The 72,089-nt window shown below is 37.0% G+C and overlaps 3 protein-coding genes and 1 non-coding gene across 6 annotated transcripts; 2 read left to right on the top strand and 2 right to left on the bottom strand.

Annotated features, from left to right (window-relative positions):
• Positions 1-32,784: 32,784 nt before the first annotated feature.
• Positions 32,785-32,891, bottom strand: LOC133828227 (small nucleolar RNA R71). The gene has a single exon (XR_009890859.1). It is a non-coding gene; the product is annotated as a small nucleolar RNA R71 (small nucleolar RNA).
• A 3,258-nt stretch (positions 32,892-36,149) lies between these two features.
• Positions 36,150-37,274, top strand: LOC133824644 (uncharacterized). The gene is made up of 2 exons (XM_062257595.1): positions 36,150-36,540; positions 36,697-37,274. The coding sequence occupies exons 1-2, from the start codon at positions 36,150-36,152 to the stop codon at positions 37,272-37,274; spliced, it is 969 nt and encodes a 322-aa protein (XP_062113579.1).
• Positions 37,275-53,034: 15,760 nt separating this feature from the next.
• Positions 53,035-59,504, top strand: LOC133822953 (pre-mRNA-splicing factor ATP-dependent RNA helicase DEAH10). 3 transcript variants are annotated; one of them, XM_062255431.1, is made up of 13 exons: positions 53,035-53,316; positions 53,432-53,478; positions 53,578-53,658; positions 53,784-54,000; positions 54,319-54,733; positions 55,065-55,268; positions 55,636-55,796; positions 56,032-56,217; positions 57,691-57,922; positions 58,187-58,386; positions 58,500-58,634; positions 58,828-59,036; positions 59,168-59,504. In XM_062255431.1, exons 1-12 carry the CDS (start codon positions 53,237-53,239, stop codon positions 59,009-59,011), a joined length of 2,142 nt encoding a protein of 713 aa, XP_062111415.1. In that variant the 5' UTR covers positions 53,035-53,236; the 3' UTR covers positions 59,012-59,036; positions 59,168-59,504. The 3 variants fall into 3 exon arrangements, with proteins under 3 accessions (XP_062111415.1, XP_062111416.1, XP_062111413.1); XM_062255432.1 differs by having other exon boundaries at positions 59,148-59,504; XM_062255429.1 differs by having other exon boundaries at positions 58,828-59,504.
• Positions 59,505-62,237: 2,733 nt separating this feature from the next.
• LOC133824642 (secreted RxLR effector protein 161-like) lies at positions 62,238-62,747 on the bottom strand. Its single transcript, XM_062257593.1, has 2 exons — positions 62,614-62,747; positions 62,238-62,502 (listed from the first exon to the last, which is right to left on the bottom strand). The coding sequence occupies exons 1-2, from the start codon at positions 62,745-62,747 to the stop codon at positions 62,238-62,240; spliced, it is 399 nt and encodes a 132-aa protein (XP_062113577.1).
• Between the last annotated feature and the right edge of the window lie 9,342 nt (positions 62,748-72,089).

Genomic DNA, 72,089 nt, shown 5'->3' with positions numbered 1-72,089 from the left:
TTTGACATACAACCACTCTCCATATCGTAGAAAAAGAAACACTCAGACGATCAAAGCTCTTCGGCTAGTTTAGACAATTCTTCAGATGACTAGTCTAGAGAAATGAGCTCAACTGCTGATGATATTATACCTAGTGATCCCGAGAGCTTATCCAGTAAAAACTTATCCAGCGATGACGATGGACCACTTCCACATCTGATGGTTCAACCTGCTGAATCAAACTCATAGAACAAAACAATTATCACAAGTGAAGAAGAAAGTGGAAATTAATAAACAACACCACATGTTCCCCAAAAATGAAAGAGTAAAGGTTCAAATTTTCAAACTTTTACTTTAGATGATCTCCCTCCATCAAAATGGCACGAAAGGTTCCAAGAGTTTTAGGCTTGGCTCAACCTAGAATCACAAAGACCAGAAGCATAAACAAGAACGATTCTCCTCAGCTTTGTCCCCTATTTTACAGGCACCATACAAGACTAGTGGACAAGTCTGGGCGATTACAAGAAAATGACGTTTTCATGACTTCCATCTGTCACTGGTGCCCTGACCTATCTGTATATTGAATTATGCGGACAGGACGCTTAAGTCACTAAAAGACTACGTGCAGAATTCTATAAACTAAAATGTTGTTCAATGGATAAGAGAGATTTGGAGAAGCATTACAAAAAGATGACTCAGCGGTTCTACCAAATAGGTGGAATTGATGATCCAAATCTAAAACAGGCTTTCCTCTCTTCCATACGAGAACCACTAGGATAAGAAATCTTTAGACTTCTCTCGGGAACAGGAAGAACCCTAGCTGATGCTATTATTGGAGAAATCTATCAGCTAGTTCTAAAGGCATTGGAAAAGGTGTGCTCTCAGCACAAATTTATCCAACAATTCATGAAACAACCCAAGAAGCTCGAAAAGGTTTGCAGCCAAAAGGACCCACGAATCAAATGTCCATCAGAATCAACATGTTCTTGTCTTCAAGAAAAAAGGAAACACGACAAAAGGTTTAAAACCTTTAAGACCTTTAAATCCTCAAAGGAAAAATGACGTCGCTCATTTAAGGTTCTAAGGAGGAAGCACTCTTTCAAGAAGAAGTCCGACAGATGTTTCATCTGTGGCAACAATGGACATTATGCCAAGTAATGCCCCAAAGGGAAAACTGCCAAACTGATCTCCCACATTCAACAAACAATGGGCATATCTCTTGAAGAGAATGACCTAGAATCCATCTTCTCTACTGATGATGAGATAAATCCATAATCCCTCTGTGCATTTGAAAAACTGAAGGCTTCAAATGCATTCTACCACATGGCAGCTATCAATACAATACAACAATCGCCAATCATCTCCATGCAGATCCTCTCTACAAAATATGCTCGGCCAGTCAAAGTAACAGCCTTCTTCAATACGGGAGCATCATACACCATGATGAACCCTGATGTTCTCCCTCTAGAATATTGGAGGAAAGAAAAACAATTCTTCCACGCTGCAAATGGAAGCATTTTCTGTACAGAGCTCATCAGTAAACCAATTAAATTACAGTTCGTCCCACGATGCTCTATCATTCATAGAGTAATTGGCTCAAAATTACTAAGGAAGGATCTAATTATTGGTTTTGATGTCTACACCAAGACAAAGGGTTTACGAATCATTCTCGGTGGCCTTGGCTATAAACAACATTTTTCTCCATGGGAATCCATACCAAACTATTTTCTCATGCCTCCTTATCCATTCTCCAAGGTCAGACAATGGCTCATAGAAAATTCTTGTGCCACAAGTCATGCCGAATTCCTCCAAAAATGTGAACGCCCTCTATGGAAAAATCATCAGTTCTTCATTAGTTTACCATTCAAGCTCATTGAAGACGTTAACCCTACCAAGGCAAGCCACCCAGGCATGAACCTAGAACATCAGAAAATGGAAACTGAGGAATGCAAAGAACTACAACAACAAGGATTAATCGAACCAACCACCTCTTCATGGGCATGCCATGCTTTCTACGTCAATAAGAGATCAGAGCAGGCTCGGGGAAAACAAAGGCTGGTCATCAATTACAAGCCCTTGAACGAATTTTCGGCAGATGATAAATTCCCCCTACCAAACAAGAATTCCCTATTTGCAAGCTTTTCAAAGGCTCAAATATTTTTGAAATTCGATCTAAAGGCGGGATTTTGGCAGTTGGGTTTCAAAGAGGAAGATAGGCCCAAAACGACATTCTACATTCCAAATCACCATTATTAGTGGACTATCCTTCCCTTTGGTCTCAAAACATCCCCATCAATGTTCCAAAAGGCCATGACTAAAATCTATAGCCCCATTCTTGATAAGGCCCTAATCTACATTGATAATATATTGCTCTTCTCACAAGATGAACAAGCCCATCACAATCTTCTAGCCCAGTTCATCTCTCTCACAGAAGCCCATGAGGTCATGTTATCCAAAAAGAAGATGATCATTGGACAAGCCCAAATTGACTTTCTGGGGATGAAGCTTATTAAAGGCCAATATGAGGCCCAACCGCACATAGCCCAAGAGTTGTTAAAGTTTCCCAAAAATGACTTCACAAAAGTCCAAATGGACATTCTGTCCTAGTTCGCTCCATTGGAAAAATGGAAAAAGGTCCTATCGGCTGAATGGAAAAAGGTACAAAATAACAGGCCCACTTTTATCTACCCACCAGGCCCAAATGTTGCAAGCCTAATGAACTGTTATATTGTTCTCTTTCTTAGTCTTAATGCCAAGCTTGATGAAGAACATAATATAGTTATCAATCCGACATTCGAAGTCTACGGGTCAAAAGAAGAGCCATTATGTGGTCTTGGGGGCCAAGAATACATGGACATACAAAAAAGTATGTTTGAGAAAAATCAGACTATACCTCCAGAATTATGGCCCAAGCCAGAAGAAGACGCTCCTTGGGAGACGTTCCCTTCTGACTATACTCGTAAAATAACGAGGGCCCTTGAAGCCTTCCATATTTCAAAAAATGAAACAAATCAGGCCACCAAACTCGAAGAAACATTAAAGCAAAAATATCTGTCACTATACAAATTGACTGACACTGAAGGGGTAATTTTGCACAAAAATAATTACTTTGAAGATTCTCAAGACCCATATGCTAACACTGCAGATATGCAAGATCCTTATCTCTTCCAGTACACAGGAAAAGAACGGAACATGGGTTATACAGACTACGACGTCTGCCCTCCAACTGGCAGTGATCAGGATGAAGAAGAATCGACAGGATGGAACCCACTTAATGAAGACCCAACATATGACTCCGACTATGAGGCTAGCTGTGAAACAATCTTTAAATAAATATTGTGTCTTTTATCCTTTGGTCATGGAATCTTATCCCTTAACTTTATGCTTTTGTCGTTTAGCCTTTATGCTTTTGTCGGAGAATCTTATCCCTTATCTTGTATAGGGGAATCTTATCCCTTATCCTGTCCCAACCATGGTTGGTTTTGACTAGGGTGGGTTAAGTCTGTATGTTTGAGTACATGGCTATATAAGTCCATCATCTCTCTTTGTGTAAGGCAGAGAATTACGAAGTAATATAATATCAGAGTGTTTATTATAAAAAATGTTCTTCTAAATCCTTCCTTCAGAGATTTCTGAAGTAGAGATAGTATGTAATATGGATCATATCTTAAGGCAACTACTGTTATAAGTTTTTAGATTAACCTTCGAGTTAATTGATCTAGCAATCTATCCTTTATGATCGTAAGTCACACAATTTGGAGTGTAAGTCGTGCAGATCCGTGTGAGAAATTGCTGGGTTCAATAGCATAAAGTAAAGCATAACGATAAGGGATAAGATTCCCTGACCAAAGGCTAAAAGACACAATATTTATTTAAAGATTGTTTCATGGCCGGCCTCATAGTTAGAGTCATATGTTGGGTCTTCATGAAGTGGGTTCCATCCTGTCGGTTCTTCTTCATCCTGATCACTGCCAGCTGGAGGGCAGGCGTTGTAGTCTGTATACCCCATGTTCCATTCTTTTAGCAGCAGCAGCAGTAGTAGTAGTATGTTTATTACTGTGGATTTTATAGATTTTTATAAGTTTAACCTATAGTTTAAGAATATTAATTATAACATAAGATTTGATTAATATAGCTGATTATAAAGATGTTATTTATTATACTACAAGGTTTAGTATCAAATAGCTGATTATAAAGATGTTATTTATTATACTACAAGGTTTAGATAGAACTAATAAGATCACGACACTTGTCGTGTGCATGTTTATTGAGAAATTAAGCAATTTTTTATGAATAGTTTTATAAAAGAAATATTTAAAAACCCTAGAACCTTCCAGCAGCTTTAAAAATGTTATATGACTCAGTCAAAGCTGTTTACCCAATTCAAATTAAGCTAAAAAAGTGCAATTACGTGTATAATAATTCAGCGTATGCCAATATATCGCAGCTATAGGGGCGATATATCGCCATATGGGGAATACGAAAACACGTGAACTTCGCACAAATGCATCGACGAACACTCGAGGCATAAGCATAGGCAATATATTTCCTACAATGGGTGATATATCGGCCCTAGGGCAAAATTTTCAAACGTTTTTGAAACCGAGCTCATTTTATTCCTTAACCTCTTAGCAAGCCCTTGAGCATTTTGACCGAGTCTTAAGCCTCTGCTGAATGAATATTCAAATGTTTTTCAAGTAATATTCATTATTTTTATTCAAGCTAAAAGAATATCTTTTCACTCCTTGAACTCTATAAATAGGACCTAGTACCCAACCATTTCTCTCATTCTTCAAGCTGTGTTCAGAGCCTTCAAGCTGCTAGGTTTACTATTGAGTGATAAACACTTGGGTTGGGTTATAAGCTTTATCAATTTAAGCTTTATAAACACTTGGGAAGTAAGGTTAATAGTGTGTTTTTTCGATATCGAGGTGTAGTTCGGTTATAGTGCATTCAAAGGTATTCCTATTCCTAGTTCATTTCTGTATGACTCTTTAGTTTCCATTAGTTTTCTTTACTCAAATCCTAACTCGATGTTTTCCACTCTTGGTTAGGTATTTAATTTCTTTGAACTTATGGTTTCTTTTTGGTAAGTTTAATCTTGGTGGTTTAGTTCATTTCTTGATCATCTCTCTCATTAGAAATACTCACATTTTTATTGTTGGTTTTAGGAGTGTTCCAAATCCCTTCCTTGTTCTCACATCCCGGTTTTGGTAAGGAAAATGGGATAGAACTTGATATGTTTATATGATATGTTTATATGTTATCTTATGTTATGTTATGTTATGTGATGTTATATTATGTATGTTGATAGACCTTGGGCATATGACTTGTATAGCTAACAAGCCCCAATAATTTATGGGCATATGACTTGCTTAGCTAGCAAGCCCCACAAATCTATTGGGCATATGACTTGTTTAGTTAACAAGCCCCAAGTAGTATAATGGCCATTGTAGTAGTATATGTTTATGTTTATGTTTTTATGTTATTAGTAGATTTTCCTTGCTGGGCATTAGGCTCATTCCTTTATTTTTTATGTATGCAGGAAAATAGTTATGGTGGCGGAAGGATTCTTTGCAATTTGGGGTTGTGTATTGAGGAAGAATGGATTCGATGGACTGCGTGAACGATTCGAGGACGACGTTGTTTTCAGTCTTTTTAATTATGTTTCTATGTATTATCTGCACTTGGTTTTGTAAACAATTTTAATTAAGTTAAAGTTATATTTTATATTTCAAACAATGGGATCCCATACACTGAATTTATGTATTTCAACATTTACTTAGAGTTTTTAATAAAGTTTGTGAATGTTTCTTATGTATGTTTTCATGAAAGTAATGTCTATGTATAGTAGTACTAATGGTCCAAAGTCTTAGAATTAGTTGGGTCATTACACTTGCATATCTGCAGTGTTAGCATATGGGTCTTGAGAATCTTCAAAGTAATTATTTTTTCGCAAAATTACCCCTTCAGTGTTGATCAATTTGTATAGTGACAGATATTTTTGCTCTAATGTTTCTTCGAGTTTGGTGGCTTGATTTGTTTCATTTTTTGAAATATGGAAGGCTTCAAGGGCCCTCATTATTTTGCGAGTATATCTGAAAGGGGTTGTCTCCCAAGGAGCATCTTCTTCTGGCTTGGGCCATAATTCAGGAGGTATACTCTGCTTTTTCTCAAACAGACTTTTTTGGATGTCCATGTATTCTTGGCCCCTAAGACCACATAATGGATCTTCTTTTGACCTGTAGACTTCGAATGCTGGATTGATAACTATATTTTGTTCTTCATCAAGCTTGGCATTAAGACTAAGAAAGAGAACAGTATAATCGTTCATTAGGCTAGCAACATTTGGGCCTGATGGGTAGGTAAAAGTGGGCATGTTATTTTGGACCTTTTTCCATTCAGCCGATAGGACCTTTTTCCATTTTTCCAATGGAGCGAACCAGGATAGAATGTCCATTTGGACTTGATAAGCTGGTTTGAACCTTTCTTGGTCCAAGAATTATTTTATGGATGTGTGAAAGGCCATAGTTTGTACCTCGACAACTGTGGTAAAAACACTGGCCAAATATCAGAATAGGTGAGCTATTGGTTTTGGTGTGAAGATAGCATCTCGAAGAGGTAGGATTTGGGAAAATGGATACTTTGGATTGATTCCAAAGTCATTTTGTATAGAAGGTCCAAGTTTGGAAATCATAAAATTCTGAAGAAAGATTGCTCTGTGAGTTGCTCTATCTCTGGCTAATTTGTTGGATGTTTTCGAAAGGATATTTTTTGCATCCCGGGGAATAGATTGGTTGTGTGAGACAGAAGAGGAAGAAGCCATCATGAATATAAATGGGATGGTATATGATGATTTTTGGACGACAATGGGAATGGTTCTTGGTAAGTATCCTGAGGCTAGAATTATAGCAGGGGGTGATCTGGAAAAGAAATCAGCCACAGTATTGTCTTTGCCTTGAATGTGTTTAATGTCAAAAGAGTAGTTGTCAAACCAGACTACCAATCTCAAAAGTTGGGCATTTGTCGTTTTGCTCTTTTTTTGACCAATCATTCCTTTTGACGCGGCAAAGTCCGTTTCTACCAAGAAATGATGACCTATCAGATGGAATTCAAATTTTGTAATACCCATCTTTATCGCCAATAATTCTTTTAGGGTAGAATGATAGTGGAGCTGAGAGTCTTTGAAGTGGCCACTCTTGTATCCACATATTTTTCTTTTCCCTATCTTGTCTTGTTCAAGTAGGACACCTCCCCAATACCGATCACTAGCGTCTGTTTGCAAGATTCTTTTTCCATCAGAAGGAATCTGCAAAGGTGGTAGTGTCTGCATTATCTCCTTTAGTTTTTTTATTGCTATAGTTTGCTCTTGTGACCATGGTGGAGTTTGCGTTTAAGCATGTCACTGAGTGGTCTTGTCATTTGCGAAAGTCGCGGGACAAAATCTCATAAATAGTTTACAATTCCTAGGAACTGTTGGATTTGGACCTTTGTGAAGTCCTTTTCGGAAAACTTTAACAACTCTTGGGCTATGTGCAGTTGGGTCTTATATTGGCCTTTAATAAGCTTCATCCCTAGAAAGTCAATTTGGGCTTGTCCAATGATCAACTTCTTTTCGGATAACATGACCCCATGGGCTTCTTTGAGAGAGATGAACTGAGCTAGAAGATTGTGATGGGCTTGTTCATCTATAATGACCCAACTATTTCTAAGACCTTGGACCATTAAAACTACTAGACATAGCCACTATTTTTGAGAAAACATACATAAGGAATAATCATAACTTTATTAAAAACTCCAAAGTAAATATTGAAATACATAAATGAGCGGTATGGGATCCCATTGTTTTAAAATAAAACATAACTTTAAATTAAATGAAGTTGTTTACAAAACTAAATGCGGAAAATACATAAAAACATAATTTAAAGAGACTAAATAAAAATAACGTCGTCCTTGAATCGTCACGCAGTCCATCGAATCCCTTCATCTTTAATACACAAGCCAAGCTACCAAGAATCCTTCTGCCACCATATCTATTTTCCTGCATCACATAAAAAAATAAAGGAGTGAGCCTAATGCCCAGCAAGGAAAATCTACTAACACATATAAGCATAAAACTATACTATAAACATATGACTATAAATAAAAACAAGCATTACAATGGCCATCATACTTCTTGGGGCTTGCTAGCTAGGCAATCATATGCCCATAAATTTACGGGGCTAGTTATCTAAACAAGTCATATAAATTTATGGGGCTCGTTATCTAAACAAATCATATGCCAAAGGAATATATTATTGGGACTTGTTATCTAAACAAGTTATATGTTTATTATCTAAACAAATTATATGCTTGTTGTCTAAACAATTTTATGCTTGTTATCTAAACAAAACATATACTCAAGAACTAAAATCATATAAACATATCAAACATAGACATATCAAAACATAAAAGCACATAAAATCTATCCTATTTTCCTTACCAACACCGGGATATTTGAGAATGAGGATGGGATTTGGAACACTCATAAAACTAACAATAAAAATGGTGAGTATTTCTAAAGATAAGAGATGATAAAGAAGAGAACTAAACCACCAAGAAGAAGCTTACCAAAAAGAAACCTTAAGTTCAAAGAACTTAAATACTTAACCAAGAATAAAAAACATTGAGTTAGGATTTGAGTAAAGAAACCTAAGGAAAACTAAAGAACCCTTCAGTAATGAACTTGAGAATAAGAATACCTTTGGATGTACTAGAACCGATCTACACCTTGACATTGAAAACACACTATATCTCACTTCCCAAGTGATTATAAAGCTTAAGATGATAAAGATTTTATCCCAAACCCAAGTGTTTATCACTCTATAGTAACCCTAGCATCTTGAAGGCTCTGAACACAGCTTGAAGAATGAGAAAAGCAGCTGGGTACTAGGTCCTAGGTCCTATTTATAGAGTGTGTGAAAATATCTCCTTTTAGCTTGAATAAAATAATGAATATTAATTGAAAAATATTTGAATATTCGTTCAACAGGTGCTTAAGACTCGGTCAAAAACGTTCAGAGGCAAGTCAAGAGGTTAAGGCTTTTTTAAAATTGAAAAATCGAACTTTCAAAAATACATAGGTGGGGCCGATATATCGCCCCCTATAGGCGATATATCGCCTCACCCATTATTTCTGAGGCTAGTTCGATCGTTCGTGCAAAGTTGACGTATTTTTTGTATCTTCCGTAGGCGATATATCAGCGCCTACAGCTGCGATATATCGACATACGTTGATATATTATACACATATTTGCATTATTTCAGCTTATTTTGAATTGGATAAACAACTTTGATTGAGTAAAAATACGATCCTAACAGCTGCTGGAAGGTTCTAGAGCTTCTAGATCTTTCTTTTTAATTAAACCATTCATCAAAATACTTAAATCCTTAATAAACATGCACCTGACAAGTGTCACGATCTTATACGTTTTATCTAAACCTTATGGTATAATAAATGACATCTTTATATTCAGATATATTAATCAAATCTTATGTTATAATTAATATTCTTAAACTATAGGTTAAACTTATAAAATCTATAAGTGTTGCTACGAGTGTTCAACTAAGTTCCGGCTTGAACCAAAAACCACAGTAACAAACATACTATAACTACTACTAATTACTACTACTACTACTATCTAACTAGCTAAGTAAAGTTCAAGGACTCTACAATTCTCCCCTACTAAAAATAATTTCATCCTCGAAATTTACTTACCAAACAATTCTGGATACCGTGCTAACATGTCTTCCTCCAACTCCCATGTTGCCTCCCGTTCAGAACTATTACTCCATAGGACTTTGACTATCGGAATACTTTTAGACCGTAAATCCGTCATCCCTCTATCTAGGATGCTAACCGGTCGTTCCTCGTAACTCAAGTCTTTCTGGAGTGTTATTGTAACGCCCCAAACTCCAGGGACCGTTACGGTGTGCCTTGTAAACAGTGCTAAACTCGCTAATCGAGTCAATTGGCCAAAACGTGTAACTAAGTATGATTAGCGGTTAGGGTTTAAACATTTTGGTTAAGATGTAACGTTTCACTAGAACGTTTAATATACACATTGGGATCCCGAAAATATAATTTCAGAGTTTATTACAGAAAATATTTACAACAGGCCATTCTAAGCGGCAAAACAGGGTTCAACCCTAGTTCCACTTTAAACCTCGGCCGTGGCGGACGAGCAGCTGCATATGTACACTTCATCACCTAAGCTCTTCAACTCAAGGATGGTCCAGCTTCCTCTAGCCTTTACCTGCACCACGTAGCACCCGTGAGCCGAAGCCCAGCAAGAAAACACAATATAACATGATATAATATCAACAATAACCACAGTTTCCATTCGGAACCAACGGTCCGTACAGATAGGTGACAATAGCCAAAAGTCACAATATTGAACATCGCTCCCTCTAGCCATGTGACGCTAGGGTCACCAGAGCTTAACCGATAAGTGATTCTTTCTTAAGTTTGATTAGGACATGTGCAAGGTGATTAGTCATCAACATAACCTTCCTCACGACTCTAGAGTCGAAACTATGGACAACGTCCCTTAGCCGTGTGACAAACAGTCACCGGGGTCATATACCTTGGCTATAGTCATCTGGTCGTAGACCAGGCAAGCGCTTATAAGTTCTTCGACCCTAGGGTCAGTCTAGCATTAATGCCATAGAGCCATTCAATGTGTAATTCTCGACTTTAGAGTCGGTCCCTGACTAGTCAGTGCCATACACAAGCAAGTCATGCCACCAATCGTATACCACATGTTCAATATCCATAAACAAGGTATTTAGCATGCTTACTAAACAGATACCAGTACAATTAGGACCATGCACAACCACAGAGGCTCAAGCTCTGAACAATATCGTACCCAGTATACAAAGCATGTCCTAATCACATGTTTCTCATGCATCATATGCAATATATCCGGCAATCCAACATGCTCCAATAACAGCCATGCATGTCACGTTTAATAATCAACTAACATGCATCAAGAATAGCCATGCATGTCATACATAATAATCAACTGACATGCATCAATAATAACCATGCATGTCATACTCAACAATCAACCAACATGCTTCGATAACAACCACGCATGTCTCATATACACAGGGTGCAGTTTTCTTACCTCAGATTCGAGCTAGTACCAATATAAGAACGATCCTTGAGAACGATCAACCTTTAAGCCCTTAGCGGTCACCTAATCATAGAAATATAGGGAATACCATTAATAACATGATAATCAAAGGTTCCACACCAATATCTAGCCCCCAAGAGATCAATCCAAACTAATCCAAGTAGTAGGGACACTCCCGAGGCCCATAGCTAAGTTCCCGGGGTCAAAACGAGCATACGGGGCGAAAACAGGGCAAGGGCAGCGGCCCTAGCACCTTGGGCCGCGGCCCCCAAGGTTCTCTGAGGCAAGGGCCGCGGCGCCCTCCATCAAGGGCCGCGGCGCCCAGCAGGGCTAACTCCCTGACACCTGCTTCTTCGAACTAGGGCCGCGGCCCCCAACCCTGGGCCATTCCCAAACGCGTTTTAAACACTCCAAATCTTCCAAAATCATACCCAAACATTCCCCAATCATCAAATCAAAGCTCCCAAGCTTCCCAATACTTCAAAACCCAAAGCTCAAACCAACCAAAAACTCAACAATTAACAAAGTCCAATTCTAAGCTTAAAAAACTTTAAAAACTTAAAACTTCAAACTTAGATTACCTTCGATTGGGTTGTTTCTCGTCAAATCCTTCAGTTAAGAAGCTTCTAATCTTTCCTAGGATCGCTATGCCTCGACCCTCGCTTGATTCCGACTCCTAGAACTCAAGATTTCCTCAAAAAGCCTCAAACGGTAAAACGGACTGTTTTGAGAGAGAACGAGAAGTTTCTAACGTACGTTCTTATCTGTCAAGCTACTTCAAGCTTAAGTAACCTCAAATAAAACCTAGTGCTCAGGGTCCCGAAAACACCCCCGGGGACACTATAGTCAAAACTTCCAGAATTTCACCCTGATCTCAAATATTCCCAATCTATCACCAAATAAATATTTCTATTACCCCAAAATTGACCCCGTTATGACAAAACCGCTAACTCATAATCTAAGATCGTCTCATGCCGCATAGCTCAAATATATCTGCATAATAATGAAATCTCATTCACAAATTACAATACGCACCCAATTTACAAATATGCCCTCAACAGGCCAAATTACCAAAATGCCCTTATCATTATAAATACACCCATATGCATGCATTTATCATCATATAATAATATAATTCACATTAACATGCATATATTCATTTTATAACATATTAAATCAATTATGGCCCTCCCAGCCTCCTAATCAAGGTCCTAAACCTTATTAGGAAATTTGGGGCATTACAGTTATCGTATCATACTTAAGGACGTGAGATGGGTCTGACACATATCTATGCAACATTGAGATGTGGAACACATTGTGGCTATCTGCTAGAGCTGGCGGTAGGGCTAATCTATATGCAACTACTCCCACTTTGTCCAATATCTCAAAAGGACCTATAAATCGGGGACTAAGTTTGCCTTTCTTCCCAAACCGCTTCACACCTTTCATATGAGATATCTTTAAGAAGACTTGATCTCAGACTTTGAATTCCACATCACGCCGCTTGGCATCCGCATAACTTTTCTGACAACTTTGAGCAACGAGCATACGTTTTCTAATCAGCGCTACTGCATCCTGAGCCTCTATAACAGCTTTGGGTCCAAGCAGTTGCCTTTCTCCTACCTCGTCTCAATGTAACAGCGATCGACACCTCCTTCCATAAAGCCTCTCATAAGGCACCATCCCGATCGTTGACTGGTAGCTATTGTTGTAGGAGAATTCTATCAGCGGTAAGTACTTACTTCATGATCCTTCGAAATCAAGTACACAAGCGCGCAACATATCTTCTAAAATCTGTGTGGTACGCTCGGACTGTCTATCGGTCTGAGGATGAAATGTCATACTAAGACTTAACTTGGTACCCATGGCTTGCTGCAAACTTCCCCAAAATCTTGATGTAAACACCGTTCCTCTATCGGATACTATTGTCTTAGGAATACCATGCAGTCTTACTATTTTTTGAACATAAATGTCTATGTATTGATCTACTGTATATGAAGTCTTGACAGGCAGGAAATGATCAGTTGTTCGAATGCACAGGGGGATTCTTGATTTATCTCATCATCAATAGAGAAAATGGATTCTAGGTCATTCTCTTCAAGAGATATGCCCGTTGTTTGTTGAATGTGGGAGATCAGTTTGGCAGTTTTCCCTTTGGGGCATTGCTTGTGCAATGCCTTGGTTACCCCAGAACAGTTACGGTGAACGGTGAATCGGAAATTTGACCCGCTACCCGAGTCCTTTGGTTAAAAACGTGATCTAAGTGTTATTATCAGGTTAAGGTGAAAAATTAACAAAAAGGAAAGGATATGTTTTATTTAATGCATAAAACTGTTCATGGGCCCATAAAATATTTACAAGTTATTTACAACTCAAAATGATCATTACAGTTTCAAAATTACAAACCCACCGACCTAAGCAGCAAAAATAGGGTAAACCCCCTAGTCCCTCTGAGAACTCCTTGGCTGTGGTGGTCAAGCGGCCGCACATGTACACATCACCACCTAAGCTCTCTACTTAAGGCTGGGTGAGCTTTTCTTTCCCTTTACCTGCACCACATAGCACCCATGAGCCAAGGCCCAGCAAGAAAACACAATAAAGCATGATATAATATCAACAATGATCATAATAATCATCCAGGACTATCAGTCCAAAACAGATAGGTGATAGTCGCAAAGGTCACAAAAGTGGGTACAACTCCCTCTAGCCATGTGACGATAGGGTCACCAGGGCTTAACTGATAAGTGACCCTTTCATAAGTTTGACCAGGATAGGTGAATGGTGAATAGTCACCAACATAACCTTCCTCATGACCATAGAGTCATAACCCTGGAACATCATTCCCTAGCCATGTGACAACAGTCACCGGGGCCTTATGCCCTGGCTCTGAGTAGCTAGTCTTAGACTAGTCAAGCACTTATAAGTTCATCGACCTTAGGGTCGGTCCAGTGTTAATGCCTTAGATCATTCAACACTGATATCGATTAGATCTAATCTTCATTTGGCTTGACGTTCATGACGCTATGCCATTTCTGACTCTTAGGTCAGTGTCCCTGACTAGTCAGTGCCATATACAGATAAACAATATTTGCTAGCATTCAATATGCAATCCATGTCCACATTTATCAGTCAACATGCCTCAATAACAATCACACATGTCACATATACACAGGGTGCAGTTTTGTTACCTCTGGTTCGAGTGAAAATTAATATAAGAACGACCCTTGAGAACGATCAATCTTTTAATTCCTTGACGGTCACCTGGTCATAACCAAAATATAGGATTCATCAATGAAAATGAATAACGAAGGGTCCCAAACCAAAACCTAGCCTCCGAGACATCGAATCCTACTAAACCGGGTAGTAGGATCGATCCCGAGGCCTAAGGCTTGAATCCCCAAGCTAAAAACTCATTTCTGGCCAAAAATGTCGTATGGGCCACGGCCCTCCCTAGCCGCACCGCGGCTCGCCCCTCAGACAGAGGCAGCCCTTCCCTGCCAACCAACGTGGGCCGCGGCTCACCAAAGCCATGTCGCGGCTCATTATGCAAAACAGCAAGGAACCAGACTTTTCTCCCCTGCATTCTCCTTGAACCAACCCTTCAAACCAGTCCCAAACATCACCCTAACACCTAATTCAACCTTTAACTTCATCTACAACTCACCCTCATCAAAACCCAAGTTAAACACCACCCAAACTTCCATTAATTCCAACTATCCACCAAGAAATCACAAACTAAAAACTTAAACCAAAACAGAGTAAAACCATAAACTAATGGCTGAAACTCACCTCAAACTTGAGATTAAACCCCCTTCAATGGATGAACCAACTCTATAAACTCAACTCCTTGATTTCCTAGCTTGATTCCTCAATTTGGGCTCAAAAACTCCAAAGGAGAAATGAGAGAAAGTGATGTACAGGAAGGAGAAGTGAGGGCTCTGTTTTTGTTCTATTTTTCTACAGCCAACTAAAGTCTCATATAAACCCAAGCCAAATGACCTAAATGCCCCTAGGTCACTTAAGGTTTCTAAAGTCATCCCAAGGGTAAAATTGGTATTTTCCACCTATCTCGTTAAGCATAATTAACGCTTTCCAATTCCCGCTAATCTCAATATTCTTAAATACCAAATATTCTTATCCCGTTACCCTCAAATTCACGGTAACGCTCTATTCACCAAAACACCCCGAGCCCCGAGCTTAAGCCTGTTATGACAAACCAATAATTTATATTTAAAGATCGTCTCATGCCGAATAACTCAAACCAATCCACATTATAATGTGGCCTCACAATATATCATTGACATGCAAACAAATATACAATTATGCCCTCAACGCGCCAAATTACCAAAATACCCCTGTAAACAAATGTGGACCCACATGCATGCATTTAACATCATATTATAATATAATTCTCATAAACATTCATATATTCATTTAATGGCATAATTAAACAAGTATGGCCCTCCCGACCTACTATTCCCGCCATCAAACACATCGGAGAATTCAAGGCATTACAGCTTGGCATAATGTCCTTTATCGCCACAGATGAAAGATCTGTCAGACCTCTTCCTGAAAGAGCGCTTCCTCCTTAGAAACTTGAATGAGCGACGTCCTTTTTCCTTTGAGGATTTAAAGGACTTAAAGGTTTTAAACCTTTTGTTGTGTTTCCTTTTTTCTGGAAGACAAGAACATGTTGATTCTGATGGACATTTGATTCGTAGGTCCTTTTGCTGCATACCTTTCCGAGCTTCTTGGATTTTTTCATGAATTGTTGGATAAATTTGTGCTTAGAGCACATCTTTTCCAATGCCTTTAGAACTAGCTGATAGATTTCTCCAATCGTAGCATCAACTAGGGTTCTTCCTGTTCCCGAGAGAAGTTTGAAGGTTTCTTCTCCAAGTGGTTCTGATATGGAAGAGAGGAAAGCCTGTTTTAGATTTGGATCATCAATTCCACCTATTTGGTAGAACTGTTGAGTCATATTTTTGTAATGCTTCTCCAAATCTCTCTTATCCATTGAACATCATTTTAGTTTAAAGAATTTTGCTCGTAGTCTTTCAGTGACTTGAGCGTCCTGTCCGCATAATTCAATATACAGATAGGTCAGGGCATTGGTGACAGATGGAAATTGTAAAAACGTCATTTGCCTGTAATTGCCCAGACTTGTCCACCAGTCTTGTAGGGTGCCTGTAAAACAGGAGACAAAGCTGAGGAGAACCGCTCATGCCTGTGCTTCTGGTCTTTGTGATTCTAGGCTAAGCCAAGCCTGAAACTCTTGGAACCTTTCGTGCCATTTTGACGGAGGCTCTAAAGTAAAACTTTGAAAATTTGAACCTTTACTCTTTCATTTTTGGGGAACATGTGGTTTTGTTGATTCATTTCCACTTTCATCTTCACTTATGATAATTGGTTTGGTCTTTGAGTTTGATTCATCAGGTTGAACCATCAGATGTGGAATGCTCCATCGTCATCGCTGGATAATTTTTTACTGGATAAGCTCTCGGGATCACTAGGTATAGTATCATCAGAAGTTGAGCTCATTTCTTCAGACCAGTCATCTGAAGAATTGTTTGAACTAGCCAAAGAGCTTTTAACGTCTGAGTCCATTTCTTTTTATGGGATGTGGAGAGTGCTTGTATGTCGAATTATTTGTTACAGAGGATTTGTGGCTGGATGAACCATAAGTTGCTTGAGTTCGTCTGTCGGTTGGCTTGGTGATTCTTTCTTCTTCCCTTTTTTTGTCTTATGTTGTTGGTTTTCATCAAGCATGCGTCTTAATCTTACAACAGAGTCCTCTTGCACAGATCCAATAATAGGAAAAGGCTAGGAGGTTTTTGGCATTGTAGCAAACTTCCAAGGGACCGGCGTCGTAGTTATCCCAAACGAGGATGAGGTTCCCAAATAGCTAGTTGAAGGACCCTTTGTCGGTTCTTGTTGGCAGAACCAGTTCTTGAGGGATTCATATTGAGTTTTAAGGCTCTTCATCTCGGCTTCTTTTTCCAGGAATACTAGCATCGGGACTGAGTTTGCTTTGATGATGGCTAGAAGCTCTTCATGAGTCTATTGGATCTTTGCAGTGAGTTTATCGATGACAGTAGTCTGAGATTGTTTTACTGCCATCTCTATTCTGGTATTTTGTAACTCAACTTGCTTAAGACCTTGTTTTGGGCAATCATATTTTCTGATTGCCAGTTGAGAACTTCTTCGACCGGAGATACTTTTTTGAGAGACCCATCCGCGTTCCTGGTTGTGGGGTTTTGAACCTTTGGTTGGTGAGAGACCGTACCTTGGTCGTCTTGTTTATCAAATCTCTTGAGAGGAGGAAAATCTAACTCATAATCAGTAGTAGTCATCATACATACTTGTGGAATTTGTTGGAACTGATTTTGAGTAGGAAAAGCTTCTCCATGATGTTGCATCCATTTTGCTTCTTTTTTGTAGCATGGAAAAATGTTCTATTAAGGAGACAAAAGTGGAGGCTCTTGGGAGCTTGTTGGAGGAAGCTCAATGTCTCATCCAGTTGGTTCTGGAGGAGAGTCAGGCAAGTCTTTGGGAGCAAAATATTTTACTATATAGTCAAGCTTTCCAGAGGGTTGGCCTAACAATCCTATTCCTTTTTCTCCTTGATCTAGTTGTTGCTTAAGTCGCTTTCCTGAGCTAAGACGTCGCTTTCCTGAGCTAAGACGTCGCTTTGGCTTTGGGAGGTCTTCTTCTATTTTTAGGCAGCTTTTGCAGTCGCAAACATCCCAATACTTATGTCCATCCGAAGATTCGAAAGCATAAATAGGGCTGCCTTGAGAATCAAAGGACTGGATTCCCGCATCAGCTGGTGTGACAGAAGTCATCATATACTGGGTAGTAAAGCAACTGGGAGTCTTTGTTTGAGTTATGTCAAAGATTATTTCAACATAGCCATCTTCTTTCTTGTGATAAGATGGTTTAGTAAGAGTCTGGACAGCTTTTTGAGGTTGATGGAGCATCTCATAGTTTGTTATCCATGAACTGGGCAAAATCTTCATAACATCATCTATAGAGATTTGCCTTGGAATATGAGTGCATGTTGGAACTTGGGTAAAGTCTACCGAGACTAGAAATGCTTCTTCAGCTGTTGGCAAAGAAAGATCCAGAGCGTGATCTTGGAGTCTGTATGCCATCTGGTAGTGAAGAGTAGCTCCAATGGAAGTAAGATCTTGGTCAATTCCAGAAACTTGGACCTCTACTTTGAAAGCATCAGTCAAGCAGTTGTCTTTGAGAGACATATTAAAGTTAGGAAATAGTGTAGTTATTACTGCTCCTGCGTTTAATGTAGTTTCTATGGTTACAATGCTTGCATGTTGGTATTTCCTCATTCGGGTGTCGAGCAGACCCATTCGGCAGCCGATTGGAAGGCCATTTCGGCCATGAAGGGAAATAGCTAAGCGAATGGCACCAAAATGAATATGGGTGAATCATTGCGCAATCCACTCGGGAATAAATTCAGGAGGGATTTGTAAAGTAACGAATTGGACCTCAGGAGTAGGTCTCAATTGACACTCGCTGAATTTAGAAGCTTTGATATATTCTTTTGGGGCTTTGTAGGATGGTTTGATGAGCGCTTTAATGGACTGGGTAAAAGGAGTGATGGATTTTGGGAATATTTGGTATGGGTTAATCAAAGGAAGATTGTTATTGGTAATCTTGTTTTCTTCAAGAACATATGATAGTTCATAAAGAAAGTCAAGTTTGTTGGCTGTGGACTTACGGAAATATGGAGAAGGAGTAAATGATAAGGGTGATATTATAGGAGCACTAGAGTTTGTAGAACTTGTAGGTGAGGTTTCGTTTGCCATGATCTGAAATAGAGATTCGTCGGTAGGATTAGCTGATGATGGCCTTATATAGCCATGTACTCAAGCATACAAACTTAACCCACCCTAGTCAAAACCAACCATGGTTGGGACAAGATAATGGATAAGATTCCCCTAGACAAGATAAGGGATAAGATTCCTCGACAAAAGCATAAAGTAAAGCATAAAGATTAGGGATAAGATTCCCTTACCAAAGGCTAAAAGACACAATATTTATTTAAAGATTGTTTCATGGTTGGCCTCATAGTCAAAGTCATATGTTGGGTCTTCATGAAGTGGGTTCCATCCTGTCGGTTCTTCTTCATCCTGATCACTGCCAGCTGGAGGGCAGGCGTCGTAGTCTGTATACCCCATGTTCCATTCTTTTCCTGTGTACTGGAAGATATAAGGATCGTGCATATCTGCAGTGTCAGCATATGGGTCTTGAGAATCTTCAAAGTAATTATTTTTTCGCAAAATTACCCCTTCAGTGTCAGCCAATTTGTATAGTGACGAATATTTTTGCTCTAATGTTTCTTCGAGTTTGGTAGTTTTTTAATTATTTTTTATTTAAAAACAATTTAATAATTTTTATTAAAAATATATTTTTTATTATTTATTAAATTCATTAATTAATAAAATATGAGGACATTTTCGTCATATTTAAATAAAGTTTGACCAAAATTTGGTCCAAGGTACTCTTTTGTTCCATTTTGCAAAAACATAGGGCCCAAATTGTCATTTAACAAAACACAGGGTCCGATCGATAACTTTTGTAAAACACAAGGTCCAAAATGGTATTTACCCAAAGAAAAAAAATGAATAACAAATTAAATAATATAGTCCCCAGCAATGACGCCAAAAATTTTATGGGTGTCGTATGTCGTATCAAATTTAAATATATTTTATCAATCACTTATACCAACTACTTAAGTATAGTAGTAAATAAGGGTCAAACCCACAAGGACTATGATCAAACTATTATTCAAAATAACAACTAAACATAAATTATATAGGATTTTTAATTTTATAAACTAAAAACATAAAATAAAATAATGATCAAAGATTATATAACTAAGGATAAAACGATATTAAAGAAATAGTCAAGAATTACTCTCCACCTTTGACAATCAATCTATCAATAATGACAAATAATATTCTCTATTCCCAATTAAACTATTAACTTCGCAGATAACACTTAAGCAGTCAAGCATCTCAGTTTCCCTATTATAATTAATTAAAGCTAAGCGCTCTTAATTAATCGCTCTCAGTTTCCCTATTATAATTAATCCTTTTTACCCAGCAATAAACACATTAAGCATGCGATCTATTTAACATAGTAAAAGCATTACACTTTATGGAAACAAGTTAATCTAGGCAACAAATTCATTTAGCATGCAATTCATTTAACCTAGGTTCTATTTTTCATCACAATCAAGATACTCGTCACAATACCCTAATTGTAATTTATCACTCTACTTAGAATCCTAAACTATTAGGTGAATAACAATCCTAATATGATAGTAGAACAATGCAAAACCCTAATTAGCAGCCATTTAAACAAGATTTTACAAAATCCATGACATTCAAGTAGAAAAATAGAAGCAATTTAATATAAGGGAATAAAAGGAATAAAATTCATCAATGCATTCAAGATCTCATGTCTAGGGTTTTGAAATAACCCTCAACTATAAAGAAAACTACTCCATAATCACATTCATATTCACAAACATAAATATTCAATGAAAATAAAAGAGTTTTGAGAAGAAAGAAAAAAAGAAAAACTAGATTGAAGAATGTTTATGATAATGTCTTTTCTCCTCCTCTGCTGCTCACACCTCTAAAATTCGCCATCACAATTTGTATTCAAAGTTAACCCTAATCCATTTTATAGCCCATTAAAACTTATATTTAAAAATTAAAATTTTAAGAGAAATATTATCGCAGGCCGCGACCACTGATTCCTGGTGGCAGCGACCGCGGGACATTTCTAGGCCAACTACGCACAGTGGCCGCAGCCAAGAGAATATGGTGGCTGCGGCCACTACTCTCTGACTCTCAGGCTGCGACAACAACCCAAAATCAGTCTGCATGCTTTTTCTTCGTAATCTTCAACTTTAAGCTTGAACCTTGGGTTTTAGGACTTCTAAAACCCTTCAAGCTCATCCCAAACTTCATTTTCTGGAGTCCTATCATTAGACATTCATTCCTAACCACACAAATACATCAATAATACCTTATAAAATATTTTATTTCTTAAAAATCAAAGACTCATAAAACAAAGCTAAGAACACCTAAAAACACTTGAAATTAACATTATCTAAATGCGAAATGATAGCAAATATAATATCCAAAATGCACTTATCAGCTCCCGTTATCTATCAAGACTCGGTGAACTCTCTTCTTGGTGAGTTGAAGGGTAATGACCAATAGGTCATTGTGGGGAAATCAGACATGAGAAGAGTCTTCTTCTGTGAAGTTAATAGGTTGGGTTTCAACCATTTGTTGTTTTGGAGCTCGAGGTTCTGAGACATACGGAGGTCCGTCCCCAATTTTCAACTCCCGAACATATCTTTTCAGAGCATTTCTTCTCATTCCAGCTATATGCGATCCTTTGGTGATGGTTATCACATTTTCCCCATCAATTGGGGGAGGTCGATTATCCTCCCTTGCAGGGGGTGCGACGACTTGAGGTTGTTGCGCAGGCTGAGATGGAGATGCCCTCTGGTTAGGTGGAGCTTGCGCCTGATTGTTATTTCTATTTCGGACATATTGTCCAAGGTAGCCTCTCGAGATCAACCCTTCGATTTTGTCTTTTAGCTGTCTGCATTCCTCAGTCGTGTGACTGATGTCCCTATGGAATCAATAATATTTATTTCGATCTCGTTTGGCGCGTTGGTTGCACATTGCATCAAGGTGCTTGAATGGAACTTGGTTCTCGTTTGCTACGTATATATTTTCTCGAGTTTATGTGAGCTCGGTGTATACAATATAAATGGAGATATACTTCTCTCCCTTTTTCTTTTTGTTCCCGTCTGCCTCGGGGTTATTTCCTTCATTTTTCTTCTGCTTGGAAGAATTTTCACCAGAAGGTCGGGTCGTGGATGGTGCTACAGAGCTTGGGGTTGAGTTAATGTTCGTTGTTGTAGTTATTGGGGTTGAAGGCGCTAACTGTAGTGTCGACTTAGCCTCTTCTACATTGATGAACCTCTCAGCCAAAAGGGTGAACTCTATGACTGTTCACACTGGCTTTCACTGTATGTCATCCTAGAGGGGACTTCCTGGAAAGATTCCAACTCGAACCCCCATTAGGTGACTACCATCATCAACATTGTGAGCCCGGGCTGCCTCGATGTTGAATTTGGCCAGATACTTCTTTAGTGACTCTCCTAGCTATGGCCAGATATTTTCCAAAGACGAAGTTTTAGGCTTGACGCTCCTCACAGCCCGAAACTACTTTTTGAACTCCTTTGACAATTATTCCCATGACGAGATTGAATGTCTTCGGAACTTGTCAAACCAACTTTTTGCAGCTCCCGTTAGCGTCGTTGGGAAGAGCATGCATCTAAGCACGAGGCCAACATTACTGGCTCTCATCACCGTGTTGAATGTACTCAAGTGACTACTAGGATCGGTGTTCCCATCGTATGGTGCCACGTGTGTTATCTTAAACCCATTTGGGAAAGGCATGCTCGAGATATGAGGATCAAAAGGCTCAAGCTCTTCATCTGAATTGTAGGCCTTTTTCTTGTCATTTCTCTCTCAAAGGAGCCTAAACTACTCCTTAAGCTGATTTATCCTTTCTTGAACCAGATCTACCAGGGACAGAGCTTGTACTACTGTGGGCTGGTTATTGTTCCAAAGAACTCCAACTCCTTGCTGTAGTATTGTGTTTTAAGTATTCTCGTATACAGGTTGTAAGGGCTCCCTTTGGGTATTTACACGTGCCCTTAAGTCAAAATTCTACTGGTTGTACTGCCCACGACTATGGTTCAGAGGATCTTGAAGAGCAAGACCATTGTTAGGATAATTCTCATAGTACCTTGGTTCGGTGTTATAGACACCCACTGACCTGCTATAGTCTTGACTGCTGTTGAGAAAACTGACAGTCCTTTGCTGTTATAGTTGGGCATAGTTTCGAGGTGGATTTTCCATGTTCACTCTAATCCCAGTTGCCTGTGACCTCGATAGATAACTCCCAGACAGCTGGGGTTGTCTCGCCCATCTATGACCTTGGTCAGCCCCTGTTGGGGCCTCATGGTTACTCCTTTACACAGGCCAAGCCTGAGGGTTCCTGTCTCGACTTGCACTCCTTTCACCTTGGGCAGGCCTCTGAGGTGTCCCTTCTCCAGCTCAAGGTCCACTTGGGGCTTGTGGCACCTCTCGCGCTGGTGATGGGTGCCTTATTGGATATGGCAGATGCCTTATTGGAGATGGTGGTGGCCTTTCATTGTTCACTGTTGGCCTCACAGGATCTGAGTTATTATTCTGAGTTGTCTGTGGGGGAACTTAGTTATTCCCAGCGTCAGCATGAACCTCTCTAGTTTGGTTGGTATGTGTCGGGTTTTATAGATTACCAGATCAGCAAAAATCCAATTCACTAACTTAATCTTAGGACTCGTTCTTTTGAACATATAATTACAATTATAATCCACTATGACCTAGTTACTATAATTGTAAATATTTATATGTTCGAGATTTTATAAATGTTTGTATTATTCCAATAATCATGTAATAAAACAAGCAAGCAACACGGTTGTCAAACTAATTAATTTCTACTTCTTTTATTGACAATATAAAATCGTGTTACATGCCCGTCATGGTTTTATAAGGGCATAAAACCCAACAGATACCCTAGTTGTAGTTTTAGGAGAGGAGCAAGAGAGAAATTATTGAGGAGAGAGAAAGTTTTTATAACCAAAGTATTTTTAATTAAAATCTGTAATTTAATTTTTTTAATTTTTTAAAAAAAATTATGATTTATAATTAAAATTTTGTTAAATAATTGGTGTTTTAAAAAATGATTTGGCATTTATTAAATGACATGGAAACTTAATAATGACTGTGTAAATTTTAAATAATGTGGTCCAATAAAAAATCGACATCTACTGTCACATAACGATGAGGTACCTACTGTTACCAAGAAATGTTGACGAAATGTATTTATGCCGTAGATAAAAAAGATTTAGGTATTAAAATGCTAATTTTAAAAAACTTAGGTATTTTCATTGTCAATTACTTTTTTTAAGTTTTTTAGCATTATTTTTGTTCTTTCTATATTAGTAAAAGGTTAGAATACACACCAAATAAGGATACCACACAACATTAAAAATACCAAAACATAATTAAAATAAATAAATAACCAAATAAATAGTCTCACATGAAAACAGTGATAACATTGAAGTAAACAAAATTGAAATAAAAAAAAAACTAATCTCAATTGATGCAAATCTACAATGAATAATCATAAAGTAACAATATTTATAAAATGCCCTAATTATTATTTTTAATATCTAAATGAACCAAAATTTTATTTATCTTAAAAAGATACTTGTGTGATATTTTTAGTAAATATATATCTATCTTATTTTTTTTATATATAAAATTAAGGTGAATTATTCAATCCCGCAGTACTGTTTGAGGTTTGTGATCCTTCCCATAGGAAAAATTACTTAATACTGTAGGTTGAGTTTGTATTTTTTTTATAGAATTACCTATTGTAGGCAAATGCTTAACCAACTGAGACACTATTCCACTATTCATAAATTTATTTTTAATAGGTTTAAAATTATTTTATTTTGACGAATAACTTGATAGGTATATGAAGGGTTATAGCGTAAAATGGAGTTTATTGGGGAAATGTATTCAGAAATAAAATGATTATATTCTAAATGGGTGAACTTTGTATTTGTATTTTATTTTATTTTATTGTTGATTTTAAATAGTGAAATATTTAATTTTAAATTTAAATTTGGTTTGAAGATCATTACAGTAAAAATAGGAGTTTATGAGGATGGTTAGGGAAGATCGAGAAATGGGATGGATGAAACCTTGGGACATTACAAGTTTATGATCTCGGGGGAGTGAACGATATTGAGAAAGAAGCAGAGGATCATTGTCTGCTATCTTTGCATCAGAATAGCGAGGACCAGCAATGTCGTCTTCAAATATATAGAAGAAGAAGAATAATAAGGGAAGAACCATTTATTACACATCATAAGTTTATGCATTAGCATATTCATATGAAGAACACATCATAAGTTTATGCATTAGCATATTCATATGAAGAAGAATTGGTTTGTCATTATATTTGTTGTAAGATTCATTAGTATTTGATGTTATATTTGGTTGCAAAGTTTGACCTTCTGACAAGTTTTTGTAGTGTTGCTTGAATCAAGGAAAAATGGGTAGGGAGTAGGAATGGGTGATTTATCGTATTGTTTAATTTGTTTTTTGAAAAATTCATAATGTTTGGTATATTATTTTGAAATTCGAGGAAGTTGGTTTGGGGTAAATGAGGCAAGGATTGCTAGAATTTGAGTGGGTTCATTTTTTGGCTGTTTATTTCCTAAGTTATTTATATAGGTAGTAAGCATGAATAATTAGTTTAGGTTGTAAACAATAATGAGAAGAAACTTGAATTCCATCCTCCCCATGGAGAAGGAGGTTGTGACAAGGGTGATGAGATGGAATTTGATTTATGAAATTTTGAAAATAGGGGTGGCGGTGAGATTTGTCTTTCGATAGTTCTATGCTTTTAGAGAAAGTAGATAAGCATTATTGTTAAAATGTGCAATTGTATCTATTAAACGAAAGCACAATGTCTTTATTGGTAATATTTTTGGCCATAATTGTTATGGTGAAGCATGCATGAGAAGGTTCTTTGGAGAAGTTATGATTGATGATTTTGAAGTTATGGTAGGCTAAATTGGTGTTTGTTTTTTTGGCTTTTTGTGAAATGGATGTAAGCTATTTTAAAAATTATTTATGAGGAGTAGATATTTTAGATTGTAACAATTATTTTAAAAAGTCTATCTTCTCTGTCTCTTGGGCGTGTACCACTTATAATTTCCTTCAACACTAAAAATGGCAAGTTACTAATGTTTTCCCCCTTTTCTCTATATTTAGTCTAGGTTCGTTCTAGTGCCTAACAATTTATTCACAATACAAAAATCTCATCAAAAAGGAAAATAATTTACTATTCAAACTTTTTTTTTCTATGCTTGGCTAAAATCCCCTCTATTTATACCAAAGAATATTTTCAAAAATTCATTCTAATTAATAAGTAATTAACTAAGTCAAAAGATCATTCTACCTTTGAACTGAAATCTACACAACAATGCATTATAGTCTTTATATCCAAGTAAATACTAATAAATATAATATCCCTAAATTATATTTATTTAGCTAACTAATTAATTTATTCAAAATAAATAAATTCTCTTTTTCTAAGCGATCATCCCACCAAGGAAATAAAATACTATCATAAAATAAAATAAATCGGGTATTACACATTTTCTCCATCATCATTGTAATGAAATTATATACCTAAACCATCATCACTATCATTTTCTCCTCCTTCAAATTCATCTTCCTCATCCAAATTCATTTCAATATCTTTGTCTTTTCCTGTATTATTTCATAATATGTAAATATGAATAAATGATAAAACTAAGTCTATACGTTATAATATAAATATACAATTGCAAATTTGCAATGAGTTCTAAAAGTGACATTTCTTTGGTGCTTGATTTCTTTTCTTCTTCCTTGGTGCTAAACTTCTTCCCTCATCCTCATCTCAATTTCCCCAACAAATTCAATTGCTCTACTATCGCCATCCTCTTCATCATTTGGATTGGCTACCCATTCATCATCATAAGAAACATTTTTAACAATCAAAGGATTATCTTCCTCTCTTCGTGATTGTTTCTTCAAAAATTTGTGCTTTAACTTCTTGTTATACATAATGTACACCAAACTATTCATCTTATTTGTGCTTAGGCGATTTCTTCTCTTTATGTGCACTTGATTGAACGTACTCAAATTACGTTCACATGCCGATGCTAAACAAGTAAGACCTAGAACTCTCGTTGCAAATAATTTTAGTTATGGAACTTCATCTCCAAAGTTATCCCACCATTCAACTATATAAATTAATGATATGAAAAAAGAAGAAAAGTAGTAAATAATTTATTTTATTATATAAACTATAATGAAATAAAAAAGGAGATAAAAGTATAAGTATTCACCAGGTGGATGTGTTAAGTATGATGTCAAGGATGATTTGAAGCCAAACAATCTTCACTTGTATTTATACACATCAAGTTGGGCATCGACCTTCACATATGTTTCTTGGTCCTTGATGAGTCTATCCATGCACTTGTACAAACCAGTTTTAATCTATGGATGCTAAGAAATTGAGACTCCATCTGAATCAAGGATTCAAGTAATATGCAATTGCATGCAAATCGCGATGCAATTGAAACTCCCACTTTTGATCAATGATTTCACAAATTATGTTATAAGAAGACACGTCTCCATCTAAGTTCTTCGTTATCTTCTCTTCTGCCTCATCCATAGCACCATTAATAAATCCCATAGCTGGTATCGTCTCACCATCAACTATTCTTAAAACATGCACAAGGTGCTTTGTAGTTTTAATAACCACACTAGGCCAAAATGTATTATCATTCATTTTGATTTTCTTCATAGCTTTCCCTTCAGGTTTCTTTGCCCATGCACAACTTGACAATTCTTTTGAATTGAACATCATTTGGAGTGGTTGATTCGATTGATACATACTTTCTAAAGTAAAAAAGGTAGTGGCAAATCGTGTGACAGGCGATCAAAGATGATCTTTCTTTGCAAATTTTCTTGTTAAACTCAACACCCATTGATGGTTGTGGATAAAATTGCTAACTCTCTTTGCTTTAAGCAAATCATTTTTATGCTGTGACAATTCTCCAATTTTCTCAAGCATCAAATCGATACAATGATCAACACACATAGTCCAATACAAACTTTTCATCTTCTCCATTAACAATTTTCTAGATGCCTTGTATGCACTTTCACTATTAGTGATAACCTAAATGACAACATCTTTTCCAATTTCTTTGTTGATGCGGTTTTTCGCCAACAGTGAATTATATGAATAACTAGGATGAATTAGTTCTTAATGATAAACCGTAATAAGAAAATGATAATACTCAAGGATGCTGGAAGTCAACTACGAAGAGAAAAATGATCACTCCTTTTTACGTGGTTCGAAGGTTAAAATCCCCCTACTCCACGAGTCAATATTATTACTGTTTCTCTCTCTGGCTATTTTTACATAGTATTTTCATTACAGAAAGAATCCAACCCTTTGCACTACCCAGGATCCTGGTATTTATAGGAGAATGATCTCTAGGTAGGTATTGGGGTCATCCCGTGATCTCTTGATCCTTCACATCATTCCTGTGACATTGGTGATTAATATCTAAATTTTACACTGAGGTGTGGTCTAATCAATCAGATAAAAAAAGTAATGGGCCGCATGGCCTTAATCAGGTGCATGATGTTTGATCACGCATGTTTAAATTGTGTATCCAGGAATTCAGGAATTAAACAGACACGTGATGTCTGTTATAGGCACGTTTATATTGCGTGGTCAACTTTACAAAGACCCTGGGGTATGTCAGGCCTCTGAGGTACCACGAGCTTAATGTAAATCTAGCTCGTGTCTTTTGGTGCCATGTTTATACAATGGTTCCAGGTGATAAGCTACTAAATGATTCATTAGTTCGAGCTATTTGTTTAGGGGATCGTACCAGATTTCCCCTGATGAATGGTGAATACGTGGCGTATTGCTTATGGCTTTTTGTTAGTTCGCTTTCCCGAGCTGCCTTAACAAAGTACGTGTTGATATTCAGGGGGTACATTCTTCAATAACATCATCAAGAAATTCAAACAATTTTTGTGCATCTTTTACACAATTTGATGCATGAATAGTTTTTAAAAAAAAAAAAAACAATCCGTGTTAACCAGAAAATTGAGCAAACTCCTATTTCTCATATCTGACCAACCATCTGATAATAATGAAACCTCAGTTTGTTTCCATGTTGCTTAGTGATGCACAAGGAGCGGGGAATTGGCGTGGGAGTGTTGCCCTCGTCCTCGTCCCCATCCCCAATTATATTTTTAATCCCCGTCCCCGCCCCATCACCGCTTATTCCCCGTTGAGAGCGGGGTGGAAAATCCCCTATTGGGGCAGGAGGGGGACCCATTTATTTAAAAATAATTAAAATATTAAAATAAAAGTCATAAATTATATGTAAATTAAAATATTTCACAATATTTCTTAAATAAAATTTAAAATATTAAAAAAAATTACTACTATACTAAAATAACACATAAAGAAATATATAAAATACATATAAAATATTACAAAAATATAAAAAAAATTAAACGGGGCCCCGTTGGGGCGGGGAGTGTTATCCATTTCCCCACCCCATTTAACATTCAGGGATTGAAAATTATCCCCTTCCCCGCCCCATTCTCCATTTAAACGGGGATTCCCTGCCCCATTAGGGGCGGATCCCCATCCCTATGGGGAAAATGTGCATCCCTTGTTGCTTTTATCTTATTAACAATTTGACATGTTTTCTTCTCTTCTTCTTTTAGTATCCAAGTCCTCACCTCATGCATTGTAGGAGCTTTCAATCCTTGGCCATAATTTTCAACCGAACCCAACATATTGAAATATGATGGACTTTTAGCACTATTAAACAGTGTCCCATTCTCAAAAAAAGAATCTTCCAATATCTAAACAAACTTGATTTCGAGGCTTTTTAGCATTCCTTGGAGTTAGTTATTGGGCAGCAGTCATTTTACCATCTTCATCATCTCGTATATTCTCCATAAATAGATCCATAGGTCCTCTAACACCTCTATAACTACAGCTAGGACAAGAGTTGATGCCCTCCAATGGAGTATCACTAACACTACCACCACTAGGTCCACTACCATAGTAAGATCCATAATCTATCGCCTCATCAAATTTCCGTTGAGAAACCAAATTTGCATTGTTAAAGTCTTTCAAATATTGAATCATCTTATCCTTGACTTCTTTAGGTACTTTAGGACATGGTGTCACATCTTTGTGTGTCCAAGCAATATGTTCTTTCACTCTCTTCACCCCTCCCTTTAATAACCTTACTACAGAAGTTACACTCTAAGTATTTATATCATTTTTCCCACCCTCTCCCATCACTTCGATTTCAACACCATACTTCCAAGCGGGATCCTTTTGTAAACCTTTATTTTTTTTCATTTCCACTCATCCTAAATCCTAACTTAATTCAGCAAGAGAACAACTAAAAACAAAAAATAAACAAAATTTCAGCAACTTGAAAACACAATAATGAAAGGAAAATACAATAAATTAGTTAAGAAATGATTTACCTCTCTAAAACAAAAACAAGTAACACTATGGGGTGCCTTGAGGAGGAGCTTGAGAAATAGAGGTTGAGAAAGATAGTGAGATCAGGAGAATGAAGATGAGAGGATGGGGATGGAGATTTCGTGAGGGTGAGGGAGATGAGAGGAGAGGATTCTTATTGTTTTCCCTTTGTTTTGAGGGAGATGGGAGATGATAAGTTCATTTTTGTATTAATATTTGATAAGTTTTTCCATGCTTGGATGGTGTTATGATAGCATTTTTTTAGTAGTTTTAACTTAGTTTCGTGACTCTACATTGCATTTTATGATGATAAATCTGACATTTTGATGGCAAGTGTAGTTTATGAATCATAGGTTGAGAAAGACTCGCTGAGATGAGGTTAAAATGAAGTTTTAGGAGCATTCCAGGCTTCTGGGATTAAAGTGTTGAAGTGGCGGCAGCGTACAAGCTCTCTAAGTTCGAGAATTGAAAAAATTGAAGATAGGTTGTATGCCATAAAATTCAGGCCACGACACTTTAATTGAAATTGACGTTTTTCATTTCATGTTCCAGTCGGGCCGCTGCCAAGATTTTTCAGGCCGCGGCCTGCGTGACCAGTTTTGCTCATCAACTGTTGTAGGCCATGACACGCAAAAATTCAAGTCGCGGCCTGCGACGCTGTTTTTAGATTTTTAATTACATTTTAAATATAATTTAAAGGAGACTATAAAATATTATTAGGATTAATTTAAGATTAAGTTTTTTATTACTGTTTTGGAGAGAGAAAGACTCAGAAAGGGCTGGAGAGAAGACTACAACACTACAACACTATTGTTCATCAATCTAATTTCTTTTCTTCCCTTAATCTCTTTAATTTTAATTATAATTATGTTTGTGATTATGATTGCTATTATGGAGTAGGTTATTTTTTGGGTTAAGGGTTAATTCAAAACCCAAGACATGAATTATTTATTGTTGATAATGAGTATTATTCTATAATTTCTCTCAATATTAAGCTGTTTCTATTTTGCCAATTGAATGTTATGAATTTTGTGATTTCTTGTTAGGTGGCCAACTAATTAAGGTTTACATTGTTCAATTTTCATCTTAGAATTACTACTCACCTAATAGTTTAGGATTCTTAGCATAAGTGATAAATTGCAATTGATAGTAATGTCAAAAGAATTATTGATTGTGATGAAAAATAGAACCTAGGTTAAATGAATTATATGCTTCATTAATTTATTGCCTAGATTAACTTGTCTCCATAGGATTTAATGCTTTACCTAAGTTAAACAGATTGTATGCTTCATAGATTTATTGCTTGGCTAAAAGAGTTAATTATTGAGCGCTTCGCCATAATTACATGTAATAGGGAGATTGGGATAATTGTCTGCTTCTGCGTTATCTGCGGGGTTAATAGTTTAATTGATAAATTGGAATAATATTTATTATTAGTGATTAGGATTAATTGTTGAGGGTGGAGATTAACCTTTAACTGTTTCTTAATATCGTAATATCAATCTTTATTTGCTTTCTAGTTTATGTTATTTAATTTTGAGTATGAAATCTAAATCTGCCTTTTAAGTCTTAGTGCTAATTATTGAATAATAAAGTTAACGATAGTCCTCGTGGGTTCAACCTGTGCTTGCTATTATACTAAAATAATTGGAAGTATTGAAAGAAAAATAATTGTTAAATTTGTTGTGGTATATAACACGCATCAAATTTTTGGCGCCGTTGCTGGGGACTATTGTAAGTTTTTTTTTATTATTCAATTTAATTAACCACATACTCACTAGTTAAAAAAAAAAATTGATTGCAGGTGTATATGTCTGGTGATGATACTCAAGAAAGACTATAAGCCATAAATCAATATCTTGAGACGTCGTCGTCCCACTCTTCAAGGACTATCCCTGACAATCCACTCTTTCAACCTTCAAAGAAATTCAATCCAGTACAAATACCATTACCATTTGACGACGATTCTGACTCTAAAATATCAGTTAAGTCTCAGATGGCTCAGGAAAGGACGTTGAAAGAGTTGGCAGCACCGAATCTAGATCATCAACCTCTGTGTATTCAATAACCAACATTGGATATTAACTTTGAACTCAAGTCGGGCCTCATACATTTATTACCATCTTTCCATGGGCTACCAGGAGAGGACCCAAATAAGCATCTGATAGAGTTTCACATAGTTTGGTCTAGTATGAAACCAACGTTAGTAACTGAAGAACATATTAAATTAAGAGCATTTCCATTTTCTTTAAAGGATGGTGCAAATGAATGGCTATATTACCTTCCTCCTAGATCCGTTAATACCTGAAATGAAATGAAGACAATGTTCTTGGAGCATTACTTCCCAGCATCTAAGGTTGGTAGTATAAGGAAGGAAATTTGTGCCATTCGCCAACAGACTGGGGAGTCATTATATGAGTATTGGGAGAGATTCAAGTGGTTGTGTGCCAATTGCCCTCATCATCAGATAAGTGAACAACTCCTAATCCAATACTTTTATGAAGGATTACAGCCATTGGATATGAGTATGATCGATGCAGCCAGTGGGGAACACTAGTTGATAAGACTCCCGTTGTAGCTTGGAGCTTGATTTCTAATATGGCTGCTAACTCAAAACAGTTTGGCATTCGCCAAGATCCTAATCCACCACCCAAAGCAGCTAATGAAGTGAGCACTTCTAATGCTAATCAGCTTGGTCAAAATTTGGCTCAATTAACTGCAGTGGTACAACAACTTGCTTTAGGCCAACAGGAGCAACCGTGTGGAATCTGTCAGGTTGTGGGGCATGCTACTGATACTTGCCCTACTTTATTTGAGGGAGAGACTGAGGGTGTTAATGCTGTAGGAAATTTCCCTGGTCAATTACGTCAGATGTACTATGAACCCTTTTCACAAACTTATAATCTTGGTTGGCGTGATCATCCAAATCTTTGTTATGGGAATCAACAACACGTTGCTCCACATTCTACACCTACGAGACCACCTAGTTTCACTTTTTAACAGCGATCTCAATAGAATTTTGTACCTAGACCATCGCAAGCACCGCAAGCTGATCCACCACCAAGTGCCAAACCCTCTACTGAGGATTTAACCAATGCAATTGCTACAAATATTCTTCAATTTCAGCAAACTACCTGTAACGCCTTAGTTACTCCAAGACCATTACTGTGAGCTTTAAATTGTGCTTAACTCGCTAACCGAGTCATTTGGTTATAAACGTGCATCTAGGTGTTATTAATAGGCTAAGGTAAAAAAAATCTCGATCAAAAGGAAAAGATATATTTTATTTAAAACATAAAACTATACATGGGCCCATAAAAGCGTTTATAAGTTATTTACAATTCAAAATGGTCATTACAGTGTAAAAATTACAACCTGCCGACCTAAGTGGAAAAATAGGGTTAACCCCTAGTTCCTCTGAGAAACACCTTGGCCATGGTGGTCAAGCGGATGCATATGTACACATCGCCACCTATGCTCTCCACTCAAGGTTGGGTGAGCTTTTCTTTCCCTTTACCTGCACCACATAGCACCCGTGAGCCAAGGCTCAGCAAGAAAACTCATTACTACATGTATACAATATCAAATGATGATTATGATAATCATATTGAGCTAATAGCCCAAAACGGATAAGTGAATATCACTTCAAGATTCTGGTAACCATACTAGGGCTTGTAGCCCTAATCAGATAATATCGAGATTCTAATAATCATGCTGAGGTGTGTAGCCCTAATCGGATGGTGACTGATGAGTAATTCACAAACTTAAACCAGATGAGTGACCATGGAGTCACAAAATTGAATCAGATAAGTGACTAATGTGTAAGTCACGAACGTAAACCAGATGAGTGACTATGGAGTCACAAACTTGAATCAGATAAGTGACTAATGTGTAAGTCATGAACTTGGGCTCCGCACCCATAGCCATGTGACGATGCAGTCACCTGGACCTTCTGGCCCAAGTTTTAAGTAACTAGCCTTTAGACTAGACAAGCGCTTTTGTGTTCATCGAACTTAAGGTTGGTCAAGCATTTCATGCTTATGACGATAATTTTTATGTCGATTAGATCTAATCTTTTCGGCTTGCGTTAAACACGCTAATACCGTTCTTGATCATAAGCCAATACCATACGACTAGTGCTCAGTACTACTGCCGAACTTGACTAGTAAGTCACAGCTTCATAGTCAGTACTGACACCATTGCCGATTCCTGACTCATAGGTCAGTGCCATTCATAGATAAGCAAGATTGCTAAGCATTTAATATGCAATTAATGTCCACATATATAACACTCAACATGCCTCATTAATAACCATGCATGTCACATATTGGGTGCAGTTTTCTTACCTCTGGTTCGAGCGAAAAATAATAAAAGAACGACCCTTGAGAACGATCAATCCTTTGATTCCTTAGCGGCCACCTAGTCATAACCAAATATAACTCCCATCAATGAAAATGAGCAATGAAAGGTTCATGACCTAAACATCACTCCCGGGACCTCGAATCGTACCCAAACGGTTAATAGATTCAATCCCAAGCCTTAGGAATTGAACCCTGAGCCAAAAACCCTTAAAAGTGCCCAAAATAGGAACCTGGAAAAACAGGGTAGCGCTGCCCCCTAGCGCCATAGCGCTACAGACAGGGATGATTGTCCCTGGATAGTGTTGTAGCACCCTTTTTGGGCGCTCTAGCACTACAACTAGGGTTTTTCAGCCCTAGTTTTTCCCTCCTTCGACTTCTCCATTTCCAACCTTCAAAACCCAATTCCAAACTTCATTCAAACTCCCAAATATCCACTCTACAAGTCCTAGGCATCATAACCCAATCAACCTTTGCCAAAAACTCCCATCAATTCTCACTATCCAAATCAAAATCCCAACTGAACATCAAAAGGAAAACAGAGCATAAACCAAAGTTTCTATGGTTAAAAACTTACCTCAAGCTCAGTATGGAACCCTCTTCAATGATGGAACACAACCCTAGACCCTCAAGGCTCACTTCCCTAGCTTGATTCCTTAAATGGAGCTCAAAAATTCAAAGAGAAAAAATGAATGGGAGAAGAAGAAAGAAACTCTGTTTTCTTAAGCTTTCTACAGCTTCTAATGGTTTATATATATCCTTAAGGTCAAAATACCAAAATGCCCCCAAGCTTAAATAAAACCCTTAATAGCCACCAAGGGCAAAATCGTCCTTTCTCCTCTATCTCGTTAATCATAATTAACGCCCTCTAATTCCCATTATTCCCAATATTCTCAAATGCTAATAAATCATATCCCATTACCATTTAATTCCTGGTAATGCTCTATTCATCAAATTACCCCGAGACTCACCTCGAGCCCCGAAATCAACCCCGCTATGACCAAATCGCTAACTTGTACTAAAAGATTGTCTTATGCCAAATAGCTCGAACAAATCCACATTATAATGTGTCCTCATCAATAATTCACCAACATGCATGAAAATAAACAAATATGCCCTCAACGGGCCAAATTACCAAAATGCCCTTATAATGAAATGTGGACCCACATGCTTGCATTTATCATCATATAATAATATAATTCACATAAACATGCATATAATCATTTAATGGCATAATAAATCAATTATGGCCCTCCCGGCCTTCTAATCCAACCATTAAATCTCATTAGGGATTTTGGGGCATTACACTACCCAAGCTTCCATCAAAAGTTTGAAGAATCAGGTGGGACAACTAACAGCATCATATAACATGTTGGAAGCTCATCTGTCTAATAAATTGTCTTCACAACCTGAGATGAATCCCAAGGAGAATGCTAGTACAGTAACTTTGAGAAGCGAGAAGCAATATGATCCACCTAGTCCTCCAATGCCTCGTAATTTGTCATCCAAGCCACAAGTTGAGTGCTCAGTTGATGAAGATTTGCCTCCAAAGCCAAACAACCCTACACAGCCAACCCCTAAGCCTAATTTTGTCACCCCACCTCCTTTCCCAAGTAGATTGAAGAAGACTAAAAAGGAAGAGGTTGACAAGGAAATTCTTGATACATTCCACAAGGTAGAAGTGAATATTCCTCTTCTTGACGCTATTAAACAGATGTCGCGCTATGCTATGTTTTTGAAAGAATTATGCACTAATAAGTGTAAGTTGAGGGGTAATGAAAAAGTTAGTGTGGGGGAGAATGTTTCTGCAGTTCTTCAAAAGAAGCTTCCACCAAAGTGTAAGGATCCTGGTACTTTTACTATCTCTTGCACTGTTGGAAATAAAATAATTGAGCGTTGTATGTTGGATTTGGGAGCCTCTATAAATGTCATTCCATTCTCCATTTATGCTTCATTGAATCTCAGTCCACTTGAAGAAACAGGGGTGATTATTCAATTTGCTGATAGGTCGAATGCTTATCCCAGGGGTGTAATAGAAGATGTTTTAGTTCAAGTGAATAAATTGGTGTTTGCAACAGATTTCTATGTTCTTGATATGGAAGATGAATCCATTCCATGCTCCACTCCAATTTTGTTGGGAAGACCATTCATGAAAATTGCAAGAACCAAGATTGATCTGCATGACGGTACATTGACCATGGAATCTGACGGGGAGATAATTCGATTCAATATTTTTGAGGCTATGAGGTATCCAAGTGATGTACATGCTATTTACTCTCTTGAAGTGTTGGATATCCTTTCTCAACGAGTCTTAGATTTGCATAATGAAGACTATTTAGAGGTTGCATTGAGAGAGCATCTTGTATTGACCGATGAAGATTTTTCTGATGAGATCACGGATGTCATAATCGCACTCAATAGTGGTTTTGACAAGACTTTTAAGAAGGTTGCATTTATGGATTTACCGATTTCTAATGAGAAATTGCAGCCATAAATTGTTCAAGCTCCTACACTTGAATTGAAGCCACTTCTGGAGCATCTCAGATATGTTTACTTGGGGAAGAATGAGACACTTCCAGTTATAATTGCAAGAAATCTTAACCAAGTTCAAGAAGAAAAATTGATAAGAGTGCCTCGAGATTATAAAACTGTAATGCCCCAAAATCCCTAATGTAGTTAGTGGCTGGATTAGTAGGCCGAGAGGGCCATAATTGTTTTATTATGCCATTAAACTATTATATGCATGTTTATGTGAATTATATTAATAGTGTGATGTTAAATGCATGCATGTGGGTCCACATTTGATTATAAGGGCATTTTGGTAATTTGGCCCATTGAGGGCATATTTGTATATTTTGGTGCATATTGTGATTTATGAATGAGATCTCGTTATTATGTGGATATTTTCAAGCTAATCGGCATGAGACGATCTTAGGTTGCAAGTTAGAGGTTTTATCATAACGGGGTCAACTATTGGGATATTGGATAATGAGAATGTTTATTTGAGGATATATTGGGAGTTATTGAGATCAGGAGGAAATTTTGGGAGTTTTGACTATTTTTCCCCCGGGGGTGTTTTTGGGACCTCGAGCATTAGGATTTATTTGAGGTTACTTAAGCCTGAAGTAGTCTATCAGAAAGAAACTTACGTTAAAGCACCTTTCTCTCTTCCCCGTTAGTTCTTTTTACCATTCGTTGCAATTTCGAAGAAAACTTGAGTTCTAGGAGTCGGAATCAAGTGAGGATCGATGCATAACGATCATAGGAAAGATTAGAAGCTTCTTGATTGAAGGATTTAGCGAGAAACAACCCAATCAAAGGTAATTCAAGCTTTAAGTTTTGAGTTTTAGAGTTTTTAAGCTTTGATTTGGATTTTGTGTGTCGATGAGTTTTTGATTTGTTTGAGCCTCGAGATTTGATGATTTTGGATCATTGGGATGTTTGGAACTTTGATTTTTGGATTTGGAGATGTTTAAGTAGGTTTTCAAAAGGTTTAAAAGGTGAGAAATTAGAGTTATGGCAGGTTTCCCAAGTGGGGTCGCGGCCCTGTTCTTGGGAGCCGCAGCCCGAGCTTAGTGCTGAGGACGATGGAGATGTGTATGCTGGGGGCCGTAGCACTGGTAGGGTGCATCGTGGCGCTTGCCCCTGGTGCTCCTGGCTTGGCTGGGGGCCGCGACTCTTGAGGGTTTTTTAGGCCAAATGAGTGTTTTGATCATGGGAACTCAACGTTAGGCCTCGGGATCGTTCCTACTACCCGGTTTAGTGGGATTCGATGTCCCGGAGGCTAAGTCTTGGTTCGGAACCTTTGTTATTCATTTTGTTGATAGAATCCCATATTTGGTTATGACTAGGTGACCGCCAAGGAACTAAAAGGCAGATCGTTCTCAAGGGTCGTTCTTTTACTCATTCTCGCTCGAACCAGAAGTAAGAAAACTGCACCCTGTGTATATGACATGCGTGGTTGTTATAGAGGCATGTTGATTGTTAAATGTGGACATTGATTGCATATTAAACGCTTAGCAATTCTTGCTTACTTGTGTATGGAACTGACTATTCAGAATCGGCACTGGTCGTGTGTTACTGACCTAAGAGTCAGAAACGTCATAAGCACCATGAATGCAGAGCCGATAAAAGGTTAGATCTAATCGATATCAGCATTGAATGACTCAAAGGAGCATTAATGCTGGACTGACCCTAAGGTCGATGAAAATTATAAGTGCTTGACTAGTCTATGACTAGTTACTCAGAGCCAGGGCCAAAGGCCTAGGTGACTGTTTTGTCACATAACTAAGGGAACGGAATCCCACGTTGGTGACTCTATGGTCACTCGGTAGGTTTATGCTGGTGACTATTTCACTGGATACCTATCTCAGTTAAGCTAGTGAAATGATCACTTATCGGTAAAGGGAACGGAATCCACCTTAGTGACTTTTACAACTGTCACTTCTCTATTTTGGACTAGAAGTCCTGGATGATTATTATGATCATCGTTTGATATTATATACATGCAGTATTGAGTTTTCTTGATGGGCTTTGGCTCATGGGTGCTACCCAGCCTTGAGTGGAGAGCTTAGGTGGTGATGTGTACATATGCAGCTGCTTGACCACCACTGTAACATCCTAACTCCAGGGACCGTTACGGTGTGCCTTGTAAATAGTGCTAAACTCGCTAATCGAGTCATTTGGCCAAAATCGTGTAACTAAGTATGATTAGCGGTTTAGGGATTAAATTTTTTGGATAAGATATAATGTTTCATTAGTATGTTTAATATATATATGTTGGGATCCCAAAATTATAATTTTAGAGTTTACTACAAGAAAATATTTACAACAGCCGTTCTATGCGGCAAAACAGGGTTTAACCCTAGTTCCTCTTCAAACCTCGGCCGTGGTGGACGAGCAGCTGCATATGTACACATCATCACTTAGGCTCTCCAACTCAAGGATGGTCCAACTTTCTTTTGCCTTTACCTGAACCACATAGCACCCGTGAGCCGAAGCCCAGCAAGAAAACTTAATATGCTCATGAACAGTTATAACATGTCATCGAAATATAAGGCACACGCCTAGCAGATATAGCCCTAGCCAAGCAGGCAAGAAAAACCATGTAGCAATGGGTATCCAGGATAAAGAATCATGCCCTCCTGAATGGACGACTATCAAGTCAGTCTCAATCAGATAAGTGATTTAACACTTGTGGTTCCGGTAACCATATCGGGCAGATAGCCCTGGATAAAAGATAGATGACTGATAAGTCCATCTCGGTCAGATGACTGATAAGTCTATCCCAGTCAGATGACTAATAAGTCCATCTCGGTCAGATGACTGATAAATCCATCTCGGTCAGATGACTGATAAATCCTTCTCGGTTAGATGACTGATAAGTCCATCTCAGTTAGATGACTAATAAGTCCATCTCGGAGGTCCCATACCCTCCTAGCCATGTGACAAGCAGTCACCTAGGCCTTAGGCCTTGGCTCAAGTAACTAGTCGTAGACTAGGCAAGCGCTTATAATTTTCATCGACCTTCTGGTCGGTCCAGCATTAATACCCCATATGAGTCATTCAACGCTGATATCGATTAGATCTAATCTTCATTTGGCTCGGCGTTCATGACGCTATGCCATTTCTAACTCTTAGGTCAGTAAAACACGACCAGTGGTCAACCCATTGTGAACTTGACTAGTAAATCACAGCTTCACAGATGGATCTGACACCATTGCCGATTCTAACTAATAAGTCAGTGCCACACACAAGTAAGTCATGCCACCAAACATATATCGCATATCCAATATCCATATACAAGGCATTCAGCATGCTTACTTAACAAGTACTATTAAAATTAGGACCATGCACGAACACACAGGCTCAAGCTCTGAACAATATCATACTCAGTATATAAAGCATGTCCTAATCACATGTTTCTCATGCATAATATGCATTATATTTAACAATCCAACATGCACCAATAATAGCCATGCATGTCACATTTACACAAGTTGCAGTTTTCTTGCCTCCGGTTTGAGCGAGAATTAGAACAAGAACGACCCTTGAGAACGATTGATCCTTAATCCTTTAGCGGTCACCTAGTCATAACCAAATACAATCTCCAATTAATGAAAATCATCAAAGACAGGGTCTCGACCTAAACCCCACTCTCAGGACCTCGAAACATGCCCACACAGTGAGTAGATTCGATCCCGGGCCTTAAGGATTGAAACCCATAGCCAAAAACCCTTAAAAACACCCAAAACAGGGTTCTGAAGGAACAGGGTAGCGCTGCCCTTCTAGCGCCCCAGCGCTCAAGACAGAACCACAAACCGCCCAACCTCCCCTGCAGGTAGCGCTGTAGCGCCCTATACTGGGGGCTGTAGCACTACCCTCAGCCAGCTCCAGCCCAGAAAGTTCCTCCTTCGATTTCACCATTTCTAACCCAGACCAACATCCTCCAAACATCAAATTCAGTTCCAAATGAACCCAAAAACCACCCTCACATGCCCCAAGCATCACAACCACAATAACCCTAGCCAAAACTCCAATCAAAACCAATCATTCCAACCCTAAAACCAGCTGGAACTTAACTAAGAAAACAGAGCAAAAGCAAGAGTTCTAGTGGCTAAAAACTCACCTCAATCTCAGCTTAGCACCCTCTTCAATGTTGGAGCATAATCCTAACTTGGCAAAGCTTGGTTCCTTGACTTAATTCCTCAAAAGATGCTTAAAAATCCAAAGAGAAAATGGAGGAGAAAACCATCGGGAGAAAAGAGAAAGGAAGCTCTGTTTTTACCTCATCTTTCCACAGCCTTAATGGCTTATATCAATCCCTTAGGGTGAAAAGACCTAAATGCCCTTATGTCTAAAATAAACCCTAACAGCCACCAAGGGCAAAACCGTCCTTTCGCACCTATTTCATTAATCATAGTTAACACCCTCCAATTCCCGCTATTCTCAATAACCTCAAACACCAATAATCCATATCCCATTACCCTTTAATTCCCGGTAATGCTCTAATCATTAAATTCAACCCGAGACTCCCCCCGAGCCTCGAACTTAAACCCGTTATGACTAGACCGAACACTTGCATTCCATGATCGTCTCATGCCGAAAAGCTCGAACCAATCCACCTTATAATGTGGCTATATTAATTAATCACAAACATGCACCAAAATACGCAATTACGCCCACAGCGGCCAAATTACCAAAATGCCCTTATAATTATAAATACTCCCATATGCATGCATTTATCATCCTATAATAATATAATTCACATAAACATGCATATGATCATTAAATAGAATCATAATTCAATTATGGCCCTCCCGGCCTCCTAATCAAGGTCCTAACCCTTATTAGGAAATCCGGGGCATTACAACCACGGCCAAGGAGTTCTCAGGGGAACTAGGGGGTTTACCCTATTTTTGCCGCTTAGATCGACGGGTTCTAAATTTTATAATGTAGTGACCATTTTGCATTGCAAATAACTTGTAAACTTTTTTATGGTCCCATGAACAGTTTTATTTTTAAATAAAATATATCATTTCCTTTTGATTGGTTTCCACCTTAACCTACTGTTGACCCTTGATTTGGCCAACGATACGGAGTTAGAATAATGACAAAGAAATAAGAAAGCAATCAAGAATGGAATCAAATGGTAAAGAAATGACACAAATGATTTATAGTGGTTCGACCCCAACTGTGTGGTAATAACCTACGTTCACTTAGTAATATTATTGATGTTGAATCCCAATGTCGTGATCAAAGAACTAGGGTTCTTGAGTTTCACAAGCCTTAGAAGAATTACAACTTTTCGGTGGATAATTGCCCTATGCTCTCTCTATGAGTATTCAGAAATAAGGTTCAAAAGTCCCTTCCTTGACCCCTCTCATTCATATTTATAGGCTCAAGGGGGTTACACGGGCCAATGGGCCTTAATTATCCTTAATATCATCGTATCAAGACAATAAAGAGAAAATAATAAATGTAGTTATTATAAGATTACATATCTTTAAAGGAAATAAACCAAAGCATGCGACCAGGCTGGTCGCATCTAATCACGAGATCTGATGAAGCAACAAGGAGCTGGTCGATAGGCGAACATCACCTCTTCACTTTGACGCTGCCATGTGCCAACCACGTGTAATAAGTTCTTGCCACGTCATCAAGAGCCATTTTTGGGTAAACATTTGCCCCCCAAGTTTATTTTACTGCGACCAACATAAAGTAAACTTAGGAAACTGACCCTTCGCGTACCCCACCAAATCTGTCAGAGCCGCCCATGCCTTTTCGAAAAAGGCAACCAATCATGTCTTTTCAGTTTCCAAAAAATTGTCTGACGTCTATTGCGTTTTCCCATGCTTTGAAAAAAGTAATTCCATGATTACCTCTTTTACAGTGCTACGATCAATATAAATAATCCCTCAGGATCATTTTTCACTTTTTACTTTTCACTTTCTCTTCAAGAACACTGAAGATCAAGGCGTAGAAAACTCAGAAACCTCAGACGAACTCGATGATCCACGGAGTTTCTGCCTAGCCAACTGACTTAGTGTCTCAGAAACTTGCTTCAACCTTTTATCAAAGTAAGTTTATCGACCTTTTCAGTCGTTGAAATGCCATACAATATCTATTTTATATCTGTTTTGTATCCTGAGTTCTTGAATGTTCTTGAAAGAAATTGTTTAGGGGTAAATGGGCATATTGATTTGCACTAAATTTAGTAGGAGAATAACATTTTTCTGGGACGACGAAGTAGCTGGGTAGTTAGGATTATAACTTTAGGGCGTGAAATCGAAGTAAAAATTTGATTTCTAAGCTTGTAGAAAAAACTGGGTTTTTCCTGCCCTTTCAGAGTCGGAAAGTTTTTCCTGAAAAACTTTTCACTTCTGCTTTTTAATCCATTTTCCAAACTGTTCACTTGAAATATAGTGTTTTTTGTCAGAATGTTGTTGGTCGTATAAAAGCTTAACTTTTATACACGAGCAACGTTATTCCAACTTTTAAACATCTTGATCCTTCTGGCCATTAGATTCTCATCTCCCCTTTTCTGTTCGCAAATTTTCATGCAAGATCCGTGGGGAGGTGAGAGGTCAATCGACGATGATCTGCTGGCCCAACTGCTCGAGGACGAAGAATAACCGTCACGGCTAATTCTGGAGATCCCTTTTTCTCGAAACACCCCAAGTAATCCTTTGACCCCACCTCAAAACATGGGTCGAGTAAAGTCTACAGCCCCGAAAAAGAAATAATCCAACCCTTCTTCAAATCAGCCTGCTCCTCGGGTTGAAATTCCTTCGACCAGTGGCCGAGATGAAAATACTCCTGATCCAGAAATCCAAAATCAAGCCCAACTCCGAAACGTCATTCGACCAGATGTCGAATGGTACATTGCTCCTCCTAGCCAAATCTCGGTTAGGATGATAGCCAACTATATCAGGAAGTACGGACTTCCTGGGGTAACCTTAGTTCGACCCACCAGAGACCAACGGGCAAACCTGCCAGGAGGCACCTTCAGCGCCTGGTTGAGGTATCATATTGAGGCAGGAGCGATCCTGCCTCTCCATTCTTTCTTCCATGGAGTGGTCAACTATTTTGGGGTCACTCCTTTCCAAATAACCCCAAATGGGTATTGTAACGCCCTACTACCTTAGAGCCGTTACTAAGTGAGTTTAAAACAGAAATTGTGCATTTAATTGACTCAAAGTGGTTTCTAAAACCAAAAGTGTGATTAAACCAGAGTTTAAGGCTGTACTCTTTTAAAAATGTTTAACTTCATTAAAAGCGTTAAGTATAGAACATCTGGGATCCCAAAATAAGGTTTGAAAACTAATTACATCTCGAAATAAGGTTACAGTTGAGAAATCATAAAATCATAGATTATTACAGCCATTTTCGAATAAACCCCCAACCAAAGCAGTCGGGCAGGCCAAACATGTACGCGTCGCTTCACGCTCTCCGTACTCATGGTTGGTTGACTCAGTCCTTGCTTCTACCTGCCACACGGAGCACCCGTGAGCCGAAGCTCAGCAAGAAAACCCAAATAATACATAACATATGCAAATAATATCATTGGCATAACTCACTGATAAATAGGAAATCATCAATTAAACAAACACGGCCATGCCGCCCCAGAGGCCTTACCAAAGCTTGGGGTCTCGGTTCTCACCGCGAGGATAACTCATGTATCCCTTGGGTCCCACCCTGAATATAAGCATCCCATGTGCTGAGTGTTACTTTCGGCCCCACGGCCGTACCCGGCCTACGCCGCACTCGGCCCTTGCCGTTCATTTCATTATAATCACACATATAGTACATTCGAAATAATCATTCACACGCATCATGATTCATTTAAGGTTAAACATTTGCACATAATACAATCTGGGGCCATGCCCTGCAATCACACAGTGGGGCCATGCCCTATTCTCGGGTGTTACGGTTTTCTTACCTGTATTCCGAGCCTCCTGATGCACTAAAGCCGCGAGCACGGTCCTCTAACACGAGCCTCACCAACAACCTAGTCACAACACACAAGAAACATCCCTCAATACTAATCAACCCAAAACCACTTCCCGGGACCAATCCCGCACTCTCGGGATCTCTAAAACCTTAAAACAACACCCCGGAGACATCCCCCGAACCCCCGGAGCAAAGGCCTAAAATTGCCAAAAATGTCAACCTGAAATTTGCCTTGTGCCGTGGCACAACTTTCTTGTGCCGCGGCACCCATCAGTCAGGGACTCCCTCGCCGCGGCACGAAAAACCTGTGTCGCGGCACGCCTTCGCAGACCCAGAATTCTGGGTTTTTTCCCTGCACTATCTCCGAGCTAAAACCTTCCAAAATCATACCAAACCAATACCCAAACCCCAAAATCAATTTAAGACTTCAAATGGACCATCTAACAACCCATAAACACTAGATTCAAGCTCAAAACACAAACATAACCAACAATCCACCCTTAGATTGCAAAAATCAGCAACTTCAAAACTCAAACTTTAAAAACTTAACTCAAGCTTTAAGTTTCACAAATCTAAACATAATCAAACTTAAATATGCATAAATCCTTACCTTAAGTAGAGAATCCCATCCTAAGCTCCCTTGATTCATCTCCTAAGTCTCCAAATTTCAGCTCCTTCACTTCTCTTCTTCTTCTTCCTCTCATTGCCCTAACTTTCCTTCTCTTTAGTTTTTCTTCTCTTTATTTCTAACAAAACCAATCCATGACCAAAATGACTAAGCCCCCAAACCGTGTACCCCATATAACCCAGCTTCCATTTATCTAATTCCCAACCAAATGACCATTTTGCCCCTCCTTGCCTATCCTTTCCCAACTAAACCTCAAGGGCACTTAAGTCCTTTCATTTCTATTTCATATCTACCATTTTCTTTCTAAAACTTGTTACTCTCAGCAGTAACAAATGGTTACCCAGGTTACTAAATCTCCAATAACCATTACCCGCTAAATCTCAACTTAACCATAAAATTCCCGAGGTACCCCTAGGCTCCTCCCGAGCCGGGTATAGAAATCCCGTTGTGACTCTTAAGTTAACTAGCTCTCTAGGACCGTCTCGGCACGTGCATCACAATAATAAAACCACACCCGCGCGGTACAATTCACAGAATACAATTATCACATATCAATACAGTTATGCCCAACATGGCCAAAATTACAATTACGCCCTTCTAACACGATCCGGGCCTACATGCATACTAGTAAACATAGCCATGCATCTCAGTTAAACAAATAGCCAAATAACATGCTTTAAATCATAACCATGCATTTAACTCATAAAATCACACATAAATCCCAACCTGCCCTCCTGGCACACTAATCAAGGCCCTTAAGCCTTATTAGCGAATTTCGGTCGTTACAGGTATAGAATGCTCTCCGCACTCTATATCCTTTACAGTCATAAGAAGTGGCCTGTTCCTATGCCACACGAGGTCAACTACCTGTTCGACCTCAAATCCAACCCCAACCAAAAAACTACGGGGTTTTTTCATCTTTGCCACCAGGAAACGACCCGCACTTTCCTGAGTGATACCACCTTCAAATCCAATGTGGCGAAGTACCATCTAGAGTACTTTTTGACTACCGACATGGTCGCCAACAACCTGGCCTTCACCCAAGGAGGTAATATCTTTGCTCTCCTGGTCATTAATTTCCTTGTATTTTATCCACATTCCCTTAGATAATTAGCATATTTCAGGTCCATGGTTGCGACCGGCTCCTACTCCAGAAATGGAAGACCGAGCAACACTCTTGGCCAGCATGACTAACGTAGAGAAGAGCGTCAAACAGCTGGTCACTGAAGCCAACCTGAGACTGGTCGGGCTTTTGGCACCTCACCAGGACGTGAGGGAGTCAACGGCGGGGAGTGCCACCGGTGAGGAAATTCCCAAGCAGCATCCAGATGTGTCGCAACCTCAAAGGAGGAGACCAACTGGAATGACAATTAGGGAACCCTTCAGCACCCCACGAGCGGCCGCTCCCCCTGCCCCTTCGGGAAAGGGAAAAAAGAAAGTTTATGAATCCCTTGCACCTATCGACGAGTCTTTGGATGAGAACGATACTGATCTCTTTCTCTTAGATAGTTTTTCAATTCTCTGTCACTTATTTGACGAGGACAACAACTTTAAGTATACTCCAAACTTAGATTCAAATTTCTTCCAGGCAGTAAGTGAGGGTAGCAGTAGTTCAGTAAGTAATGTAGCGAACAGTAATTATAACTCGGGTATATTACTTATAATTGCCTTTGTTTCCTTCTTTTTCATAGCATACTCACTTATTTGTACTATCTAACTGTGTGTATTTTCCTTCTTGCAGACATGCCATCCGAAGAGATGTTCGATCACTACAGTGCGCCTGATGCTCCTGCGAGCAAGAAGAAGGCGAGCAGGCGGCATCGCAGGGAGTGCAGCAAAGAGCCTCCGGCCAAGAAAACCCGCATTGAGGACCCTCCAACAGCTGGTCCTTCAAAAAAATACAACACCACCTCCGTCTCCTCTCGAGTAGCAAACTCTGCCTGCACTGGTCGAGTCGACCCCTTCTCCAGTGACTCCTGTCGATTAGACACAGCCAGCAGCCCATGTTCAACCAGGGGATGACATATCGAGCCGCGCTCTAAGATCGGCCAAGGACAGTATGAAAAGGATCCTGAGGCACGAGCGCAGCCGAGAAGCTATGGCCAACACAGAGTCGATGGATGTCGACCAGATCTTGAACCGTGCTCTATACGAGCTTGCCAGTGTAAGTTGTCTCTTCATGTTGAGACAATCTTTTTATCTATAATAGTCATTTTAACTTTTGTTCTGATTGCAGGCAATGCTAATCGTGACTGCCAGCCGGCTCCACGTGGGGGCCATCATTGAGCAATCCAAGTCGTCCGAGAAACAACACACTGAGGAGCTTAAGGCCGTCGAAGCGAAATGTGTCAAGCAGCTTGAGGTGGCTCAGAAGTCAAATGCGGCATTACTCGAGGAGAAAAATAAAATGGTTGAGGAGATGAAGAAGAAGCAGGCTGCTCTGGACAAAGCTCTCGAGGCAAAGGAGAAGTACAAAGAGTCTCACCTCATCAATTTTCACGAAGCCAAAAAGCTCGAGGCAGACTTGATCGAGAGCAGGCAAGAGGCTAAGAAGTTGGAGGTTCGAATCAATGATCTCGAAAAAGCCAACACCAGCAATCTAGAGAGGTACAAGGGTGCCACGTCCAAGTGTTTCTATGATTTCTGGAAACACAACCAAGGGGCCGATTTCAGCTATCTTCTTGAGCACATGAGGCAAACTGAAATAGCTTGGTGCGTTGCTCGCTTGGAGGAGGAAGAAAGAGCGAAGATCCCAGCCTCACCTAAAATCTCTTTGGCCACTAATGTCGAAGGCGTGGACAATGAAGTTGAAGCTGCAGTCGACCAGGAAAATCCACAAGACCCTCCTGCCTCCTGATTATAAGGTTTTTATATTTTTTGTCTTTTATTATTTCTCTGTACTTTAAAACAATTATTTTCATTGCTGCATGGGTAGCTTTTACTTTTACTCAGACAATCACATCCGAGCAGTAACTGGTCGCAGTGTAAAAGGTTTCCTTTTTGATATTATAATACTTGCATTTTATTATAACATTTGTTCACATGACCGAACTTAGCATAGTACTTTGGTTTGATTTAACAAAATACAAAATTTTGAAAAATACTCTAAGTACCGTAGCATGCTTTCACTTATTTTTCTCATGTGTTTACATACCTTTCGATATGCTTTGCCTACTAGATGCCTTATATGCCCCCCAAGTGATTAAGGAGCTTTAGGTCCTCAGTCACTTGCCTTGGCCAAAACCTATTCGAACATTTCTGCTCGGAATAAAGACTTGTAAAAATGACAATACACCAAAATAACACACGTAATGAGCAAATACTTGTAATAAATACAATAGTTGGCAAGAATGACTACCTGTGCACAATCCCTTTTATTTCTCGTAATAAATGGACAAAACATGTATGTACGAGTGATCAACAAAATGATCTTACACTTATAAGCGATCAGTCACATAAAATGACCAACCCTTTTTCATTACTTGTAAAAAGTAAAATTAATACAAGCCAATTCTTTAAAAAGAATTGTTTATTGATAGTACTTGCGCAAGTGTTCTCCATTCCAATAGCGAGGAATGAGATCTCCATTTAAGCGAGCAAGTTTATAGGTGCCTAGTTGAAGTACTTCTTCAATTTGGTACGATTCTTCCCAATTAGGTCCGAGTATTCCAGCAGCCGGATCGCGGGTGCTGAGAAAAACCCTTCTAAGTACTAGGTCCCCGACACAAATAAAGTGAAATTAAACACAAAATAAACAAAAAGAACAAATATCACTCTAATCTCATTGAATTATAAGCCTAAAAGTGACTAAGATAACTCTATGGTGTAGAGTTATCAGGCCGCTACCCAGATTTTTCAGGATGTGGCCTGCGTGACCAGTTTTGCTCATATTCTGTTGTAGGCCACAACACGCAGACATTCAGGTCGCGGCCTGCAACGCTGTTTTCAGATTTTAATTACATTTTAAATATAATTTAAAGGTGACTATAAAATATTATTAGGATTAATTTGAGATTAAGTTTTTTATTACGGTTTTGGAGAGAAAAAGATTCAGAAAGGGATGGAGAGAAGACTACAACACTACAACACTATTGTTCATCAATCTAATTTTTTTTCTTCCCTTAATCTCTTTAATTTTAATTATAATTATATTTGTGATTATGATTGCTATTATGGAGTAGGTTATTTTTTGGGTTAAGGGTTAATTCAAAACCCAAGACATGAATTCTTGATTGTTCATAATGAGTATTATTCTTTAATTTCTCTCAATATTAAATTGTTTCTATTTTTCCAATTGAATGTTATGGATTTTGTGATTTCTTATTAGGTGACCAACTAATTATGGTTTTACATTGTTCAATTGTCATCTTAGAATTACTACTCACCTAATAGTTTAGGATTCTAAGTGCATGTGATAAATTGCAATTGATAGTAATGTCAAAAGAGTTATTGATTGTGATGAAAAATAGAACCTAGGTTAAATGAATCATATGCTTAATTAATTTATTGCCTAGATTAACTTGTCTCCATAGGATTTAATGATTTACCTAAGTTAAATAGATTGTATACTTCATAGATTTATTACTTGGCTAAAAGAGTTAATTATTGATTGTTTCGCCTTGATTACATGTAATAGGGAGATTTTGATAATTGTATGTTTTAGCGTTATCTGTGGGGTTAATAGTTTAATTGAGAAATTTGAATAATTTTTATTATTAGTGATTGGGAATGATTGTTGAGGGTGGAGATTAACCTTTAACTGTTTCTAAATATCGTAATATCAATCTTTATTTGCTTTCTAGTTTATGTTATTTAATTTTGAGTCTGAAATCTAAATCCCCTTTTAAATATTAGTGTTAATTATTGAATAATAAAGTGAACGATAGTCCTCGTGGGTTTGACCTGTGTTTGCTATTATACTAAAATAATTGGAAGTATTGAAAGAAAAATAATTATTAAATTTGTTGTGGTATACGACATGCATCAGGAGAGGAGTAGAGTTGCTGCCCCTGCTAGCTGTTGCCGTGAGTTAGAACAAGGGGAAGAGAACTATCGTGATAGAGATATGAAGGAGAAGAGAAAGTCATTTTAGGGTTTTATTTCGTGTCTTTAATTGATTAGAAATTTGGTTTAAAAAACCCATAACAAAGCCCATTTAAGTCCATTAAAAAGCCCAAAAACAACCATTAAAACTAACTAAACAAGGCCTACGTATGAGCCTTATCTTATTTTTGGTTGAGAAGAAAGAAAATTTAGGGAAGAAAAGTAAGGGTGTGCACGGTGTGGTTTGGGCGATTTGAACACTTTTTAATACACCACGCCACAAGTGCGGTGTAGTAGCTAGAACACATCGTGTGGTGTCATTTCGTTGCACCAAACCGTCCAAACCAAATTGTGTTTTTGCGGTGTGGTTTGGGTGGTTTTCCATGGTGTAAGTGTGTTAAAAAATATGTGTGAGATAGAGAGGTGATAGGGATGAGGCACAAATGAGATGAGAGAGGAAGGAGTTGTTGTCGTGTATGATGTGTTAGAGAATAAGGTTATACCCTAATTTAAGTGCGCTCCTAATTCAAGTGGGCTCGTAGTTTTAGATTGTGTTACTAAAAAATGGTATATATGTAAAGTTTAATTTTTTTTAACATATTTGTAAGTATACGGTGCGGTGTGGTGCAAACCAAAATTTCACACTGCCAAACCGCGCATCACACCGCACCGTGCGGTTTAGCTAAGAAACAAACCATATCGAACCATTCCACTTTTGACACCGCGGTTTGCCGGTTTAGATGCTCACCCCTAAAGAAAAGTGGATATAGAGCAAAATTTGAGGTTGTTTGGTAGGAGAGAAAAAAGGAGAAAAAGGAAAAATGGAGGGAAATATATTGGTGGGTCCTACCAAAAAAATTTCTTCCCTAAATTAGAAAGAAAAGTGAATGGAAAAGTTTTTATAAAAGTGAGAAAGTACAAATTTACTAAAATAACCTCCATTTAAAACAAAATAAAATTAAGGGTTTATACTTTTTTGGATCCTGTATTTTATTTCATTACCTGTTTGGACTATGTGTTTTGATAAATTATTTTTTGTGCCTTGTGTTTTGTAAAATAGTTTAAATAGAACCTCAAACCCAATTTTGATTAAGAAAAAATTGAATATAATAACACAGTTGTTAGACAAAATGATTTTAATTCTGTTTTGAAATGTTAGTTTGGTGAATTATTTGTGATTTTAGTTCAAAAAACTTTGAACGAAATCAGATTTATGTTTCTATTTGAACTATTTTACAAAACACAAGTTCAAAAAGTAATTTATCAAAACATAAGGTCCAAACAGTTAATGGGACAAAACACAAATTCCAAAAAGATATAGACCCTAGATTAATACACAACTTTCTTTCCTTTCATTTTTCAACTCAATACCAATGAAAAATAATTTTCTTTCTTTTCCTTAAAATTTTGGGTTTATATCACTAGAGATTCCCAATCTTTTTGAAAAGTATCACATAGGTCTCCAAATTTTATTTTGTATCATTTAGGCCCCCAAACTTACTAAATGTGTATCAAATATGTCATTTCAGTTATAAAATAATTTACATAGTGCATAGCAAAAAGCAATTTATGGCCAAGCAGAAAGCGATTTATGACCTAATTTTTTTTTTTGTAATTTAGTAAGTTAGGGGACTTAAGCGATACAAAATAAAACTTGGGTACCTAAGTGATACTCTTAAAAAAATTGAGAACCTCTAATGATATAAACCCTAAAATTTTCTTTCCCTATAACATTTTTGATCTCTCATATTTTCTTTCTTCTCTACCAAACATAGGGTAAAAGAAAATGGTTTATATCACTACAGGTCTCTAATTTTTCTAAAAATATCACTTAGATCTCTAAAGTTTATTTTGTATCACTTAAGTCTCCAAACTTGATAAATGTGCTTTGAGTTGGAAAATTGTTTACAGAATGTGTGACAAAAAATGATTTCTGGTCTAACAAAAAATAATTTAAAAAATTTAAAACCTAGTTAAATTTTTTATAATTAACTGGGTCATATATTTATTTTTGTTGTGTATTTTGTAAACTATTTTTTAATTGAAAGGACTTCTAAGGTACAAATCAAATTTGGTAAGTTTGGGGAAAGAAGAAGTAATACAAAATAAAGTTTGGGAAGTAAGGGATGTTTTCAGAAAATTGTTACCTCTGCTGATATAGACCCAAAATAAAACCCTGAAACGCAAACCATGACTTCATTCATTCTCGTCGTCTTACCAAACTCACTCCTCTGACATCCCTTCTGAAAAGCTCCATTTTGATTAACAGGATGATAAACTGTTCACTATTCTGAGTTTTGCTCTTTTTTTGCCTCGTAGTTGAGCTTCCTCAAATGGCTCCAGGGAACCTTAACAACACCACACCAAATGGCAACTCTGCTAATGACAATCGAAAAGTCGATACCTTTGCTAGGTAAACTTCCGAATACTTTCTACTCTGTGTGGTTGCTTGGAAAAACATAAACAAAAATTTATAAACAAAAATTCCCACTCTGCTATGGACTCACTTTTCTTTTATTTTAATGCAGGAGACAAAAATTGTTGCAGCATAGAAAGTCTCTTCCTATTGCTATTGGTATTTTTCCCAGAAAATTTGCTTCTTTATTTTTCTTTCATATTCATTTAGTTTAGTTTTTTTTATTTAACTTTTTTTTACAATAATTTTCATTGATAGTCGAGCGACGACTCATAGATGAGGTTCGGAAGAATGATATTTTGATCATTGTTGGTGAAACTGGAAGTGGAAAAACAACCCGTATGTTTTATCACCTCTTCACACGCGCACACACATGCATAAATGAATGAGAAATATGACCCAATGAGTAGTTTAGTTTGTTATTAACCTTTTTAATCTATTCTATGTTGTGACATGTTTTATAGAAATACCTCAGTTTCTGTTCAATGCTGGATTTTGTAAAGAAGGGAAATCTATTGGGATAACTCAACCTAGGCGTGTTGCTGCTGTTACCGTTGCGAAAAGGGTTGCCGAGGAATGTGGTGTGGAGTTGGGTCAAAGGGTTGGATACTCAATTAGATTTGAGGATGTGACTTCTAGTTCAACAAGGATCAAGTACATGACTGATGGGTTACTGTTGAGGTATAATGTACGGACACCATCGTTTGTAGATCCTAGAATAGTTGAAGTCACTAATATTCAGTAAGATGAAACAGAATATGCTTCATCTATGAGATAGTTGCTAAATTTATATTGTTTTTCTTTGGATGCAACCTGTAAGCATTATTAGGAATTTAATATATTGACTTTCTAAATAACAGAAACTATAATATGCTAAGATTGTAAATGGTGTCTACATGTATTTTGAGGCTTTGTCAAATCATACTTGTAAGGGTTCCCTTGTTTTACTTCTTCCAAAATTCATTGGTAAGCTGATATTGATTCCTGTTGCATCTACAGGGAAGCATTGTTGGATCCATATCTCAGTAGATATTCAGTTATAATTGTTGATGAAGCTCATGAGAGAACTGTCCAGAGTGATGTGTTACTAGGACTTCTAAAAAATGTTCAAATTGCACGGTCAAAATCAAATGGCCATCTAAATACTGAAACAAATAAGCCAAAGAATGGCACGATGTTGGAGAAAGAAAATGATGTTCAGTCTTCAATTTTTCTCAAGCATGACCAAGGAAAGAAATTCCCTCCGCTGAAGTTGATTGTCATGTCTGCCAGTTTGGATGCACGTGTCTTCTCTGATTACTTTGGTGGTGCAAAAGCTGTTCATGTCCACGGGCGACAGTTTCCGGTGGAGATATTATATACATTTCATCCAGAACCAGATTATTTAGATGCCACCTTAATTACTGTGTTCCAGGTTTTTGTTAATATCATTCTTAGCCTTGACATTTGAGTCATCTATGTTTTTTTCAATTTGACAACATATTTGGCTTTGGCTTTTAGAAGCATAATTTATTTGTGCACATGTGGGCTATGTTCAGTGTAACCCATATTATTACATGGTTAGTTGTTAAACCTTACATTCTTTTCATCCTCCCTAATTACTCTTTTATGGATTCTAGGACAAAATTTGCTTAAGTTTACGTTGGATGTTTTAGGACCTCTAATTTGTTATCATATTTTCACCTCTTGTCATGATTTTAAAATAAGGGTTATTTTCTTATCTGTGCATTGCTGCATCTTGTTAGATTCATCTGGAGGAGGCCCTTGGTGATATACTTGTATTTTTGACTGGGCAAGAAGAGATTGAATCCGTTGAAATACTTATCAAAGAGCGAGTTCTACAGTTACCTGAAAACAATAAAAAACTAGTAACTGTTCCAATATTTTCATCTCTTCCATCAGAACAGCAGATGCGAGTTTTCGCACCAACTCCAGCTGGGTATCGTAAGGTACTTAATATAAACATGAACCTCACTGTGGATTGTATTCACTCTGAAACTCTAATATCCTAAAATTTGTACATAGAAGTGTGACTGGAAAATCTTCTTGTTGATTTGATTTTTTTGCAAAATTTTATTTTGGCATTTGGTCACCACCCTTATGCTTCATTATCATTGTTGCTGCTGATGCCATTACTGCATGGTGACCCCATGTCTTAAATCTACTGCTTTTACTCAAATTATTGTCTCTTTTTTGCAACACAATCACATACGACTTCCTCTTTTTTTTAATAAATATATACTTTATTTTTTCCTTTTAACTGTTGTTACTTACGGGTTGATGTTAGATGACATTATACCTATTCATTTGTCTTAGGTGATACTGGCTACAAATATTGCTGAGACATCCGTAACTATTCCTGGAATTAAGTATGTTATAGATCCAGGATTGGTGAAAGCACGCTCGTATGATCCAAAGCAAGGATTGGAATCTTTGACTGTTGTACCGATTTCAAAGGCACAGGCTCTTCAAAGGAGGTATGAATGCTGAGGAGCAATCCTTAAGCATTCTGTCACATAAGTTCCTGTTTATTCAAGGAAAAACTTTTGTTTATCATATTGTTATGAAAGCCTTTACTTTTTTATCACTATTTTAATTTAGAAACTAATCTTGTATTGTTGGAAGATTTTCACCTTTATCACTATTATGTTTGAAAAACCATTCAAATGTTTGCCCTTTCGTGCTAATAATTTGGACAAACAATATTGGTAGTGGACGTGCTGGGCGAGAAGGGGCTGGAAAGTGTTTCCGTCTTTACCCAGAGAGTGAATTTGAGAAACTTGAGAACTCAACAAAGCCAGAGATCAAGAGATGCAACCTTGCTAATGTCATTTTGCAACTCAAGGCTCTGGGTGTGGATGATATCATCGGGTTCGACTTTATAGAAAAACCTTCAAGGTGCAGTTCTTGATGCTTTTGTTTCTTACCATTATTCTGTTCTTTCGTTTTGTTGGTGTATCATGGATGTGTTTGGATAAGTTCAACTATATTTGCCATGTCATTTCTCTTGATTCTACCAGAAAATTATATGCAGCAACTGTTTCTTGTCTGCTATCCAATCCTTCAACCGTGCTATTGATAACATAATAAACCCAGGGACCAATTTATTTGGATTAACGCATCAACTTGTATTTAAGAACTTGTGTAAGTGAAATCTAAAAACCAATAATTTTTTTAAACTTGGTGAATGTTAAAGCTTATGTACTGCAAAAAAAAATGCTTAATGACCTGCCTTTGATATTAGTTATTGGTATTTAATTTTTCATTCATCTAATTTTGGAACAATGAAACTTTATTTTTATGAATCATTTTGGTTTCTTTACATAACTCTCCTTTTTGGGTGAACTTGTCTAAAGTTGATTTTTGAAGCACCTCAGGCCCACGACGTATGGAATACAATATCAGTTCTGATGAATCTTTACAGAAAATAGAACACATAATTTTGTGGAATTTAGTTTATATCTCTTTTATATAATAAGCGTGGAGATAACAAAAATTATTGGTTTTAACAGTTTTTTATTTTTTTTTAATGTTAACTTTCACGGAATATTCTTATATTTAACAGAATATTTTTATATTTAACTATAATTTGTAAATACTTAAACTTAAATAATTAAAAAAAATTAAAATATGATATTTTTTAGATATTTTACAATGAAAATTATTTAGAAATAATAAATAATTAAATAAATTAAAATATGATGTTTTTGATATATTTTACAATGATAATTATTTAAAACTAATACATAATTAAACAAATTAAAATATAATATTTTCAAGAAATTTTACAATGATAATTATTTAAAAATAATGAAATCATACATTTTATAACTTAAATAAAATTTAATTAAATTTAAACTCACTTATTAGAATAATATCATATTAAATATATAATATAATATACTGTGAATTAGCAACAAATTACTTTTAAAAAAAAAACTAGCAAGAAACTTAAATTTAAAATCTACGTATAATATTTAATATTACATTAAACCTATAATATATAATCTCTTATTGTCACTCCCAAATTCAAAAATTAGAATAAACATAAGCTTAAACAAAAATAAATGAACTATTTAATTAAGATGTTTATTTCAAAATTTATGACATTAATATAAATTTAATAAAAATAATTAATAAATTCTATAAATAAAACTAAGTAAACGTGTATATTGCACGTTGATTGTATCTAGTATAATTATACGTGTCTATATATATATGTGGGTGTATGTGTATATATATTTTCTTCATGTGTATTGGCGTGGAAGGGGATGTGTGGGTGATTGGTAGAGCAACTTAGTGTCGTTAAATTGGTCGTTGTTTGTCATCTTTCTTTGGAAACATAACATCTAAAGTGATATATTTAAGCAGGTCAGCTATTGTCAAATCATTGGAGCAGTTGTTCTTGCTAGGTGCTTTAACAGATGAATGTAAACTCTCAGATCCAGTTGGTCGTCAAATGTCAAAACTTCCTTTAGATCCTGTTTATTCAAAAGCTCTTATCATAGCCAGTGAGTTCAAGTGCTTGCAAGAAATGTTGATAACCGTTGCAATGCTTTCGGTGGAATCTATATTTTACGCTCCCCGTGATAAGTTAGATGAGGTGCGTGCATATGAGATATTATTCATACGTGTTTCCTTTATTTGCCTTGAATTGAACAATTCTACCTATGATTTTGAGAACTCAGTTTTCTAGGCTATTTGATTAGTAAGCAATGACATATGCTGCATTAAATAAAGTAATAAACCATTACACAAACAAAGTGTTGTTGATTAGCAGTTGTTTATCCTCTTAAGTAGTTTTTTTCTTTTAAAAAATTTAAATTAAATCATGATCGCCTAATATTAATGTATGTGTGTGCGCTAGGCAAGAGCTGCAATGAAATGCTTTTCAAGCCCTGAGGGAGATCACCTCACTTTGATTAATGTATTTGGAGCAGCTAACGAGTTTCTGGAGAAGAAGAACTTGACCTGTGGTAAAGAGAAAGCTGACAAGATCCTAAGAAAATGGTGCAAGGAAAACTTTATCAATAGTCGCTCCCTAAGACATGCTCGTGATATTCACAAGTTAGTATGCTAATTCCTTAAGGTTTTTATAGTTATGATTTTTCAGCTGGCTCCAAGGCCAAGCCATGCATCTTAATCAAATCTTTCTCGACTTAAATTGTATTCTCTATCAGCCAAATACGAGAACATGTTCAGCAAATGGGTCTTCATATTGTCTCTTGTGGAGATGACGTACTAAACTTCCGCAGATGTCTTGCTGCTTCATTTTTTCTCAATGCAGCTCTAAAGCAACCTGAGGGAACATATAGGTATCAATTTTTCTTTCTACTTTTTCAGATTGTCTTAGCAGTTTTTTTGGAATTTTGAAACCTTTGTATCCCTATAAAGGTGAACAAGGTCATCCACTGAAGTTTTTTATTGCCCAAGGGTGTCCACGTTCATGTATTTATTTATTTATTTTTCTATAACATTTACTAGGCCTCACGTTTTACAAAATGGCAGGGCTTTGGCAAGTGGTCAGATGGTGCAGATCCACCCTTCATCTGTGTTATTCCAGAAAAAACCGGAATGCTTAATTTACAACGAACTAATCCAAACTAACCACAAGTATATCCACAAAATAACCAGAATTGACTACTTGTGGTTAACTGAACTGGCTCCCCAATTTTATTCCATGCAGAGTTGAGCTTCTGTAACATTAATACCAACAGGTAAAATCTTATGGTGAACCTTAATCCATGGAACCTCACTTGGGACTGGGCATGTGTTCATGTTATATTCCAGTCATTTGATAGTGATCATGTGTTCATATTATATTCCAGTCATTTGGCTACTCGTGCAGGACTGGGCACAATGGGATTGTGAAAAGCTTCTCAATCCTGTCCAAACAAATATAGGCCATCATATACAACACACTGTTTTCTTTCAGACGCATTGCCTTGTGGTGACATTGCAACGAAACAAGTTTGGTTTTTACAGTTTGGTGTCAAATTCGTTCATATCCTTGCTCCATCTGCTTTCATAAGTTGAGTTGAGAATTATACATGTTTATTATTATTATTTAGGTGGTTTAAAGAGTGCCTCCTTTCCCTGAAGGTGGGTTTTGTAGAAATCAGAAAGAGCAACCCTTTGTATTTTAACTGTTGTGCACAATAGATTAGTAGTATCCAATTCAAGAATTCAACAGAATTTATTAAACTAAACAGTGAAATAAAGAAGTAAAAGTTTGGAAACTTAGCAGAAAGTAAGAAGATACAATTACTTGGTTCAGCTCATTTGAATGAGCCTACATCCACGGAGAAACAGCTCCAAAGCTGCTACTATCTTCATTAATCCGAGCAATTACAATGTGCAATGGCAGTAAACAGTAGTAATTTTACAAGGAGTTTAAACAACTTGCAGGAACAAAAAACTCAAAAAAAATTTCTAAACTCTCTCTTGAGCAACTCTCTCTCACTACTCAAAAGAACTCAGAAAAGATTAAATCTTTAGAGCTTAAAAGAGCATTATAAATAGACTTGAGGTTGAGATAGTTTATAACAGAGTGAATTGCTTCAACAAGACTGGCGCCAATCCGAGATCGAGTGTGACATCTCATACAAATAATCCGATGTGTTAAAGTGACTAGACCATAATCATCACAAATCCACCTCGGTATAATCACTTGCAGTTGCTAGAGGGATAGTACCGGTTGTTTCTCTGTCTCACAAAGAGGCTTTAACCATAATCTCCAATGTTTAGCAAGTCTAGGCAGTGCCTAAACTTAGATTGTGTGACATATTTAGTGAATATATCAGCTGGATTATGGTTAGTATTGATCTTCTTAACTTGAACTTATTGGCTGGCTTAACATCCCGTATGAAGTGTAGCTTTATATCAACGTGTTTTGATCTCTCATGAAACATAGGATTTCTTATTAAATATAGTGCACTTTGGTTGTCACAATGTATAGTAATGTTGTCTGAATTGAATTTCAATTCTTTTGAGAGACCGTTTTAACATATAGCTGATGGACAAAAAACGGGTATGTTTTAAAAATTTATACTCGCAAGCGCACGAATCGTATATGGAATATAGTATTCGTGTAAGCACGAGATTGAACCCAAAAGAGTTGTCTAAAATAAAAAAGAAAACTATTTTAAATCAAAAGTAATAAATTCTAACATAGCTCCAAAGATTGATGAGTTTTAATGTTATGAACATAAAATAAAAGATTGAAAAATAAAACTATTGAAGAGAATAAAAATAAACCAATAATGATTTGAAAATAAGTGTTAAAAGAAAAGATTATTAAGATACTATAATCCACAAAATGTAAGTTTAATAATATTTATTAGTATATTGATTCCCAAGTTTTAGTGATAGTTAAAATAATTAAAACTATCATTTTCCAAATAGATTTATAAGTTTAAGCACAAATTACTTCTAAAAAGATATGATTTTTCTTCACTTTTCAAAAAGTATAATGTCAAAGTATTTAATGGAAATCATTCTAATGAAATAACAAATAAATCAATAAACATTATTTATAAGGCAAAATATAATATTTTTGTTCTAAGCATTTGATGTGTACAATTTAATGACACATCTTACACAAAGAATATTATGTTTTTTGCAAAATGAAGAACAAAGTGCATATTATCTAACAATCCAAAATATGAGATATTAAAGATGAAAGACATATATGAAGAAGAAAAATCCATAAACTTTGTTGCATTACAATGGAAATCAACATACAACATAAATATTATCTAGTTACAAGTTGATTCATCATGATCTTAATAATCTTATGAAAAAGATTAGAAGCACATAACTAGAATAGAAATTACAAATAAGCAAAATACATACTTGAAAATGCTCTTGAAAAACCCCAAAATGGTAGAGGGAAAATGGGAGAAAAGAATATGGTAACAAAAAATTAAGCACCCTAAAAATGGTCTTGAAATTCCATATTTATAGCCAAAATAATATTATTAAAATAATCAATTTAAATTAATTAAATTGATTAGATTAATTAAATAAAATAAATATGGTAAGTAGAGGTAAATTATAAGGTGTAATGATGATGTTGTGGTGAAAAATGTGTAGAAAAAATGGTAAAAAGTTGGCATTTTTGGGTATTATGGGACAAGGGAACAAAAAAAAGTGGCTAGGTGGGCTGTGGCAAGGGAGGCATGTGAAATGGTGGTGTACGGTTGGGAAATGGCCAGGCGTTGGGGTTGGGCCGTGTGGGTTTGGCTGAAGAGGAACCTGCTGAATGGTTGGTGGCGTTGGGCCTTGCTGGGCCTGGGCTTGGCGTTTGGAGCAGGAGGCGTTGGTGAGGCTGGGGTATGCTGCTGGAGGCTCGGCTGGCAAGGAGTGACTTGCTGAAGGAACTTGGACAGGTGGTGGCAACTGGGAAGAGGACACAGTTGAGGAGGTGAGGCGCATCAGCTGAAGGGAAGCCTGGCTGGATCCGTGGGCTTGCTTTTGGTATTTCAATAATACCAACTTTCCTTTTTTTTTTTTTTCTATCAAAAATGCCAATTTTCCTTCATTTTTCTTGCTTTTTCAAGAGCAAAAAAAAAAAAAAAAAATACAACAACTTCTCTACAAAAATAAACATAAATTAAATTAAAACTAAATATTTTCAATAATAAAATATACAACATAAGTTCCATGAAAATATTAATTAAAACTTAATTTATTTAAACATTTAAGCTCAAAATTGCATCTTTTTACTTCTAACTTAACAATACTAATTTCAAATAATTAAACTACAACATTTTACAATAAAATAACTATAAAAACACACAAAAATCTGTAAAATTAAAATAAACCTAATAAATTCAAAATTACTTAAAAACTTAATAAATCGATTAAAAACTGAAGAATTAAGCAACAATTAGCACATAAAAAGTGGCAAAATAACTCTATTTTGTAGAGTTATCAATAGCTTCCTTGATTGCTTCCGTAGCTGCCATATACTCAGCTTCTGTAGATGATAATGCCACTACTTTCTGCAGATTTTCCTTCCACCTCACACATCCACCTTGGATTGTAAATACATAGCCCATGAGTGACCTTCTAGTGTCAATGCACCCTGCATAATCTGAGTCTACATAACCCAAAACTTCATTATGAGTTTTGAACTTGTTGCTGTAAGTGAGACCGACACTACGTGTGCCTCTAACATATCTAAGAATCCATTTAAGTGCATTCCAATGCTCTTCTCCTGGATCTTAAATAAACCTACTAACAATGCTCATAACATATGCCAAATCTGGTCTAGAACAAACCATGACATACATTAAACTTCCGACCCCACTAGCATAAGAAACCATGTCCATGTAGTTTCTTTCTTGTTCTGTTTTGGGTGCTTGTTCCTTAGTGAGCTTCAAATTAGGAGCTAAAGGCGTGGAGCCAGATTTTGCCTTATCCATCTTGAATTTTTGAAGAACCTATAACTCCTCTGAGATAAAACAATTGTCCCTGGTCTGTACCTCTTTATATCAATGCCAAGAATTCTTTTAGCTGTACCCAATTGTCTCTGGTCTGTACCTCTTTATATCATGTCGAATTCAGAATTTAGCTGAAATTTTAGTTGATTTATTTCAGACTTATTCTTCCCAACCAGCAGTATATCATCAACATAGAGCAACAAATATATATGATTGTTAAAGTAAACACAAGGATCATCGCACCTTTTAGTGTACCCAATTTTCATCATAAACTCATAAAATCTCAAATTCTCATAAAATCTCAAATTCCATTGTCTAGGAGCTTGTCTCAAACCATAGAGAGATTTTTGTAGTAAGCATATCTGATTTTTATTGTAGCTTTCAAAGCCTTCTAGTTGTTTCATATAGATGGTTTCATCAAGCTTTCCATGGAGGAAAGCTCTTTTAACACCCATTTGGTCCACCTCAAGATCAAATATGGCAGCCTTGGACATAATAGCTCTTATTGAAGTTTGTTTAACAATTAGTGAGAATATCTCATTGAAGTCTACTCCTTCCCTCTGTGTAAAGCTCTTAGCCACTAATCTAGCCTTATATCTTGTACTATTAGCACCTGTTAGTCTCTCCTTCTTTCGGAAAATCCATTTACAATCAACTACTTTCTGGTTTTCTGGTTTGTCTACAAGAGTCCAAGTGTGGTTCTTTTGTAAAGACAACATCTCTTCTTGAATAGCCCGAATCCATGATGCACTTTCCTTGCTATTTATGGCTTCTTGATAGTTAGATGGTTCTGAGTTTTCAATTTCACTTGATGTAGTGAGAGAAAATGCTGTGAAATCTGCAAAGCCAAGTCGATCATGTTCTTTGATTTCCTTCATTTCTCTATCTCTAGCTAGTTGGTATTCGTCTGTACTTTCTTGAGTATCTTCAGCTTCTGTTTCAGTTACTTGCAGATGTTCTTGAGCTTGATTTTCATTTTTCCGATTTACTTCAACCTCTAACTGATCTGATCTTTTCACACTCTCTGTCTCAGATTTGGTTTCTGCCTTCATAGCCATTTCATTCTCATTATATACCACCTCTAATGATTATACACCTTATGAATCCTGGTTCTAAGCACCAAAGTTTGTATCCTTTAACCCCTTCAGGATAGCCAAGGAACATGCACTTGATAGCTCTTGGTTGTAGCTTATCTTGTCTAATATGAGCATAGGCTGTGCATCCAAATACTCTGAGATGATCAAGGTTTGGTGTGTGGCCTGCCACTTTTCTTGAGGGGTCATAAAGTTGATGGTAGTAGACGGGCATCTATTTATTAGATAGCAAGCTGTTGTAGCAACTTCTCTCCAAAATTTCTTCTCTAAAACCAGCCCCCTTTAACATACACCTCACTCTCTCCAATAGTATTTTATTCATCCTTTCAGATAGACCATTTTGTTGAGGGGTTTTAGGGACTGTAAGATGTCTTCCAATTCCTTCTTTTCCGCAAAACTCAGCAATCTCGTTTGAGCAAAATTCAAGTCCATTGTCTGTTCTTAGCTTCTTGATCTTCCTACCTGTTTGATTCTCAATAAGCTTCTTCTAAGTTACAAAAGTCTAAAAGGCTTCATCTTTTGTTTTCAACAAGCATACCCATACCTTCCTTGAATAATCATCTATAATGCTAAGAAAATAATTTGCACCACCTATAGTTGAAACCTTTGAAGCACCCCATGTAACGCCCTGCATTTCAGGTGCCTTTAAACGACTCGGGTCGGGATTGTTTTACCCAAGTTAAGAATATTATTTTAAATAATATTATAGTTGTTGGATTTTATTTCCATGAGTTATTGCTAGACAAATTATGAATTGTGTGATTAAAAGTCAAGATAAGACTTTCGATCTTGGACCGACATAAAAACCCTAATAGGGTAAAAATCTTGGAAAATAAAATGAAAAACTTGGAAAAAATATTTTGGGTATAAAATACATTCATAAAAAGTTAAGTTTAGTAAAAAAATAATAAACCTAAGAGGAAATGAAATTTTAAGGCATTTTGTGTTAAATGCTTAATTTTTGCCAAATTGTGGAATTATTCCATAAATAGACTTTAGGTTAAATTGTATTGTGTGATTAATTAAATTAAATGTGAGAGAAATTTAATTTAATTATTATGTATTAAGTTTTATTTTTTAAAACTTTATAAGAGTTAAAAAAGTTATAGAATTTTATTTTTGGATTTTTAGAAAAAGACAAATTCTTAGGAAATGTTTATTAACCTTTTATAAAAAATTAATAATAAAAAGAGGTGGCTGGCCATGTGGGTTTTAAATTGTGTGGTCCAAATTAATTTAAGCTTTTAATCACATTAATTAAAGTTAATGACACAAAATGACATAAAGTAAAAACACTCAAATGTTTTAGATATATTTTTTTGTGTTGTCTATGCTCTTCTACCCTCCCCAACAAAACCTTCTCCTCTACTCTCACTCTCATCTTCTTCAAAAATTTAAATTCAAGTTTCTCACAATTTTCAACTACAAAAAACACTAAGAAAACTTGGAATCTTAAGCTTTGGTCTTGGAAGAGTTTTTCCCTAAGGTAAAAGTTTCACAAACATGACTTTTGTGAAGTTTTTAATCATCGATCCTTCAATAACTAACTATATGTGTTCTTGGGGGAGTTGGTTTAAGGTTTTGAAAGAGTTTTTGAGGTGATAAAGCTAGTAGAAACATCAAACACCCAAACAAGAACAAGATGTAAAAATTTTACTTTTTATGGTTATTTTTGTATAGTTTTGTTTTTTAGCATTATTTTGTGTATTTAATGCTTAAATCTTCTTATTGGTGATGTAATAAGGCTATGGTAGTTGCTTGATAATTTTTATGATGCTTGTATGTTGATTTTTGAAAATAGGGACCCAAAATCCCTAAGGGTTTTGTTGAAAACCCTAAAATAAAAATACAAGTTTTGAGCCGTGATTTCCAAAGGGTAAAGTATCCACTATAAACTTATTTTGTAAAAATAAATTATACTGTGATGTTTTTGAGATGGAGTACATGAATTTGAGCTTTTGAAACACTAAAAAACGTTTAGAAATGAGTGAGTTATGCTATTTCAAAGTTGAGGTAAAAATCTATTTTTTCGTATTCTTAATTTCGGGACCAAGTTTGGAAAGTCACTGTATAGGGAAAATGAATTCACTTTTTGCTAAATTTTGGTAGATATTTTTGGAATACCCTAGTACGTCTCTGTAAAATTTGGTAATAAAATACAGAACGGTTTGGGAGTTATTAAGTACCAAAGTTTGAAAAAAATAAAGACTTGAAAATAATGTCATTTTTACTCAATGTTTGAAAAATGTTTTCACCAATCAAAAATGCCCATTTTGACCTAAGATGTTACAAAGACCTAAATAGCATACCAAAGATGGAATTAGGAAATTTTGGTAACAATTGGGTAAGTAAATTTCAAGTTATGACCTAACAAAGTATATAGTTAAAAATGTGAAAAATAAGGTTTTCACACTTAGTGCAAAAATGAGATTTTGGAACTTAAGAAAAACAAATACATTTTTGTGCTTATTGCAAGATAATGACTTGGTAAGTCTTAAAAGCAATTATTAACAGTTTTTCCTAATTAAGTTAGAATTAGGCTATTTTCTTAAAACGATTTTTAGAGATTAAGACCTTAAGACAAATAAAAGGAAAATTAAGAGATTATTTTCTTGAAAAATAATTGAGGAATTTAATTAGTATTTTCTGGATATAATACCGGCTAAAATCTTTTATATTTTTAACTGACTTGTTGAAAGTACGGGTTAATAGCAGAACTTTTAAAGAATAAGATTTTTGGCAGATTGTGGGAAAATACTATTGCGATACCTGAGCCTAGGTATTGAGACCATATGATAGGTCTCCCCGAGACTTAGGGTTTAGTCTCAATTTTTTTTGTATGAATTATTGAATGGGTTTAAAACCAAATAAGGATCCTTAATCCTTACAAATGATTTTGAAAATGACCAAACTGCCCAAAATAATAATAATGAATTATGAGTGCCATAATTAATTCGAGTATACTATATGGATAATTACAGTATTGGCTAAGTGTAACTAGACTGTACGTTGGAGGGTGAAATCCTGTTGAGAGCTAAGGACTCCAAGTAAGTCAACTTCTATTGTGTGACTACAATATGAAACGACTAGTGTATTGTATGTTAGTATAGAGACACATGCACATATATACACTGTTGTAAAAAGTTTGCATAGAGACATTAGCCTAGTGGGTGCTGATTCAGAAAATATGAACGGTAGATATCCGCCATATCCGAGACGGCTGATCCCCGTCACACTGCTTGTTTGATTTTATTATGTCTGGTTCACTACCGCGACGAGTGGACAAGAGGTGAGGATTGTTGGTTTAAACCTAGAGGCGCAAAAATGAATGGGACCTAGGGCCCTCACCGTCACACTGATTGATTGATATTATTATGTCCGATTAATTATCGCGACGAGTGGCCAAGAAGTGAGGATTGCTGGTTTAAACCTAGGGGCGCCAAAATGAATGGGACCTGGGGGCCCTCATGCTTACTTAATCATTGAAATGTTAGAACCCGAGCAAGTGCTCTGATAAGTATTCCCAGATAGTAGTCGTGAATATTGGTCATTCAGTGAGAGTGCCTAGAGATATTAGGGGTTGCCAAGTTTGAGTGAGGATGAACACCCTAGAGGCAACTGCTCACCCGCACCACTGATTAACATAGAAATCTCTGTAAACCCATGTAACTTTGATTACACTCTTGAATAGTAGCAATGCCCTAGGTAACTTGATGGTTACCCTTGTGAGGGATTTAATCTTGAATAAGTAGCGATGCCCTAGGTTACTCGATAGTTACCCTTCATGGAGATATTTATTGGCTAGATCATAGTGTTGAGACTCGGTTCTCCCCTACTATTTAGCAAAATTGTTGGAGGGTGTGATACGCCCGAATTGTTGGAAATTGTCGAGCGTTGGTCTCGAATTATATTGTGATATATTATATTTGCTTGCTCTGGGATTTTTCTGAGTGTAGGGATTTATCTGTTAATATGAAATAGTTTGTCATTGATTAACAAGCATAACCATAAGTTTTACATGACACTTTTGTGTTCTTGAAATTGATTGCTTAGGGTCCGGATGGATCAGGAACCCTAATTTTGTGAGCTATTGTTATCAGTGGACAGTAACTTGGTCAGTGACCACCTGTCTTCTCTGCATGCTTTTGTTTTAAAGTTGAACTTACTAAGCGTTTTCGCTTACCTAGTTGTTTCCTATTGTAGGTAAGAACAATGGCAAAGTAGAGTAGTGAGCGCTGGAGTCTACTTTGTGGATGTACATGTGGACTGACCTTTTGGGAAGCTGTTTTGCTTTTGGAAATGTTGTTTTATTTTCATAAACTAGGCTCAGTTTAATCTTCATAAAATATGTTTGTATTAATTATTAAGTATGGCCATACGACTTTTAAAAGTTTTTTTTTAATACGGGTTTTTGAGACATTTTGTTGTATGCAAAACATTTGTATTTCCGCATTATTGAGTCTTGAAAATCCGGGACATTATAGGTTGTATCAGAGCTCGAGTTGAGCCGGTTCTGTAGACAACCCACACGTACATTTTGCAAAGATAGACTAGCAGTCACTGTAAGTACTGTCTTTTCATATATGTTTCATTTGCTTTCTTTTATTTACCTCAATTCTATAAATTGTAGGTTATGGTCGATATACCTGAGATAGGTGACCTTGTGATAGGAAACCTATCCATGATCCCTATGCTTAGGATCTATTACTATAGAATCTTTCACGATGAGAATCCGTGACGCTTCGAGTACGATAAAAAACATCAGCTTGTCATTTGGCAATGGACTCATTACATGATAGAAGTCCTTCATAGGGCCAACACACCCGATCGACGGAGAGTGCCATATGCCAACACTTGTCTGAGAGGCTCGACACAGATATGGTTTCGTCACAGACGTTGGCGACTGATTCGCGACATATGGGATGACTTTCATATGCAGATCAAGCTAGCATTTGGGCCATGGATTGAACTATCTCCGTGGTTGATAGCATACCTCGAGGCAAGGCGGTAGAGCCAGAGGAGGATCCCGAGAAGCTGGATGAGGATACTGACATAAAGCTGGATAGCTGATTAGTGGTGAAAAATACACATTTATTTATTTTAATAGTCAAAATAAATTAAGTTTTAATTAATATTTTCATTGAATTAATATGATTTATTTTATAAATGAAAATATTTGATTATGATTTAATTTATTGTTAATTTTTAGGAAATAAATTGCATTTGAACACTAGCAAAAAGAGAAGAGAAAGAATGAGTTAAAACTGAAAAAGAAAGGAAGAAAATGATATTTTGTTGAAGAAATGAAGCTCAGGCCCGTTTGGCCCAAGAACCAATTGCCCTTGCCCAGGCCCGCTAGCTTACTCTTCTCCCAGCTGCCAGCTGTCCGCGCCTCAGCGCGCCACGCGTCCGAGCTCCCTGCTGCGCCACCTGTCAGCTGCCCAGCAGCCAAGCTCCCTTAACTTCTTCAGCAACTCTCCAGCGGCCCAAAGCAAGCCTTGCTTCCTTCAGCACTCCAAGCCCCCAACGCCCAACAAAGGCCCAGCCTAGCTTCCCTCCAACAGGCCCAGCTCCTCCACCTCCAGCAGCCCAAAACCGAAGGCCTCCTTCCTTCCCTTCAGCCAGCGCCTACGTGGCACTTCCCTATTGGCTGGGAATGGGTCAAAACCCTCTTGTGCTACCAGCCACCTTCAATCCATGTTTTGTGGGTATTGGGCCTTGCAAAATTGCCATTTTGAGCTTTAAAGCTCATCTTTTTTGGTGTTTTTGAAAAAAAACATTTTGACCATACACCAAAATAACTAGGTTAATATTTATAATAAGATTTGATTTTTCAAAATCATATTTTATTATTAATATTTCAGATTTATTTTATAAACCTCAAATTGTTGTTTAATTTCTTTTTAGTCCTTTTCTCCATCTATAAATAGGGAATCTTCTTTCACAATTTCAATGTAACTTTTAGGTAGCAAAACTCTACCAAATTTTAGTCTCATTTATCATATTTTCTCTCTAGAATTTCATGAGAATGTCTAGCATAATAGGCTAACCTTCATAGGAAGGTTAGGATGATCCTATATGCACTATGACTTTGTTTGGTATTTTTGATTCACCATGTGCTTAAAGTTTATATATTTGAGTAATTTATTTTCTTTCATCTCTATTTCTTCATCTTGTTATCTGTATTTATGTTTACTAATAGTATATAGATTTTGTCAAGCACTTTCTATGTATTATCAAATTAGTGAAAATAATATAGATAATATAATTATCATTTTCTCCATCTCATTCATATATATTTACTTTTGCTAAAACCTATATAGAATTAGTCATGCTCTTTCTATGTATTTTATAAATAGTAAAAGTAATATTTGTGCTAGGTTTTATGCCCAATCTTTTATTGCATTATTGCCAATGGTATAATGTCATTTTTAAATTTCTCATAAGATTTATCTCATCATTCCATAGTAAAGAATAATAATCACTTGAATACATTTTTGTAAAATATAATTGTGGTTCAATGTTAATCTTCCAAATGAATAGTTCGGATGTGAACTATCCATTTGTGTAATTTTTATGAATCAAAGATTCAAATAAATAAGTATGCATATTGGTGACTCTTGATCTTTCCTACTTGTTACCTATTGTTGCATCACACTTTATTCTATCTTTATTTCTAATCTTTAAATCTCCAAAACAAAACAAAAAAATATCACTTGTTCTATATTCCTCATATTATTTATTGATTAACTTTATTTCTTTGCCTCCTTGTGGAATCGACCGCCTGATCTATACTACGACTACCGCTAAGTGGAAGTCACGTTTGAGCGTTAAACAATAGCCTAGATTAGGTTATGCTGTGAGAGTCTTGTTGATACTTTTTGTAAATACTTTGCAAACCTACTAGGTTGTAGGACTTTTGTATAGTTGTACCAGGCAAACGTAGAAACCCGACGTGTAGCTAGGGTTCTCTTGTGTATTTATCGTTCTGCTAACTAAAACTTTATGGCATGATCTTTCATGATCATTTTGTATTGCTAGGTTATATCCCTGAATGTTAAGTAACTATCTTTGTTGGTATTAACTTCTGGCCTCTATGCGCTTAAGATCTTTTTGATTTTAAATCAAACAAATGGCAAGGACAAGAGCTCAGAGAGGAAGGGGTGTTGCTAGAGCTCAGAACGCGCCTGCCATTAGAGCTGCAACCTAAGCTATTAGAGTTTGTGAGATAGCCGAGCAGAAGAATAATTTGCAAAGGCTGGTGGAGACACAGGGAGCCCAAATTGAAATAGGGCAAAAGAGACAGGGGGACTCTGATGCCCCCCAAGTTTAAAGGTTTAATACCCATTTTGGGACGACTCCCCATGCCACCCAATAACACTCAAAATAATGAAGTACCACCTGCAAATGATGAAATACAACTTGAAAACAATGAAGAACATAACCTTGGCCCGTAGGTTGTCGTTGAGCAACCTGTACCGCTAGTAGAAGCACCAAGAGATGCCCAAGCGAAACCTATATCAGATCGGTTCGACAACCAGAATCCACCTATGTTCGAGGGGACCACTGACCCATCAGTGGCAGAGGAATGGATCAGTATCTTGGAAATGATCTTCGACTTCATTGGAACTACCGAGAGAGAGAAGGTAGTTTGCGCGACCAATATGCTGATAAAAGAAGCCCGCATCTGGTGGAATGCAGCCAAGAAAGGGCATAATGTTGCTGAGATGGAATGGCCAGAGTTCTTGACCTTGTTCAATGGCAAGTACTTTAGTAAGGCAGTGATCGAGCACAAAGTAAATGAGTTCACTAATCTGAAGTAGGGAACGTCGAGCGTGCAGGACTACGTTCGAAAATTCGACCAACTGTCTAGGTTCGCGAAGAACCAGGTGAACACTGAAGAGAATAAGACCTGGAGTTTTATGGAGGGCCTGTGCAGAGACATTGCCAGGTGTGTAGACACTGGTAGGACTGGCCCAGAAATGTATGCCGAGGCTGTGGAACAGGATCTTCGCCAAGAGTCTTGGGCCGTGTCAGACAAGCTAGAACCACAGAAGAATGAAGACAGGAGGTACACTCCCAACAACCCCGGACAGTTTTAGGCCAATCAGAATGGCCCAAGAGGAAAGTTTAACCTGAGGTTCGGCCAAAACTCAGGGAGGACAAACAATCCAAGAGGCACAAGACCGAATACTGGGGGAAATAACAAAAGAAAAGGGGGACCTCCCAA

The sequence above is a fragment of the Humulus lupulus genome, chromosome 3 (assembly GCF_963169125.1).
Source record: "Humulus lupulus chromosome 3, drHumLupu1.1, whole genome shotgun sequence".
Taxonomy (NCBI): Eukaryota; Viridiplantae; Streptophyta; class Magnoliopsida; order Rosales; family Cannabaceae; genus Humulus; species Humulus lupulus.
The sequence above is the reverse complement of the archived record's forward strand: the minus strand, read 5'-3'. Positions and strand labels throughout refer to the sequence as shown.

Coding starts and splice junctions, on each gene's coding strand:
- LOC133824644 (XM_062257595.1), top strand. CDS start 36,150: ATGTTGGAAGCTCATCTGTCTAATAAATTGTCTTCACAACCTGAGATG. Junction 36,541..36,696: donor AGAATTATGCACTAATAAGT/GTAAGTTGAGGG, acceptor TGGATTTGGGAG/CCTCTATAAATGTCATTCCA.
- LOC133822953 (XM_062255431.1), top strand. CDS start 53,237: ATGGCTCCAGGGAACCTTAACAACACCACACCAAATGGCAACTCTGCT. Junction 54,001..54,318: donor ACTGATGGGTTACTGTTGAG/GTATAATGTACG, acceptor TTGCATCTACAG/GGAAGCATTGTTGGATCCAT. Junction 57,923..58,186: donor CCCGTGATAAGTTAGATGAG/GTGCGTGCATAT, acceptor TGTGTGCGCTAG/GCAAGAGCTGCAATGAAATG.
- LOC133824642 (XM_062257593.1), bottom strand. CDS start 62,747: ATGGATAAGGCAAAATCTGGCTCCACGCCTTTAGCTCCTAATTTGAAG. Junction 62,503..62,613: donor AGTGGGGTCGGAAGTTTAAT/GTATGTCATGGT, acceptor ATGGATTCTTAG/ATATGTTAGAGGCACACGTA.